The 72,089-nt window shown below is 42.1% G+C and overlaps 1 long non-coding RNA gene across 6 annotated transcripts; it reads right to left on the bottom strand.

Moving 5' to 3' along the window:
- Nucleotides 1-28,824: 28,824 nt before the first annotated feature.
- On the bottom strand, nucleotides 28,825-61,127 carry LOC140471914 (uncharacterized). 6 transcript variants are annotated; one of them, XR_011957269.1, is made up of 8 exons: nucleotides 61,066-61,127; nucleotides 59,194-59,300; nucleotides 52,505-52,611; nucleotides 49,959-50,066; nucleotides 49,513-49,692; nucleotides 34,433-34,558; nucleotides 33,574-33,691; nucleotides 28,825-29,597 (listed from the first exon to the last, which is right to left on the bottom strand). It is a non-coding gene; the product is annotated as an uncharacterized lncRNA (long non-coding RNA). The 6 variants fall into 6 exon arrangements; XR_011957268.1 differs by lacking the exon at nucleotides 34,433-34,558; XR_011957272.1 differs by lacking the exons at nucleotides 34,433-34,558; nucleotides 49,513-49,692 and adding an exon at nucleotides 46,725-46,763.
- Between the last annotated feature and the right edge of the window lie 10,962 nt (nucleotides 61,128-72,089).

Here is a 72,089-nt window from a genome sequence, read left to right as displayed (position 1 = left end):
GGGACAGGGAGTACCGTGGGGTCTGGTGTGATGCGCTTCGGATGAATGTGTGGACTGGAAGGGCCGACAAGTCTGCTTCCCTCACAGTGGGGATTCTTGGATTAAGGGTCAGCTAATGTTTTTTTTTCTGGTCCTGGAGTCTCTCGTAGGCAGGACTGGGTGAAGATGGTAGAATCCCCTGCATAAGGGACATGGATGAATGAGATTGCAGCAAATTAAAGTCATGATCTCTGTTCCTGAGGTCAGGCTTGCATTTCAGGTTTTATTCGTCGAACTTAAACATCACCCTTTCCGTGTTCCAACCCCCAAGGATGACGAGTTTAAAATATTACCCCAACACCACCTTCTCCAGGTTGAAATCTTGACTGTGTGGAAGAAACTGATACTGAGCTAATGCAAGCAAATGTAGCTGCCACCACCAGTGTTGGAAACACAGATCCAAATAGAAAAATCATCTTTTAAACCCACCACTGCAAAGTTCAGGGCTGAACACGCTCCACTTGTGCCACTCAGCTGTCTTAGCAAGATGCACTGGAAATCGCTATGAGACTATAAACGGGAACAACCGTTCCCTTGAGCAGGAGCACACTCAACCAAGGAATTTCTTGCGCCTCTATACCATCGTAGAAGTACAGCACGCTCACCTATTGCATCACTGGAACCAGAGAGTAACTCCGCGCACACATTCCCATCCCCATTTCCGGTTGGATCTGGGCGGCTGTGCCGATGTTAAGCTAAAATGCTATTGAAGCAAACATTTCAACAATACCCTGTATGGCCCCTCGAGTCTTGGATGTTTTGTCGAAATCGATCAATCTCAGTTTTCAACATTCTCATTCAAGGGATCTCCACAGCCTCTGAGGACATCCAGCTGATAGATTCAGCTCATTCTCAGTTCCCACATGTCTGTCACTGTTCGCTGAGTACTGATATTGTACATTTGCTGTTCTACCGAACATTTCCTCTGCTAGTGTACTTATTTCTGCTTGCAAGCATCCTGTTCTGTGGTTACTGTGATCGTGGTTGTCGGTATCTTGCATTGTGACCACAGCAACCTCGATTTGAAACCAAATCACGGCACTAAGTGTTCTCTCCGTTGTCCTTTTTGTGACACACGTTAATAAATTAATTGTTTTACCTTCAAGTTCCGCTCTCTCGCATCTCTGCGTTTCATATATCAGAATTCAAACGCACCCGTTGTCAGAGATTCCGGTCCTTCCCACGATCATTAAACCTCCTGACCGTCCCTCCCCCCATTTCTCTGAGGCAATGCACAATCTATCACTCTCTTTCACATTCATACTGTTCTCTCTGTGCTGCTGCTGTGGTTACTGTTGTTGGGTGAACGTGCCCCAATCCCACCATCGGGAGCTTCAAACAAGTCGATCCATTTGGATACCGGGGTTGTGAAGTCAATCTCCATGTAGCAGCTTTTACTGACATAGGCCAGATACAATTGTAGCGTCAGGCTCATGGAAAATACCCAGGGCAGTTTTGGTGAAAAGACATTTCATTGGAAAAGATCAGCTTTTATGGCTTTCTGCGTTGGTCTTGTGATAATTTCATAGGACTGATAATCCAGAGACCGAGGTAATAGTCTGGGTACTCGGGCTTGAATCCCACCATGTCATGATCGTCAAATTTGGATTCAAAAAATATCTGCAAGGAAGAATCTAATGACTACTATAGATCCATTGACAATTGTTGAAAACAAAATCTGTTTCACTGATGTCATTTCGGGATTGAATTTGCTATCCTTACTTGGTCTGGGCTGCATGTGACTTCAGACTCATAACAATATGGTTGAGTCTCAACTGTCCTCTGGGCAATTCGGAATGGGTAATACATTCTGCTTAGCCAGAATCGCCCTCACACTAATCCAGAAATTTTGAAACAAATGCTCATTAAGCTCAAGCAGGAGTGTTGTGTGCAGTTTTGCAAGTCACATTATAGCAGGGATGTGATCACACTGAGAAAATTGCAGGAGATATTTCCCGGGATATTGTTTGGGCTGAAGAGTTTCAGTTGTGAAGAAAGACAGGACAGAGTGGAGTGTTTGTCGCAGTGTAAAGGAGATGTAGACAAGACATGATTGAGTTAGGGTATGGACAGGGTTGACTGAACGAGTTTCCCATTGATGGAGGGATCGATTAGCAGGGGCCAGAGACTTAAGGAGAAAGACAGAAAGCTTTGAGAAGATGTGCGGAAAAGCTTTATCAGCCAGTGGGTGGTTGGAATTTGGAATACACTGTCTGCATATTTCAGAGCGGCAGAAACCCTTATAACCTGAATAAATATTCAGATATGAACTTTTGAAGCCAAGACATTTAAGGCAGTGGGGTAAGCATTGTGAAATGGGATTCAGTTAATTAGGCAGTTGTTTTTGACAAGTGTGGCCACATTTGAAGGGCCTCCTTTGACACTCTTGTCCTCAGTAGTATAATGGTTAGCTGCCCCGCCTGTCACAGGGCTCAATTTTCTGCTGGGGACAGTGTAAACGTTTTAAAACTGTCGCTCCATTCCCAAGTGCGGGTACTGATACTTGTCGTTCCATTCTCGATGGGGCATGTTACAGGAAGGACAGTGCTGCCTGAATTAGTGTGAGAAAGGGCTGCAACTCTCAGGGAGGCAGAGTGTCAGTGAACAGCCAAACACGTGACTTCTGCAAACTTCACCTTGTGACTGCGTTGGAATGAAGAACGTTTGACAGACTTGTTCCGGATTGAAGTGTTTACTAGAAGCAGGAAGCCGAGGAAGAAACAACATAAACGCATTCAAATATGAGTGCAGAAACATTTCCCGCAGCACGAATGAAATTGTAAAGGACAGATTAGCGTTTCAATACATTGAATTTGGGTTCATTTGTTTTGATGAGGCTGTAACCAGGGTATAAAGCCATTAAAAATGATACAGCATTTGCTCAGTATGATGGAACATTGTCTCAGTAATTCGCACTGCTATTCAGTGTGACGGTTAGGTTGATTGGCAAAGTTAAATTGACCTCTCGTGTCCAGGACTGAATTAAGTAAGTTAGGTGAATTAGCCACGGGGAAGGTGGGGATAAGGTCAGAAGTCACAGGACGTCAGGTTATACTCCAACAGGTTTATTTGAAATCATAAGGGGGAGGGATTCCCCTTCTTCAGGTGAAATATCAGGAAATAGCGAGGGGAGCTGGATCTGGGTGAGATGCTCTTCAGAGAGTCGACACTGGCTCGATTGACTGAAATGCTCTTTCTGCACTGTCGTATTCCATGATTCTATGAATTGATAATGACGCTATTTACTAGGGTTAGCCATTAGAGAAGATGCTGATGGAGCTGTACTGAGGATGAGATTTTATTCACTTGTCTTCTTGAAAAATTGAGAACTATTATCCCTGAACCAAGGAAGACTTAATTGGATTTATTCAGCTTATGAAATGTTTGGACAGAGTAAATAGGTGGAAAATTCCCTCTTTCAAGTCAGTAAACATCGAGATGTCAGGCATTCAAAGCCTTTGATAAAAACCTTTGAAGGACAAAGAAATGATGAGAAATAAATCGCTGTCACTCCGAGAATCTGTTTTTCAAAATATTTGGAAAGGCACATTTGGTGACATACAAGGAATAAATTTCACAAGGAGAGAGACAGCGTGTGGCTAGGTGAAGGTGTAGGGTTGGGGTGTAGTCGGTCAGAAGTTGCAGGGAAACAATGTCTAAGTTGGTTGTCTTTAAATGTAAAGAAATTTCTTTCATGTGTGCAACTGAATAAGATTCGGTTCCAAAACTCTGCATTTTGAAAGATTTGGCATAATATTCCACCTAAAGCATTGTAAATGGAACTGAGTGGAATTTTATTTATTGTGAACGGAACATAATGCATAGGAAGTGACCAGTTGCTTGGAGATCGACTTCCTGCTTTCATCACATGCGTTAAGGATGTGAGAACAAACACCATGATGTTTGATCCATTTAATACTGAGTGAAATCTGCCAAAGCAACGAGCAACAAAACTGGTGGGTTTTCTTTTGCGCTTTAACCCTTTGTTTTTCTAAGCAGTATTTTCCTTAAGCTGAAATAAAGTCAGAGCAAATTTGAATACAACATTAATCGTTCCAATGAGATATATCTAATTAACTTCTGATAATTACAACGAACATTGTGAGAATTCAGCAAAATTAAAATGAAATGAACAAATCAGCATTTCTTGCGATTTAATCCAATTCATGTTCAGCCATATGAGAAAGGCCATTGAGCGACAACATCGCCTTTATTTCACTCACCATGGCTGCTTCTTCACCTGAGAGAGAAAGTGACTGAAGTAATTATGAGTCAAATGTAAGTGTAAATATGACGGAAAATTCTTGTCCTGTTTCATTCTGACACAGTTCTGACTCAATGTATTAATGACAGCTATTCATTCTGATCAGCATGGCTATTTATTGGAATTTGCTGTTATTATAATTCTCGTGAAAGCAGTAACACAATGGTGTGGATTCGACTCCGCTCTGGAACTTTCTCATCCATGACTTTCAGCACATGTAACCTGATGAGGTCACATGTCACCCCATTACAAAATGTGCAGAGGAGACTGTGAGATTACGGTGCTGGGTTATTATACCGCTGTACTCCACATTCATGGGTTCGAGTCACACTCTGGTTGCTAACTTTACGCACCGCGGTTTTCCTTTGCACCTCCCACGTCTGGTATACACTGGATCGAGAATCTTGTTCTTGCCCTTCACTGCAAAGGAGATTCACAAATAATCGACACCACATGAATGTCGAAATGAAGAGTAAGAGCAGTCATTCTATTCAATTGTAGATGAAATTGGTGTAATGAGAAGGAAAGCATTTTTCTTTCCGCCCTACATTCCATCGTGTCTTTCTATGATTATACATCGAAACAAAGAGAAAAAAATAACAAGAGATCGGGAGCACAAGTTTATCCAGTGGGGTTGTTCATGAGTATTTTAACCTGATACTTCACACAAAAATCTGATCAGTATTTCAAACAGTCACTCGGAATTGGAACCGCAGAAAATTTCTCCAATGAAACGAACCTTTCATTCTTTCACAAATTTCTGCTGTGTGTGAATCATACAACGATCCATCATCCAGCGTGATCACTGACGTTGCCAACTATATAAGATCGAGCAACTTCCTTCAGCAATCACAGCTTCTGTACACAGCCACCTGTGCTGTGCCCAGTATCATTTGTTGCCCCCAGGTCGCAGCACATTTTTTCTTCCTGAGTTTATGAGCTTTGTTCCTGATCTGTCTGATCTGTTTAATAAACCTTTTCTGTCACTTCATCCCATCCCCTCACACTTCTGAACTTATGAATAAAATAAGGCGTTAGACGAAAAGTTAAACCAAATGGAAGTATGCTATTCAGCCCAAGGAGTCTGCCCCACCATTCAACGAACTCATGGATGATCTGATTGGAGATGCCAGTGTTGGACTGGGGTGTTCAAAGTTAAAAATCACACAACACCAGGTTATAGTCCAACAGGTTTAATTGGAAGCACTAGCTTTCGGAGCGATGCTCCTTCATCAGGTGATAGTCACCTGACTATCACCTGATGAAGGAGCGTCGCTCGGAAAGCTCGTGTGCTTCCAATTAAACCTGTTGGACTATAACCTGGTGTTGTGTGATTTTTAACATAGTTGCTCTGCTAGTCTTGAATCCCTTTCTGCTCACTTAGCTCGACAAAGTTTCATCATCTTTCTGATTAACTATCTGGCACAGTTTGAAAATACCCAACCACACAGTCTCAACAGCGGTTATTGGAAAATGCCACAGATTCTTTGACCCCTGAACAAAGGAATTACTCCTCAGTTCTGAATTGAATGGGCAATATCTAATTCTGAGATTATGACCTCTGGTGCTCTCCTCAGAGCACAGAGCAAGCCACCTGCCCGTATCTACCCTGTCAAGGTCCCATTTATAATTGTTATTATGTGATTATAAAGTTCCCCTCCTCGTCCTTTGTTTGAAGGAGAATAATCCCAGCCTCACCAATCATTTCACGAAGTTCTACTGTATACAGAGTTAGCAACATGTTAGTAAGTCTGTGCTGTACCTTACATATTATTAAGACAGGTGGAGAAATTTCGGCGAGGAAACGGGTTGATATTTCAGGCGCCGACGGGAATTGGAACTTGAAATCAGAAAGTGATTAGAATTGGATTGACCCACAGGACCAAATACAGCGAAGGTAACTCTGACAAATGAGAATCTAATCATATTTGATTGACATTCAATGGCTTCAATGTAACTGAATTCCTCCGTGTAATCGTCCTGGAAGCTAGTATTTAGGAGAAATGGAACCTGACCGCCCATATAAAGAAGTTGAAGACAAAAACCTGTCCGTGGGTCGACTTTGTTTGATTATTAACTCAACTCTTGTCTCCGTGAAGCCTACATCGTCTGCAACACACAAATTAGATGTTGAACAGAACTCTCTCCATTTGCCGAGGGGCGTGTAGCTTCAATACCACTGAAGGAACTGGGCACCCTCCACGACAATGCAGTCACTGAACTGTATATTGTTCAACACCTGAATATTTCATCCATTAACTGCTAAGGCACAATTGTAGCAGAGTGCACCACATAGAAGATTCACTGGAGTAAGTCATCTAGGCTTTATTGACAGAACCTTCAAAGCTCAAATGTTGTACTGACTATAAGGACAAGGTTGAAGATGCACTGAACCTTCACCATTTGCAAATTACCCTCTAAGGTACATACCAGCATGACCTGGAGAGGAATGAGTGGTAAATTCATTGAGTGGTGCAGTAGTTTGATGGGCAAAGATTGATACTTCAGCCCTCTATCTTTCATCTTTCAATGTTTAAAAATGTAGATTATTGCATGGACCAGACTTGTGCTCGTTCCTTTAGTTGTTTCCTAAACTGGCAGTTGCTAAAGATCGAATATCATCCACAGTCTGTGGTCAACAGCAGAAAATATCCAAAAAACATCCCTAACAACTTATCTCCCTGTCTAACATTCTTCAGGGATCTGTGAATGTCCACTCCAAGATCTCGTTGTTCCTGTACACCACTCAGAATCCTCACTGTTATTGTTACAACTCCCCAAATTCACTACCACTCATTGGTCTGGATTCAATTCCATTCACTATTTTTCCTTTCCACCTGATGGATACATCCCTGCGGCCCCTGACATTACCCATCATAGTCAACTGCACGACTATGTATCATCAGTAAACGTCTAAATCATTACTCCCAAAAAACAGTTTGAATGATTGATCTAAATCAGGAAACAGTGGTACTTCACTGGGAACAAGCATCCAAACATGGTTCCTTGCTGCATGGGATGAACAACTGCCATGTTCCAATCTCCAAGGGTTGCTAGCCCAGTATCTCACCACTACATTTGCAGATGACACAAAGATTGGTGGATTAGCCAGAAAACAGAGGGGACTGTCAAAGAATGAAGGGGAATATAGATAAACAGAAGAGTTGAGCGGAGAAGTGGTAAATGGCGTTCCATCCAAGCAAATGTGAGGTGATGATTTTGGGAAGTCAAATTCCAGAGCCAGGTATACGATAAACGGAAGAGCCTTGGGTAAACTTGATGATAAGAAAGATCTGGGAGTTCAGTTCCTTTGTACCCTGAAGGTGACTGCACAGGTGGATAGAGTGGTCAAGAAGGCATATGGCATGCTTGCCTTCACCGGATAGGGCATTGAGTATAAGAGGAGGCAAGTCCTGCTAAAATTGTACAAGAGTTTGGTTCGGCCGCGTTTAGAATACTCTGTACCGTTCTGGTCGCCAAATTACCAAAATTATTTGGACGTTTAGGAGAGAATGCGGAGAAGGTTTACGCAGATGTCGCCAGGTATGGAAGATGCAAGCTCTGAAGAGAGGTTGAGTAGGTTACTTCTGTTTCATTAGAAAAAACGAGATTGAGAGGACCTGATTGAGGTCTACAATATCATGAAGGGTGAGAGAGATAAGCACAGACAGAATGGATAGAGATAAGCTTTTTCCCAAGATGAAGGATTCAATAATGAGGGGTCAAGCATTCAATGAGAGAGTTGAAACGTTTAAGGGAGATAGACATGGAAATTATTTTACACAGAGGGTGGTAGGTGCTGGAATGCATTGCCAGCAGAGGTAGTAGAGGCAGACATGGTAGATTCATTTCAGGTGCGCCTGGACAGATGCACAAGTAAGTGAGGAGCAGAGGGATATGGATGCTTAGAAATTGGACGACATGTTTAGATAGTTTATTTGGATTGGCTCAGGCTTGGCCGTCCAAAGGGCCTATTGCTGGGCTGCACATTTTCTGTATTCTTTGTTATTCTTTGTTCACTACACGACCAACTGTGCGTTACAGGTGAAGTATTGTTACTTCTGCAATCATAATTACTTATGCAAGGTAAATGAATTCACAGCAGTGCACAATTGTTTCAATCAAGAGCTGAGTCCACAAGAATGATACCTATGTGAAGGAAATATATAATTGTTTTCATATTAGCTAAAATGTGCATACAAGAATGAAAGGTGCCTGCAAACAATGGTGGATGGTACAGACAAATAGTTAAGGTGCTGTGAGGATATAGGTTAAGCCAGATATGCTTGTACAAGCAGTAGTTACAAGCATTTGTTTCCCATTTCTGCAAAAACAGAAAACAAACCCCAATTAAAAAGTCGTAAGATTCAATATGTTTGGGGAAAGGGAGGAAATGTCACAAGTGGGTGAAATAGATCGCAGAGAATGAGGATATACCTAACAGTTGACCACAGCCAGGATGTGGTGAAAAGGCCAAGTAAAACCTGTACTTTGTTATGCACAACGCCGGATAAGGCAAGAGAGAAGCAATAGTAATGGGCACCGGGTTTGGAGTAGTGACTCCTATGTACTTGCTAAACTCTGCGTGTCTATTTCAGGCACCACGATTGCAAGCATATAATAAACATACTGATTGCTTCAGATCTTGTCTCGCACTGAGATTATTGAAGTTTCTCACAACTGGGGGATTGTCCGGGATATTCTTCCATCCCCGGGAGGAGTGGCTGGCCCTGGACACTGGGAAGATGCCCACCATTCACAATTGAGGAGCAGTTTCTGGTCCCGGTTTTGTCCGCTCCCTTGGGCGACTGGTACGAATCCCACAAGAGAGATATCTGAATCAGACAGTGAAAGGAGGTCGATAAAAAACTTGAGAAAAAAGGGGCCAGGCAACTCTGTGCACAGACAACGTCAGAAAACTGACTTTTAAGTATTGCCTTGGTGGCCGGGAAAAGGGGTATTTAATTGCTGAGGGACTGGTGAGGGCCCCGAGAAATGGGGGGTAGACAGAGTAAGTCGAACTGTCACGGAGTAAAGGAAGAAAACGTCCCTGGTAACATTCCTCCTGAAAGTCCGTTGGGGAGGATGTTGCGGGAATGGACAAGTAAGACTTGTACAAGGGAAAAAGATAAAAAGAAAATGATTAAATATTTTTGTTTAGTATGGACCAAAGAACCAATTCTTCATCCGGCTGTCTTCTGGCCAAAGTATATTCGGATGACGATTATGTATTTCAGAATTTAGATTTGCATGCGAATAAAAAACAAACTTTTAGTCAAGAGGAGGCGGACTATGTGTCCTGTTGGAAGGGCAGTTTGGGAATGATGGTAGTAAAGACAAAGGATTCCCCCTCTGCCCCACCCAGTCCCTGGGATCCATTTGCCTGCTTGCACTCTCCCCCTCCCCGCCCCCCCACGTACCATAAAATCAGATGAGGTGAAAATGGGGGAGGAGGAGAGACAGACCGACAGGGACAGGTAATGGATGACCCTCAAGAGGAGGACGAAGGGGCGGTGGACGGGGATGTTGTTTTTCCCGACCCTCAATCCTCAGCAAAAGAAAGGGAAGATAAAGTAGATGTAGAGAAGGCCTCTGGAGTATCTGAACCAAAGCCTAAGGGGGAAAAACAAAAGCAAAAAAAAGGGGAAGAACGGGAGGTACCAATAGGGTACAAAGAGGTTGGGTTTGTAAGTGCCCCCTTCACCAGTGGGGAGGTCAGAACGTTTAAAAAGGAGATGAAGGTCCTGGTTGAGTATCCGGTCAGGTTGTCTGAAAAAATTGATCAATTCTTGGGGCCCTGTCTGTATACGTGGACTGAGTTAATGTCTATTTTGAATATACTATTTACTGGGGAAGAAAGGGGACTTTGCCAGGAGCAGCCATTAAAATATGGGACAGGGAACTTCCCATTGGGGATGGGGATACTGGACAGGAAGAGACGGAGTTTCCCCTCAGAGACACCCAGTGGGAAAATAAAAACCCAGAGCATAGGGAAGAAACGAGGGAATTGAAAGACCTGATGCTAAAAGGTATAAGAGTGTCAGTTCCGAAGTCACAGAATTTGAATAAAGCCTTTGAAGTTACAGAGGAGAAAGATGAGACTCCCTTAGCTTTCTTACAAAGATTAAGAGACTCAATGCAGAAATACTCTGGAATGAATCCTGAGGACCCAGTGGGTCTTTTCAAAGTACATTTTGTGACAAAGGTATGGCCAGACACAGAGAAAGACACTGAAGATAGAAGGGAGGAGCGAAACACCATTAGACGAATTGTTAAGAGAGGCACAGAAAGTGTAGATTGGATAAATTACATTTTCTATAATCAACAGAAATTTATAAATTATACAAGTGATGCAGTTGAAGGAATATCAGAACAGCTTGATGTGACAAGTAGGATGGCATGGGAAAACAGAATGGCCCTTGGTATGATTTTAGCAGAAAAAGTCTGTGTGTGTGTGATGTCAGGAGGAAGCTGTTGCAACTTTATTCCTAATAACACTACACCTGCTGGTTAAATTACTCGGGCATTAAGGGGATTGACTGCCTTAGCAGAGTAACTGGCTGAGAGTTCAGGAGTAGACACATCTCTCACGGGATGGATTGAATCATGGTTTGGAAAATGGAAGGGGGTGGTGGTTTCCATCCTTACTTCCCTGATAGCAATAGTCGGGGTATTGGTAGCCATTGGCTGTTGTATCATGCCCTGTATACGAGGACTTACCCAAAGACTGATTGAGACAGCTTTAATAAAACAAATGCCCCGAAAAGGCAATCAGGCAGAGGAACTTTGTCGATTAAATAATGAGGGATGAGTGAGACCAAGATGGATGAAATCTCCGGAATGATGCTTGTGAATTTTGGGGGCAATGCTTAAAAGAAAAGTGCAGAAGATAACAAATGGTAATTAAAGAAAAAGGGGGAAATTGTAGGATCTAGGTAAAGCAGTGTTACTTCTGCAATCATAATTATTTATGCAAGGTAAATGCACTCACACCAGTGTATAATTGTTTCAACCAAGAGCTGAATCAACAAGAATGAAAATTATGTGGAGGAAATATATAATTGTTTTAGTATTAGCTAAAATGTGCATACAAGAATGAAACGTGCCTGCAAACAATGGTAGATATTACAGACAACGAGATAAGGTGCTGGTGGGATGTAGGTTAAGCCAAATATGCTTGTACAAGCAGTAGTTATAAGCATCTGTTGCCCACTTTTGCAAAAACACAAAAGCAAACCCCAATTAAATGGTCATAAGGATCAATATGGTTGGGAAAAGGGAGGAAATGTCACAAGTGATGGATTTAGATAGAGGTGATGGAGGATATACCTAACAGTGGGCCGCAGCAGGATCCGGTGAAATGGCGAAATAAAACTTGTACATTGTTATGCACAAGGCCGGATAAGGCAAGCGAGAAACAATAGTAATGGGCACCCGATTTGGAGTAGTGAATCCTATACAAGATATGTATTTGCTAAACACTGTGTGCCTTATTCCAGGCACCACGCTTGCAAGCGTCCAATAAACATACTGATTGCTTCAGATCTGGTCTTGGACTGAAATTATTGACGTGAGTGAGCTGTGTTTCTCACACTCTGTAATTTAACTTTACTGTGCTTTCTATTCACTCAAGTTCTCATATTAAATGCTCCTCGTTTTCTTCTTAACTTTGAGACAAATCTCAAAATTCCAGGCACAATAAAAGCGATATGAATTATAAATTATTATCTGGGCAAGAGAACCAATAAACAGCTATATTGACCTCTTGAACATCCGAGATATTTGAATGAAAAAGCAATGCCTTTCAAAAAAATCTTTGGATGTCTGTATCCTTTTTCAATTCATTAATCCTGCAAATAGCTTATAATTGTCAATTGATCTCTCTTAATGAGTATCTAATCAATGTCATTGCAAACCACCGAAAAAATTGAAACTTTTATTTGTTAAAATGAAAAGATTCATTCTCAATTCGTTATTAAAACAATAAGTGAACCATATTTTACCTGTCCACTAAGGTCAAGTGACCTATCGCCCATAATTGAACATTCTAAATATTCCTACAGCTGGAGAAATCGGAGCTAAAAAGGCCAAACTAAATCAAACATTAGACAAAATAATCAGGTCTAGAAAACTGTGGAAAGCCCAGTCAAAGAGGTCACAAAGGTTCGAGAGATCCAATCACAACCAGCCCGAGAGTTGTGCTTTGGAGAGTTTGAAGCAGACTTCCCGGCACCTTGACTTGCATCCAATGTCTGAGCGTTATACACCTCGCTTGAAAATTATGACAAGTGAAGGGTGTTTTGTACGAAACCCATTGAATGCTTAGAATCCAGAATTTTGGTAAAATGTTGTGAAACATTTCCCTGATCATGGAAATCAGCTCAACATTATTGAAATCAAAGTACTCCTAATGGTCTTCAAGACCACCTAATTACTGTTCGGTGAAAAACACTTTGTACGTGTCTAATTGTTCTCAGGTTTAATTATCACAGCAAACATCACAGTCTCACCAGATCCAAAGATATGTAAGAGAAACCTTATTATAATTTAAACACTAGATCTTTTCCAGACCCATGATGACACCTTATTTCTTCTGACTGAGGATACTACGAGTAACATTTATCGAGATGAAGCTAGTCCTGAATATAGAATTTTTTTTCTGATAGATTTCCAATCCAAAACTTATGATAACAATGTAATTGTGGCTCATTCATTGTCAACAGATTCCCATTAAACGTATTTATCTGTTTATTCAGAGACACTATTGAAACAAATACGTTGATAAATGCTGTTGACTGTATGTTTCTGTGAAAATAAACCTTCCTTATTGACTTATTTTCTTTATAATTCTGACTCAAATGTCTAAATATTGATGATATGAAAAATTGCATGAATTAAATACAATGCAGAATTTGTTCTTGTTATATATTATATTTCTCCAGAAGAAAAGTAGAGAAACCAAGTATAGAAATCTTGAAGATCTGAGAATTTTGAATGACAAACCATTTCTGATCAACATCCACTGAATGTCTAATGTCTTTCCATATCATCATGCCAGAATTTGCAGTCTCAGCTGACAGATTAAGAAATATCTAGTCAACATCAAAGCAAATCCATTTAGCAATATTGAATCATTTACTTTGCCAAAGTTCTAAAATTAATTATCAATTCATTGTCATTCCAAAAATCACACAGCAATTCAGTTTAGGTTTTGTAACAAACATCGTCAAATTCACATTTTAATTTATTCCAGTATTTCTTAGTGTCAATATTTAAAAAAAGGATAGTAGTTCCCTTATTCCAGGATAACACAAACACAACCTAATTAATGATTCCCTATCCAACACTCAAAGATAATATCTGGTCCCTTCTCATTTGAATGTTCACAGAAATTATTGGATTAATATTCGTCCTTACATATTAAGAGACGTCTGATTATTTTACACTCCAACAAATGCTGTTCATTTTTACACATGACGGGCAGCTATATGAGATTTCTAATCATTTTTAAGTTTGCTATGAAATGTTTCTAAGATTAATTGTTGCTTATATCTAATATTTAAGAATTGATCAATTCCAGTATATCCAGCTTTAAGTGTGAAATTAAGGCTCAGTAACGTAAACGTATTGCATTGTACAGAAACCAATGATAGCGAATGGTGATTTTTATTTCAATACTTGAATCTTAGTTAATTTGCTGTCCTGGGCATGGCTTGCCCCAACCTGGAATAGAATGGTCCATATTGGCTCATACAAAATGCCTGACAATTAAAAACAGGCAGCCTACCTTAGAACTAAAATACAAGGTGTCAGGGGATGATAAACTAGACGAACATTCTGTTCCAGCCTTAAATTAAAAGAAAGCACACTACCAATTGACCTACTCCAACGCCAGGACTACAGCATTCCAGACATTTCTTAATAAGAGCATGCCGACATGCAGACAAATGACCAATCCTGATCTTCATAAATGAAAGGATTATTGTCGCAGGAAATGAATACACAGCAGCTGCAGGGTGCAGCCCAGTTACCTCACTAAGCAGCTATCATGACAACAGAAGAGTTCATTTGTCAGATATAGTTATTATTTTACAGTTACTCAGAATATTAAACAAAGGTTCTAATTACAGATTCTTGAGTATAATAGGGGAAATTTGCAACATAAGTTTGATACATGTAACCAATGCCTACTAAAAACATTATAGAAAAGCATTTAGACTGAGATTTGAAGTTAGCTAGTTTTAGGAATTAACTTCACGGTATGATGTTGACTGCCCATTAATTATAAAGTCCTGACAGAAAGAGTAGCTGTATAATTTTGCACAATATAACGAACTTTATAACATAAGTCATATTACTAATCTTATGGCAAGTAAGCTAAAATTAACTGTCTTTTCTATTTATTTGTACATATATAATTAAGACAGTGAAAAATATGAGGAGTAATTGGCTTTCATAAAATAAAATATGATGAATAGCAGAATTCAAAATGTCCCAACTGATAAGGTATCCTGAGAGGCGCGAGGGAGTTCAGGAATAACTTTGGAATCTAAGTTAATAAGATGCATGGAAAGATCCCAATAGGAATCTGGGGATGTCCATTAGAATGCCCATCTGCGATTATGTATTTCAATTGGGTGGCTGGATGAGGAGAGAAGGGCTGTAACCACATTGCATGTGGCCTTTGTGATGCAGAAAGTGCATAAAAATGCTGCTTTTTACTGTGCATGTTACAGTGTTTTATGGATCTCCCTTCCGAGATTGGCCTCGGGGGATGATCCCTTCATTAACTAGTTGCTGCATGAGTAAACATCTTCCACATGCCTGAGCTCAGCCTGCCTCCTGAGTCCTCATTCTCTGTCAGGGAAAGCACTTCTACACTATGATGACATTTCAATTCAATACAAACTTTTATTGTGTGTGAAATGATTACATTCAGAGTGATTTAATTTTCATGATAAAATTGCTTTACATTTACTTTGTTTGGTGTACAAGAAAACGTTTTGATTATATCCATTTGTTCTTTTGTTCAACCAACACTAAGTTTTAAATTATTGTAAAGACTACAATGGGAAAAACGGGAACGAGTCTTCAGCTCAAATGTCATATGAAATGACTGTTTCCTTTTTTCAAACAATGTGCCCTCCAAAATGATTTTTATTTTTATTATAAGAAAAAATTGCTTGGACAATTGTTGACAATTTTCCTTTTCCTCCCATATTAGGTGTCAGTGAACAATAATCACAAAATTATGAGAATTCCTTTCTGTATCAAATGTCAGTGACTCTATATTTTGTTCACAATAATAGTCACTTTTATGGCCTAATTCTTTTCCTCCTAATTCTGAAATAAATATCGAAGCATTTATTGTGGTAAAAATTACATCAACAAAATTGGCATGACTCTTCAAGAAAACCATTGGAAGCATATAAATCTTGCATTGCCTGCATTTTTAAATAAAATCATTTTTTTTCAATTGTTGCTGAATGATTTTTTTACATCATACAGCTAAGTGTTATGCTTTAATTTTCAGTTTCTTAATCTTAATGAATATCCAATCAACATCAAATCAAAGTGTTTTCAAAATATTAAGTCAATTTATCTGTCAGGATTCTAAAATCAATTTATCAATTACAATAATTGCACAGAAATTTAACATAGACTTTGTAAAAATGCAGTTTTTAAAAAAATTTCATTCATTATTTTTTATTAATACCAATATGTTCAGGCCCATGTACATACCAATAATATCCCTTGCAAAATTCTTTGTAAATGTCTGATTTTTGCTCAGGTGAAATATAACAATTATCTCAGCTTTTGAAATTCAGAGAGCTCCAATTGCTTTTCCCTGCAATATTACTCTTCATTTCTACATATTACTCAGTCTAATATCAAGATGGGATATCTCATTATTCTCAAATTCACGAATATGATTTTTAAAATCCGTTTGTTGCTAATATATCTTATATCTAATAATTGTGCAATCCAGTAAGGGCTACAAATGTGGAATTATGCTTCAGTACAATAAATACTGCAAGGTCATTACAAAGTACAATCTCTCAATCATTGTGAAAATTGTATTTATTTTAAACTTGCAAACATTTTTTAAATGATTTGATTATAATTTATTTCGATGCTGACACTTACTGTATATACAATCACAATATCAGTAGATTATTTGGAGGTATCATCGTCCATTCCAATAATCACAGTATCTGCTATATTCTTTCTTCTGGTCACTCATAGCAAAATGTATCTAATTCCACTCAATCAATATGCCTCAGAAAATATTTGAGAATGTTGTGGTCATAAAGCTGAAATATACAAAGTCACGATAGTCATTAATTTTCTCTTGTTCTGTAGATCTTAGTTAAAACAACACAGAATTTTATGTTCCAGTGCTATAAATATGAGAAAAGATCACTTACATATCAGTAAAGTAAACAAATGTCACTTGCTATTATTTATCAATTAATAATTAATGGTCAGTTTATGAATTGTGTGAGATTTAATTTTAGTTTTCCAGTCATCTATTTACATTGAATGTGATATTGAAATGGTGAGAAAATATCAGGGTTTGTTCATTTGAAAGTTCAATTTGCATATCTCTCACTTATCCCGTTGGTTGCATGATGGTTTAAGAACGTTTCACTCAGCAATCCTCGAAAAAATCAAAAACTGTCTGATTTTAAATCTGATCATTTGCACCCAATTATCACTTTGTTCTTAATTCATACAAATACCTCAATTTTATCGAACCCAATGTTAACACTATACAATACACACAAAGCAACACAAAGACTTCCATCGCCATCTGATTATTTTTCAGTAGAATAACCTGAGTAAGTAACTTATTGCTCCTGAAACCAATGACAACAGTAAACATTTGTTTACTATTCCATGCAACAAGTGCAATTGATATCTTCTATTTCAGTTCAGTAGTTAAAGATGATTTATGTTGCTTAAAACAATGCTTCTACTTTATTACGGATATTGACTGTAATACAATCATGCAAACAACAAACGTTTGTCATTCTAAAAATCTTTAAGTTTACTTATTTTAAATTTGTTTGCAAGAGATATTTCAAATTACAACCATTGTTGTTGCATAATTCAGCAATCCTAAATTTGAATTTGGGAAAGTCTTCATTTTTGCAAAACGGAAGTAGTTTTCAGTTTATATAACACATTAAATAACAGTTTTTTTTTTCCAAATCACGCGCTCTGCAAAATGATTATTGGTTTCATTTAATTGTAAGAAAATAACTGTTTTGAACATGTCGATTCTTTTTGTCTTTTCTATACCAACACTATTCATCACTGTACAATAATGAAAAATTATGATAATTCCTTTATGTACCAAATGTCATTGACTGCATCATTTGTTCACTTTCATGCTCACTTTCATTATCTATTAACTTGCTTCCAAATTCTAACACAAATGTCTGAACTCTGATCATAACATTAATCATCTAAATTAAAATAATATGTCTGTATGATGAAACCATTTGATAGAAATTCATATTTCTTGTGTTACCTTCATTTTTTAGCAATGAAAGAAAAAAAGTTTCCATAATCACTGAATGGCTCATTTTTTCTTCAATTCATAAAGCTAGTTACTATATTTAATTCCACAATTTACCAATTTTAATAAATATCCTATCAACATAACAGCAAAGTGTTTTTGATATAATAAATCATTTTAATTGCTCATATAACAACATTATCAAGTCATTGTCATAATAATAATTGCACAATTGTTTGAGAAAATCTTTTGAACAAGTAAAGTGAGATTCACATTTTAATTTGACCAATTGTTTCTAAGTACCAACACTGCAATATGAAACTTTATTTTCAGGTCAAGTTTCCCACAATGGATCCAATGACTTCTCATCCAACATTAATTGTGAATGCCTAATGTTTGCTTATTTGAATGATCTCCGTAACCACAGACTTTAAATTCACAAACCTGCAATTACTTTTCATTGCAATAATTCCGGTTTGTTTGCACATATTCCTCAGTCACATAGCAAAACGAGATTTCTCATTGTTTCTAAATTCATTTGTCGAATTTTATAATTCAGTTGTTGCTCAAACCTAAAAATTATTCAATCCAGTACATGCTATGAATGTGGAATTATGGTTCTTTACATGAATAACTATTGTAAGGTGCAATCTCTCAATCATTGTTAATATTAATTCTTATTTTACCTGCGGAAACATAGCTGAATTCATTTAAATATATTTCACTTTGATGCGAACATTTACTATATTTCTAACCATAATAAGATTTAAGTATTTTTCATGACACAATATCATGTAAAATTCCTGCGTTTTGTTAAGTCAAATGAAAAAGAATTAACATTTCTATTTTGTTTCATTAGCAATGACAATGCATTTTGCATTTTTCGAAGTTGAGCATTTTTGCAAAGAAGGGATATTGCCTTCAGCTGAATAATAACATTGAATGACTAATTCACAGAATCTGCTGTTTATTCTCTTCGAGTTCCCAAGCAACCAAATTAATTAATTCTGCTGGTTCTAAATTCCTGGAAAGTATTTGGTATTGTTGCAGTCTTAAAGCTGAAGAAGTCAATCTAATTTTATTGATTTTTTTAATTGGAAAAAGCTAATTCAAACATTTCAGGCACATCAATTTCTATTCTGCAGTGTTACAAAGATGAAAAGCAAGTAAATTTAATCATCAGTGAAATAAACAAATGTCAATTTCCATTATTCTAAGTTAGCTAATTCCCAAATTTTTAATTAAACAATGCAATTCACGTAAATATTGTTGTGCCCGTTGATCACATTAATTTTCTCATTATTGTACATTAATGCTTTGTCAGGGGTTTTTATTTTTTGTTTTCCATTCACCTATTCATATTGAATGCAAGATTGATATGCTTTGGCAACATCAGAGAGTGTTCATTTGAAATTTGACTTTGCACGTCTCTCACTTAACTCACTTCTTGCATGGGGTTGGGCATTGAGAACAGAGGATCAGTGGTTAGTACGCCTGTCTTACAGTGTTATGCACTTGGGTTTGATTCCATCCTCGGCCACATGTTTGCGTGGAGTTTGCATGTTCTGGTTTTCTCCCACAATCCAAAGATATGCAGGTTAGGTACATTGGCCATGCTAAGCTGCACATTCTGTTCAGGGATGTGTAGGTTAGGTACATTAGTCAGGGGTAAATGTCCAGTAATCTGAGAGCAGAATGGTGCTGAGTGGATTATTCTTTGGAACGTCAGTGTAGACTTGTTGGGCCAAATGGCCTGTTTCCACACAGTAGGGATTCCATATAATTAGAATTGTGTTTTGCTAAACAAAACTGACAATTTTTTGAAATGTTGCATTTAAAACTTATCTTTAACTGTCACTTGTCAATCTTGTAAAATATCTCAATGTTACTGAAATCAATGTTCAAACAAAACACTGCACATAAAGCCACACAAAGATCTTCACGACCATCTAATTACTGTTCAGTGGAATAATCACAGTAAAATTTTATTGTTACTGAGATCAATCCCCACTATCACAGTAAGGATCTGGTTATCATTCCCTTCAATAAATGTAGTAGTTGTCCTCTGGTATTTCAGTTCAGTCGTTATACACCATACTGGTTGTTCAAAGCATGGTTATTCTTTATTATGAATGGCCAAGGGTTCTAACGGCAAGAGATGTTGTTCGACCTGATTTGTTGCATGTTCTCAAACAAGTTTTCACGATAAATATTGTAAAAAAATTTGCATTTATTTGGTCTTGTTCAACTGCTGATGCTAACATTTTCAGTTCATGTTCATTAAGCATATTTGGAGAAAGTGAGGAAAGCTGTGGTGTTGGAAAAGTGCAGGCACATTCAAAGAGCAGGAGTATCGAAAAGATTCCTGATGAAGGACTTATGCCCAAAACGTCGATTCTGTTTCTCCTTGAATGCTGCCTGACCTGCTGTGCTTTACCGGCACAATGCTCGTGCCATTAGAAATATTTGACTGAATATTCAGAGACAATACTAAAAGTTACCTCTGTCAATTTAATTTACTGTGCTTTCTATTCACTGAAGTTTTCATGTTAATTGCACCTCTTTTTCTTCTTAAATCTGATACAAATTTTAAAATACAGAACACATTAAAATTCACATGAATTATAAATTTACATTCTCGACAACAAAACCAATGGAAGGCGTGAAAGAATGCTTGAACAGCCTACATATTTGAATGAAAAAGCAATTCCTTCTAAAAAATGTTTCCACGTCTGTATCTTTTTCTCAATTCAATAATCCTGCAAGTAGTTTATAATTGTCAGTTGATCTCTCTGAATGAGTACCTAATCAATGTCAATGTAACAGCTGAAACATTAACAACAGATGGATAACTGGATGTTAAAGACCTTATTTGAAGCCAACAAATGTTTGGTCTTTACTAGAATTCCACCAGAAAACATTCTTGAATCATAATAAAAGAAGTGAGATATGTGAGAGATGTGCAAACCTTATTTTTAAATGAACAAACTCCAATATTTTCAAAGCATTTCAATCTTACGGTCAAAATGAACAGGTGAATGGGAAAATAAAAACAAGTTTCTGACAATTCATAAACTGAACAACAGTTACAAATTCACTTTCATCAAAGGACAGAGTAATATTTAGATGAATCACAACATTTAGTTACAAAGTAGATAATCAGCTGACTGACAAGTAATAGGTGGTAGCATTCGTTAGTTTACTGAAGAAGATATCAACTTTATTTCAAATTTATAGCACAAGAGAATAATGTTTAAAGTGTTTCAATTGTTTGGACTTGCCCCTTTGCAGCAATAAAAGATCAATCTCATTACTTAGACATCGTAATCTTTAATTCTGCAGCATTTTCAAATACTCTCCAGGAACTTATAAGCAACAGACTTAGATACAGGTATCTCCACTATCCGAAAGTCGAGCGTTATTATGAAACCTTACACAAACTTAAAAGGGGTAAATCGAAGAAGCATTAATTTATATGGGAAACACCACCCCTTTTTTCGTAAAAGTGAAAATCCTCTTCAGATTTATTTCAGTCAGAGAAAACAGGGACAGATGTAAGTCTTTTGTAAAAGCAAAGTGGCTAAAGCGAATTTTCCAACAGATATTTCTTGGTAACCTGACTCAAATAAGCATCAGATTTTGTGATTATTGATATTATAGATAAAAGCAGATCTGATGTTGGATTGAAAAGCAGTTCAATCTGTGCTCAGGTACTCTCTCATCAACATTCAGATAGCTCTTGATATATTTGTGTTGAAGGTGTGATTTGAAACCTTCCCTCGGGTCTAGTAATAGAGACACTGCCACAGCTCCACAGGCTCCTTTCATAATGTTCCCACTCAGGACGGCAGGACTACAATATTATGTTTAATGTGGTTACACAAATGAAAACTAATCAGCTGTTTATTGTAGTAATTCGATTGGGAATTAATTCGTTGGTTTCTGTGTGTAATGGACTGGAAATTAAACAATATTTTACAATAACAATAGAATAAATGAATGATAGTCTTAAATAAAGAGGAATCTCATGGCAATTCTTTGAAAGACAAATTGACAAAACTGCATGATCATTGTACTTTAATTTTAAATATACATCAGTCATTCAATGTGAATATTCAGCTGACGACAAGTTCCCTTCCTTTCAACAATGTACAACTTCCACAATTTCAAAATGAACAGTCATTGATAAAGGAAGGAACAAGGAGATGTTATTTCTATTTTCTTCACATAAACGTGCGATTAATTTAAGTAAGTTTCATATATGTAAAAAGGAAACTCTTATTGTTGTCCTAAATGCAATAAATGTTAGCATGAAGTGAAATATAATCAAATGAATTCAACTGTGTTTTCTCAGTTAAAATACCGTTCAATATTCAAAGTAGTCGAGTGATTGTACACTGCAATATCTTTACAGTAATTCAGTGCTGAGACATAATTCCACATTTATACGCATCATAGTGAAGCAAACTTGTGCCAGGAGTCTGAGCAGGTTGGGGAGGTCTTTAATGAGTACTTTGCTTCTGTATTCACGAGTGAGTGGGACCTTTTTCCTTGTGAGGACAACATGAAACAGGCTGATATGGTCGAACAGGTTGATGTAAAGACAGAGAATGTGCTGAAAACATTTAAACATAATGGGGATAGATACGTCCCCTGGGCCATAGTTTGTTATGAGAAGGGAGGCAAGTGATTGCTGTGTTTTGGCAATGATCTTTGCATCCTCACTGTCCACTGGAGTCATAACAGATGATTGGAGGGTGGGAAACGTTATTCCCTTATTCAAGAAAGGAAATTGAGATAATCCTGGGAATGATTGATGAGTCAGTCTTACATCAGTTGTGGGCAAATATATGGAGAGAATTCAGAGAGACAGGATTATGATTCTTTGGAAAAGCTTAGATTGATTAGAGATAGTCAGCATGGCTTTGTGAGTGGCAGGTTATGCCTCACAAGGCTCATTGAATTATTTGATGTTGTGGCAAACACATTGGTGAGGACAGAGTAGTGGGTGTGGTGTATAAGGATTTTAGCAAGGTGTTTGATAAGGTACCCCATGGTAGGCTCATTTAGAAAGTAATGAGGCATGGGATATAGGGAAACCTGCCTGGTTAGATAATAAATTGGCTGACCCATAGAAGACAGGGTGAGATTGCATAGATAGTTTTCAGCTTGGAGCACGGTGACCAATGGTGTTCTGAAGGAATTAGTTCTGGGATCTCTGCTCTTCGTGATTTTTACAAATGACTTGGATGAGGAAGTGGAAGGGTGTGTTCGGAAGTTTGCCAATGACACGAGGGTTGGTGGAGTTGTGGATAGTGTGGAAGGCTTTTGTACGTTGCTGGAGGACATTGACTATGCAGAACTGGGCTGAGAAGTGGCAGATGGAGTTCAACCTGGGAAAATGTGAAGTTATTCATTTTCGAATTTCAAATTTGAATGCAAATTTTCAGATTATTTGCAGGATTTTTGACAATGTGGAGGAACAGAGGGATCGTGGGGTGCACGTCCATACATCCCTCATAGCTGACATCCAAGGTGATAGGGTTATTATGACGGTGCATAGGGTGTTGGCTTTCATTAGTGGCGAGATTGAGTTTAATAGCCACGAGGTTATGCTGCAGCTCCGTGGATCCCTGATGAGACTACACTTGGAATATTGTGTTCTGTTCTGATCACCTCATAAGACATAGGATGCGGAAGCTTTAGAGAAGGTGCAGATGATATTTATCAAGATGTTGCCTGGACTGGAAGGCATGTCTCATGAATAAAGATTGACAGAGCTGGGGCTTTGGTCATTGCAATGAAAGAGGATGATAGTTTACTTGATAGCTTTGTGTAAGATGATGAGAGGCATAGATAGAGTGGATAATGAAAGACGTGTCCCCACAAAGTGGCATAATTTTAAGATGAATGGGGGAAGTTGTGGGGAGATGTCAGAGATAGTTTCTTTATAGATAGTGGTGAGTGTGTGGAATGCACTGCCAGTGGTGGTAGTCCGTTCAGATTCATCAGGGACATCTAAGCGACTCTTGGATAGGCACATGGATGATAGTAAATGAAGGGCATGTTGGTTAGTTTGATCTTAGAGTATGATAAAAGGTCTGAACTACATCGTGGCCAAAGGGCTGTGCTGTACTGTTCTGTATTCTATGGATTGAAATGAACAATTATTATATATTAGCAACATAGAGATTTTCAAAATTCTACTGGCATACTTAAGAATAATGATAAATTTCATCTTGCTATTTGACTGTGCTATCTGCAAAAAATGAACAGGAATTGTTGCAGGGAAAAGTAAATAGGATTTTCTAAATTTATAAGGCTGGGATTACACAGATCATTCAAATGAGCAAAAGTCATATTTTGAACAGTGCGCATTGCATCAGAAATAATGGATTCTTTTGTAGGTGTGTTGATTGGAAATAAAATGGAGTTTTATATTACTATATAGGTACTATGGAAGATTGGATTAAATTCAAATATAAACATCACTGTAGTTGTTAGCAAAACTAAACTAAAGCATACTATAATTATTGTCGTACAAATGCCTTAACAATTACTGTTAGAATCCTGAAAAAAGGATATATTGTACCAATTTTCAAACAATCAATAAATTAAATTGTAAACCTCAGTATACTTGTTACCCAGACCAATTATTCTGCAATTGTTGTAATTGTAATGACGTTATAACTAATGCTAAAACCTAAACAGATAAATTGTTTCAATACTTTGTCAGCATGTTGCTCTGAAATTGATTGGATATTTATTAAGATCGGTAAACTGAGGGACAAAATATAATAGCTCACTTGATAGAATTGAAGGAAAAAATGAGACAGTGTTTATTGAACACAATGGATTTTGTTTAAAAATGCAGTTGATGCAAGAATAATATATTTTCCTCGATTGGTTTTCTAATAGAGACATGTTTTTTTAAAAAAAAATTGTCATGATTGTCAGAGTCTGCAAAGGGGAGAATGAGAGAGAATGAAATTCTAAAAAAACAAAAAGGAAAGGAATTGGCGAGCAGAGGATCTCCAACTGTACTGTCTCACCCTGCCAACATCTTCTTGGGTGAGCTGGAACGCAGACAAGTCAAGCAACAAGCCGACACAGTCATACGCACAGAATCATAGCTTACAATGTCCTAGACACCATCGTCACCATCCCTGTATGTCCTGTCCCACCGGCAGGACATGGATGTCACTGAAATACTGGAACATGCAGGGTAATGGACTAAGATGTGCAGAATGTGATCAATGTGATTTATTTGACATTTCTCCAGAAATTTAAACTCCAGTCCAAATTGAAAAGTTACTAGCGTCATCAGACTTGAACTACAAATGCCAGAAAAAAAATTATCAGAAAATGACAGCACACTTGGCCAATCCTGGGTAAGTGTTGGCTGAAATACAACTCCCCAGGCGTTACAGCTTTTTTACTCATCATTGAGAGCAAAGATTTCAGACTGAACTCTATGCTTTTATAATCTGTTTTTTAACATATTCCTTTGGCAGCTGCACACCTTATTTCCTTGTTTCTTTCCCAGCTCTAACTCCATTCTCCATGGCCTTGAGGGACGACCATTTCTGCTGTTGAACCTCTCCTGCCTTCCCCCGTGTGACAGACTGTCTTTGTGTCCTTGTCTCACCCCCACCTTGCTCACAACCTCTTACATTTCTGATGGTTCCGAGACCTCTGTAACTTTCACTGCGCCCCCTGGGTCAGTGGCGTGAGTTTTGAATTCTCTTCCTCCTAAGAAAATCAGAACTTTTTCCGGTTGCAGTGTCCCCCAGATTTTATTTTGAAAAGCAGAGCATTTGTGTCAGAGTCTAGTATTTGTGAGCCATCTTCCACAATTCTCAGCATTTGTATGTAATTTGTGACCTTCCCACAGATGTGTAACGTCACTGGATTGGCCATGCTAACATGGTCGCAGTGTGCAATTTAGGTGGGTTGGGCTAGCCATGGTTAATGTGGGGTTATGCGGGTAGGGTGGGTGAGCAGGTCATTGCAGACTCGATGGGCAGAATAAACTCTTTCTGCACCCACGGGATTCTGTGATTCTAACTAGTTTTGATTGTTGTTCATTCAACTCAGATACATATGATTCCTTTATGATTCTGTGGGTGCTCACTCACTCATTTCCTTCAGTTTTACATCAATTTCACACTGTATGTGAGGGTGGGAATGGATTTGTAAATATAAATACTCCAATCAAAACCCCTCACAGGTCAGGAACTGTTTCTGCTACTTTCATCACTCACACGGAAGAGGAAAATAAAGGTTCAGTCACAAATCTCACAGGAACATAGCGATTATAATCACCAGGAAAGGCTGAACAGGTCGAAACGCTTTTCACAAGAAAAGAGGAGTCTCAGAGACAGCCTGGTACAAACAGAAAGCATTGTGTCTGTGTTTTCAGAGTTTTGAGGTTGAAATCTTTGGGTTGGAAGCATGTTTCATTGCCCCAGATCATCAAAGGTGATATCTAAATGTGCATCTTTCTTTCTATCTGTCTGAGTTAACAATCAGTTGGACAGGTCAATGTCTGAGTGTCTTACCAAATCCCTGATTGAAACTGTCTCCGCCCACAAACTCAGCTGCCTCACCACTCACTAGGTCATGGAGAAACTCTGCTGTTACAATGAGAACTGTCTTTGCTGTCACCGCTCCTCATGCTTCCGCTTAATCCCCACTTCCCTTCATTAAATCCCAGCTACCTCTAGTCCACCCATGTGGACATGTTGAAGAGCATGACAGGAGATTAGATTGAAACCAAGAGTTCAATAGCCAGAATGAAATAGGAAGAAGTCAATAAAAGGTGATTGTGGATCCTAGGGGATACAGACTCCAGGATTAGTCTTTGTGGGCATTCCTGCAGTAATACACGACAGTATTCCATGATGAGAGTTAAACCCGGGTGGCAGGAGAGGGAGCCACTGAACATTAGCAAGTTAATTTCAAACACAGGAGGTTTGTTCAGTCAGTAACAATGTGTTCGATATGGAGGTGAATTGAGCAGTGACGGGAAATGTTACCACAAGCTGACAATGGAAAACTTTCCTTGGAACAGGAGGAGGCCATTCAGCCCCTCGACTTTGCTCTGCCATTCATGATGATCATAGCTGATGTGTGACATAACGTACAATTTTCAAAACCCTCTAATTTCATCAATAAACTCCTCTGCAACAGACAAGATGAGAATTGGAAAACTAAACATCTGCACATGCTGGGAAAAACTGAAAAAAATAAAAGAAATTGCTGGAAAAATTCAGCAGATCTGGCAGCATTTGTGGAGAGTGAACCTTTCAGGACCAGTGACAAGTCAGGTGACCAGCCGCAGCTGACCATTCTGCCTGTTCTGGAACACTCTCTGGAACAAGTTCTGGTGTGAGATTGTCAATGATAATTGAGAGAAATAGGAGGACGGGCTCAATCAGAATAAGGAATTCACTTCACCCGAACAGTGGGACACTCACCGACACAGTCACACTGCAGAGAGGCATTTCACCTGCCCCACGTATGAGAAGGGATTTACTCGACCTCACAATCTACTGAGGCAGATCTCATTCAGATGCTCAGTGAAGAGAAGGGATTCAGTTATTCATCCCACCCCCTGAGACTCCAGCGTGTTCACACTGGGTAGGAGCTGTTCACCCCTCTGTGTGACAAGAGATTTGCTGCGTCTTCAACACGATTGAGAGCCCAGTGAGTGCTCACAGGGAAGTGGTCATCCCCCTGCTCCATGTGGACTGCAGGACTCTGATTCTGATGTTACTGTCCATCAGAGTCAGGAGTGGACCTTGTACATGATGACACTGTTGGAGTATTGATGTTGTTGTTAACCACATTAACTGGGCTGGAGGTGACTGAACTTACATTGCCACTTTCTGAACCTCAGGATGTCTCTCTGGGCAGTAAGTCCCCACAAACAGCAATGTGACAATGAGCAGGGATCATCTGTTTTGATTTAAATTGTGATTGTAGCACAGCTGCTTCACAGCATCAGGTACAAGGTTGGAGTCCAGCCTTGTCCAACGGCCTGTGTGGAGTTCCCACATTCTCTCCATGATAGTGTGGGTCCCCTCCAGGTGTTCTGGTTTCCTCCCACAGTCCAAAGATGTGCAGGTTAGGTGGATCAGTCGTGCTAAATTGTCCACAGGATCCAGAATTGTACAGACTAGGTGGATCAGCCATGGGAAATGCAGTGTTACAGTGATGGAGTGCTCTGGGCGTGATGTTCTTCGGATGGTCGGTGGGGTTTGATGGGCCAATGCTCTCCTTCCACACTGTAGGGATTTTATTCTATGATTGAGGATAAATGCTACACAGCAGGGTGTCCTTGGAAAAGGAGCATGTGGTGTGGATCAATGCTCTCGATGCCTTTAGATAGAAGTGGGCACCGCAGGGGATATAGTGCTTTATCTCCATCGCTGCCCCCTCCCCACAACTCTACTTTGATTTAGTCCCTTCTCATTCTGACACTTGTAATGGTTTGCTTGGCCCGAAATGGGCTTTGTTTGGAAATATTCAATTGGTTACACAAATGGTTGACTGCTGGTGATTATATGTCTAGATTAGAGTGGTGTTGGAAAAGCACAGCAGGTCAGGCAGGATCTGAGGAGCCGGAAAATCAACATTTCAGCAAAAGGCCTTTTCCAGCATCCCTCTAATCTAGGCTCTTGTTTCCAGCATCTGCAGTCCTCACATTTGCACTGCTGGTGATTATATGTTAACCAAAAGCAAAATGGCGTACTGATGATTTTGATGGTGGGTAGATTGCTGTGCTCACATTTCTGGGTCGGAGAAATGGGGAAAAAGAATGCTTCACAGCTAACAGAACGAGAACTGAAAAGCAGTTAAATCAAACCAAAGGTTCAGACAGGGAGGGAATATTTCCCTGGAGTTTGAGTAGCTGGAAAGTGATTGTGTCCAGGAATAGACAGGATTTTGTTTTACAAGGGTTGAAAGTTTTAAAACTGTTATATTCAGACAGTTTACGTTATTTTCTTTAATTTTATTTGCTGTGCAAAATAACTTTTACAACATTTTAAAACCAAAATTTACAAACCTTTTGTTAAAGATAAATGTTAAATAAAATCCATCAAACCATCCCTCACTGAAAACTGTTGTGGAAGTGCAATCTCCTGGAGAATCCCTGCGAACTCCTTCCTGCCCAGGCTCCATGACTATATACAGACCTGGGGGATAGCAGCAGGAGGAGACCATTCAGCCTTTCAATCCTGCTCCACCATTCAATGGGAAACAGCTGACCATCCAGCTCAGTCTCCTGCTGTGTTCCAATCCCTTTTCATGACTTTACCTTGAAGAACTATATCTAAGTCCTCCTTTAGCTTCAACTGCCTTTTGTTCCAGTGATGTTGCTGTGTTACTGTGTGGTTGTAGGCAGGGGTAATGTGATGGTGCTACCTCCTGGAGGATGCACTCAGCGTCCCTCATCATCCTGCAGGAACATCAACTGGGGTTCAGCAACTAGAGATAGAAACCATTTCCAGGATATGGGCATCACTGGCTCAGCCAGCATTTATTCCCCATCTCTAGTTACCCTTGAGAAGATGGTAGGGAGCTGCTGTCTTGTACAATTCACAGTCCATTTGGTGCAGAGAGATCGAAAATGCTGCGATGAGAGTGTTGCAGGATTTTGGCTGAGTGATTCTCTGTCTTTGCTTCTTCAAATGCTGGTTAACTTAATCATGATCTGCACATGACTTTGAGATTTCAGTCTGCAAATCTTCACCATCTAGCACCCTGTATAAAGGAATATGTACATGTTAGAAATTCAGAGCAGACAATTCTACTTACTCTTTTTCCCTTTCTTCCCTCAAAGCTGTAACCCTCCAGCCCACTTACTCTCTCCCACCATTCTGACTCTGCTACCCCCTAATGTACACCCTCCCCATTCCCATGGAGTAACTGATAAACAGATCCATGCCACCACTTCCCGTCCCTGGTTAGACTCTGCACCCTTTCTGGGTTCACTTCCTTTCCCTTCAGTTGCTGCAAGTGAATAATGTAACAGCAGAATGAAACAAAAGGAAAGAAAGGGAGGTGGCAGATCCTGGACAGAAGAGGAACCTTCAATCTGGGAGAATGGATCAGATCCTTCTTCGTTCCCCATTAGTTGATTCCGACCATTACAATGAATTGGGGATGGAGAGTGGTCCTACATGGATGTAGTGATACTTTGACCCCCTCCCCCAACAGATCAATACTATGAGTAAATACGTTCCTCCTCCAGCCAATCACAGTGTGAAAAACTTTCCGCAAAGCATATTTACCCAAAGCACATGCTCCAAAACCCGCACACATTTTGTACATGTACAGTGCCGTGTTTCCCCACACATGTGTGGTCCCTGCCTCAGGGATTGTGGGAGTTGTAGTCCCCATGACGCCATTGGAGCACTGTCTCTGGAAAGTCAACGAAAAGTGTAGACTGGAGGGTGTTGTGTATCTGATCCCCATTCAGACACACATAACATTTGGATTGTCACTGGGTTTTATTGAAACATCTGCTTCCACAACCTGATTTTCTGATGTAAGGAATATAGATTCAGCCAACTGGGGTGTGGCGAGGATAATAGGAGCAGGAGATTTTAAGCAGAGGTGACTCAATGGTTAGCATTGCTGACTCACAGCGTCAGAGACCTGGATTTGGTTACAGCCTTAGGCAACTGTGTGGAGTTTACACGTGCTCCCTGCGTCACTGCGGGTTTCCTCTGGGTGCTCGAGTTTCATTCCACAGTCCAAAGATGTGCAGGTAAAGTGGATTGGCTATGCGAAATTCCCAGTGCCCATACCTGTGCAGGTTAAGCCATTAACCATGGGAAATACAGGGAATGGGTGAGTGTGAATGGGATGCTCATGATAGGGTTGGTGTGGACTCCATGGACGATTACCCTATTTCTGCACGGTAGGGCTCCTATTCCATTCTCATATAGAAGAATGTACCTATCTCAATGTGCTGTGTATCTGTGGAATTCCCTATTCAAAATGCGGTAGATGCTAGGACAATGAGCAAATTTACTGAAGAAATACAGATGTTGAATTTGCAATGAATTGAAGGGTAAGAGAGAGCAGGCAGGAAAATCCAGCTGAGACCGAGGTGAGCTCAATCAGCATGGTATTAAATGGTGGAGCTGCATTGCCTCTCCTGTGCCCAGTGCTTATCTTCTTGCGGTAATAACGGAAAAGCTGAATCCAAAACTCACCACCTTCACCAAAGGAGATTTTTGGAAAAAGCAGGATAGTCAGGTGGATTAGCGTTTCAAACTTCGAAAGTAAGGAAGCATGTGGGAGAAAATGATTTTTCAATTTTAAACTGAGGTGAGTTAGACCGGTTATAGTCCAACTTATTTAATTGGATCATGATGAAGGAGCAACGCTCCGAAATCCAGTGTGCTTCCAATTAAACCTGAGGGACTATAACCTGGTGTTGTGAGATTTTTAACTTTGTACACCCCAGTCCAACACCGGCATCTCCAGATCATGTAAACTGAGGGGAGACAGTGATTTATGGTTTTAGACTGTTCAGTACATTCACACCGTCCAGAATACTCTGTTTTGAACATCTATCCTGTACTTTATTACAAAGCCAAGGTCTCTGACAATGAAAACCAAAACATCCAGGTAACATGGCCTCACCTCGTAATCTGATAAAAGACTTGTGATAAATCTGGTTGAATTTAGAATACAGTTGGAAAGCGGGAAGATTAAATCCAATCCCAAGATCCTGTGTTTAAACAAAGGAGACTACAATAGGATGAGGCAGGAGTTGGCTAATGTAGACTGGAAGCAAAGACTTTAGGGTGGGACAGTTGACGGACAGTGCGGGAATATCAAATAATCTTTCAAACTGCTCAGCAAAATTATATATCAGTGAAAAGGGAGGACTGTAGGAAATGGAATAATCTGCCGTGGGTGGATAAGGAAATAAGGGAGTCTATCAAACTGAAATAGAAAGCATTCAAATTGGCAAAGACCAAGAAGAAACTAGGAGATTAGAAAAACTTTAAAGATCAACAGAAAGCTGGATGGGATTGGGGGAGAAAAGTGATGAGTAGCTATCCCCAGGGCTGGAATAGCAGTTTACACTGCTAGAGGGGAACCTATTATTTGGGGAACATATGGCCTCTGTAATTGTTGAAGCACTTAACTGTTACCATAGAGATAATCCTGATCAAGTGCAAAATCTCAGCACACTCCAAAAGCTTGTACTTCCAAATAAACCTGTTGGACTATAACTTGGTGATGTGTGGCTTTTAACTTTGCCCACCCCACTCCAACACCAGTTCTTCCACATCAGAATCCTGATAGACAGCCCCACGGAAACTGAAGTGCCTGTCAGATACCTGACTGAGCCACAGGGCCGTGAGGGAGGGGTATGTGGTTTAACCACAAAGTGCTGAGCTTAACTCGACTTTTTTAACTGCCATTGCCATGGAGATAATATTGAGAGACAGCGTCCATTCAAAACACAAACCACAAAGGTATAAGAATGGGAGCGGCACATCGGACAGGCGGGGAGTTACCTGATGCTGCCTGGAGGTGTTCTGCATGTACACTATCCAGGTAACTGCCATGTCTCATCAATAAAGACTCAAAGAAGACCTCTCAGAGTTCTGTGCCCAGTTATTCCTATCCAGCAGGGTTCAGGAATATGAGTACACAGCAGTCAGTCTTCACAATGGAGGATACGAAGAACATGCCAGTAATTGATAAGGAGACTGAGGAAGGTGAGGACCAAGGAACAACCATTATCACGAAAGTGTTAGAGCTGGGCAAGCTAATGGAGCTAAAGGTAGACATGTCTCTTTGCCAGGATGGAATACATCCCAGGGTACTACCAGAGGTGGCGGGAGAAATAGAAAATATATTTGGAGTCAGAGTCCTACAGCAGAGACAGGCCCTTTGGCCCAATCTGGCCCATGCCGGCCAATATGTCCATCCACGCGAACCCATTTCCCTGCACTTGGCCCATCTGCATCTGACCCTTTGCCATCCATGTATTTGTCCAAATGTCTTTTACATGTTGTTAATGTACCCACCTCAACCACTTCCACTGGCAGCTCAGTCCATATACATACCACCTTCTATGTAAAACAGTTGCCCCTCAGGTTCCCTTTCATAATTTCTCCTCTCACCTTAAACTGATGCCCTCTACTCCTTGATTTCCTGGGAAAAAGACTGAGTGCATTCACCTTACCCAAGCCTGTCACAATATTATACACTGCCAGAAATAGATCTCCCCTCTGTTTCCTCTGCTCTAAACAAAAAAGAATCCTCGCTTGTCCAACCTCTCCCTCTAACTCAGACCCCTGAGCCCATTTCTTCTGCACCTTATCCAGTTGAATAACCGAAATCTTCACTGCATTCATCACATTTCCAGTGTCTCCCCACGGCGCTGGAACAGACGTGACATCGCCAACGGATTACAAGCCATGATCGAAAATTAACCCCATTACAACAATCCCGTTTTCATTGTATTTTCCATGGTGCAGGTATCCTTCTGTCTTTCTGGTTGCATAGTTAATTAAAAACTTGTCCTCATACAAAACAAATCTGTAACTTCATTATTCCTGGGAAATGTGACATGTATTTTCAGACTTTTAAAAACAAATGAAAGCTCTCTCCACATTCACCACGCTGACATGGACTTGGCTGTGTCTCAGTAATTTTTCCAGTCACATTGACACTTGAAATATTCGCCCACGGACAGAATACACACCTTTCTTTCCACATGAAAAGGCCAATGATATTCAGATCGGCACGGATTAAGTAACTGTCAAAACTGAACATGAAGTTCAATCTGAATTTCTCATTCACAAATCTGCCCTTTCAGTACCCTACAACAGAGAAAACAAGTCACCACCATTAACACAGGATGGAAATTCATAAGACAATTATAGCATTAAATTGTAGTTTCTTTGTTCCCCCAAAGCTTTAATTCTCAGTCTCACAATTTCTCCCTTCTGTGAACTGAAATCCAAACCAATCTCCTCACCCCTTTCCTCCACACCCAGTTCTAATGCTCTCTCCTCTCGTTGAATTCAGCTTCTTAGCTCCTGCCTGCAGACTAAGGACCAAAACAAAGGTGTGGCACGATGGCACTGCTGCCCCACAGCGTCCGTGTGGAATTTGCATGTTCTCTCCGTGTCTGCGTGGGTTTTCTCCGGGTGCGCCGGTTTTCTCCCACAATCCAAAGATGCATTGGTCAGGTGAATCGGCTAGGCTAAATTGCCCATAGTGTTATGTGCATTAGTCAGAGGGAAATGGGTCTGGGTGGGCTACACTTCCGAGGGTCGGTGTGGACTGGCTGGGCCGAAGGGCATGTTTCCACACTGCAGGAAGTCTAATCTAATCAAATCAATGAATCTGACTCGGAGTCTCCTGGGTGTTGGTGAATCCTCCCCCCACCTCCCAAGGTTTCCTAGTCAGACCAACATTGATTTTTTTTTTCCAATCTGGAACCTCTTATTTATTTCCTCCACACCAACCCTCTGATAAGAACCATCCTGCACACACTGGACAAATCACATCTGGTTGAACTAAAATGAACCAAATTAGAACTTTAATTGCAGGCCTACCTTTGTTCCTTTCCATAACATTCCTGAATCTTCACCTGAGTTCTGATAACTTTCTGCAAAATGCTCCCCCCACCGATACGCCGACCACTTGTCACGATACCAGGGCAGGGACCAGTCCCCTGGGTCCTGTTCTCAGAGGGAGGAAGGGAGGGAGCAGCCAATGACAGATTAATCCCACACATCCAAAGCCTCCCTCGCTGGCACTGACCCATACTGCACATACGCCAACAATTGGCCAGCACTGCGCCCGTGCACAGGTCTCCCCTCCTACAGAGCATGCTCCAGATCACACAGGTGCCTGGGTGATTGACAGCAGCTGTGCCCAATAGAGTGGAGGGGGAGGGGCTGCAGGACTGGAACAATGGGATTGTAAACAACGAATGAATGTGGAGGACACTTGGGGATGGACAGGTCAGTGAGGGACAGGAGCAGTGCAGCAGCAGGAGGGGATCCTGGACAAACTGAGCAATGGGAGAGTCTGACAGGAGAGAAACGACAGGATGGTTCTGTTTGGAGACTCAGGCAGGGACAGCTGGGAGACAGTATGGCCTGGTGGCTTGGGCATGATTTCCAATCAGCCTCTTCAAAGCCGCTGTTACCAAACTCTGAACCCGATTCTCTCGGTCCAGAGGTAAGGACACTACCGCCATTTCTTGGTGGGCTAGTGGAAAGAAGGGAAGATTTTCTCAATCTCACTCACATGGAAACTCCATGAGCTCCTCCCACTTACTGTCTACGGTGGGAATGGAGGAGACAGAGCAACTGGAAGGGGGTTAGGGATATAGGGACTGCCTTTCAAAAGGAACTCATCTGTGTTGGTGTTATTAACAAGACTCAGTACACAGTCACCAACACAAAGCTGGTGTATGTGAAATTTATCCAGAATATTAACACCCATAACTGGGTGACGCAGACCCCAATGTACAGAGTTAAGTCCGGGATATTAATAACGGCTTTGTGTGTGAGAAATCACGTCTCATGAACTTGATTCAATTTTTTTGAAGTAACAACAAAGAGGATTGATGACGGCAAAGCGGTAGAAATAATCTACATGGACTTCAGTAAGGCATTCAACAAGGTTCCCCATGGGAGACTGGTTAGCAAGGTTAGATCTCATGGAATACAGAGACAACTAGCCATTTGGATACAAAACTTGTTCAAAGGGAGAAGACAGAGGGTGGTGGTGGAAGGTTGCTTTTCAGATTGGAGACCTGTGACCAGTGGGATGTCACAATGTATCGGTGCTGGATCCTGAAATGTTCATAATTTATATAAATGATTTGGATGTGAATATAGGAAGTAATGTTCGTAAGATGACCCCAAAATTGGAGGTGTAGTGGACAGTGAACAGGATTACCTCAGATTATAATGGGATCTTGATCAGATGGTTGAATGTGCTGAGGACTGGCAGATGGAGTTTAATTTAGATAAATGTGAGGTGCTGCATTTTGGAAAAGCAAATATTAGCAGGGTGAATACACTTAATGATAAGGTCCTCGGGATTGCTGCTGAGAAAGAGACTTTGGAGTACAGGTTCATAGCTCCTTGAAATGCAGAATCACAGGTAGATAGGATAGTTAAGAAGGTGTTTAGTATATTTTCCTTTATTGGTCAGAGCACTGAGTATAGGAGGTGGGAAGTCATATTGCGGCTGTACAGGGCCTTGGTTAGGTCATGCTTGGAATATTGCATGCAATTCTGATCTCTTTCCTATCAAAACAATATTGTGAAACTTGAAAGGGGTCAGCAAAGTATTACAAGCATGTTGCTAGGGTTGGAGGATTTGAACCAAAGGGAGCGGATGAATACACTGTTTTCCCTGGAGCGTCAGATGCTGATGGGTGACCTTATAGAGGTTTATCAAATCAGTAGGGGCATGGATAGGGAAAATACACAAGATCTTTTCCCTGCGGTGGGGAGGAGGCATGATGGGGGATGGGAGACAGAGGGGAGACACCGAGAGGGGGAGGGTGACCGTTATTTTGTAGATTACAACACAACCCTGTTCCTGTTCTCTCCCTATCCCCTTCAATCCCTCTGAAGGGCTCAGAACAAGTGTACAGTCCCTGGAAAGTAGAGCTTCAGGGTGATCAAGTGCTGAAGGTCAGCTACCTGACCTGCTGTGCTTTTCCAGCGCCACACTTTAACACAAGCTGGAAGAACAACACCTCATTTTCTACTTGGACATCCTACACACCTCTATCAAATTCAATAATTTTAGGCCCTGAACTCTCCAATGTCCTAGCGCCCTAGCCTCTTAACCCACACACCAGTCCTTGTTATCATAGAGCATGCCATTACACACTACCTATGGTTCGCCACTAACAGTCCTCATAAACAGCTATTCACCCTCCCCCAGCCAGTTCGTTATCCACTCCGTTGTCCAACTGCTCCCATCTCTTTCTTTGGACTCTATCCCCACCTATCATGTACTCCTTAACCCCTACCTTCTGCATAAAAAGCGACATTTCTTTTCAGTCACATCGGCTCTGAGGAAGGCTCAGCGAATCCAAAATGTTAATTCTGATTTCTCTTCTCAGATGCTGCCAGACCTGCTGAGCTTTTCCAGTACCTTTTGGTTATTGTGAGATTTACAGCATCCGCAGCTCTTTTGGTTCTAATTTACCAGGAATTTCTAATTCAGGTCTAGCCACCTAAAACCGTGTGTTTATCAACATTCCCAGTCCATACAAACTCAATTTCTCTCCCAATCTCTGCTGTCTCTCTCATTCCCTTCACACTCACGGAGTACACCCGCACCATAGTGACAGTGCACCTGCACAGTTTATGGTCACATGTTGGCCCACTGGACCCACCCCTCATTCACTCCCATTGTCTGGAGGATCACATCAACTCTCCTATTGGTCTGAAGCTGCCATCAATCTCACCGGCCCCATTGTGACACGAGTTGTGCGCTCCTCCCAGGAGTATTGGAGGCTGAAGGGTGACCTTATAGAGGTTTATCAAATCATGAGGGGCATGGATAGGATAAATAGACAAGGTCCTTGCCCTGGGGTGGGGGTGTCCAGAACTAGCGGGCATAGGTTCAATGTGCGAGGGGAAATATATAAAAGGGATCAGAGGGTCAACTTTTTTCACAGCAGGTGGTGTGTGTATGGAATCTTCTGTCAGGGGAAGTGGTGGAAGTTGGTAAAACTAGACCATTTGGCATCTGGATGGGTGTATGTATTGGAAGGGTGTAGTGGGATGTGTGCCAAGTGTTGGCAAATAGGACGAGATTAAGTTCGGATATCTGGTCAGCATGGACTAGTTTGACCAAAAGGGCTGTTTTCATGCTGTATATCTCTATGGCTCTGCACTGGCATGAGCTTCAACATTCAGTGAAAGGGGGCAGTATCACAGAGTAGAGGGACTGGGGGCTATTCAGCCCATTGGGGCTGTACTCTCTCTCTCTGGAGATGGTGCCAGTCTGTCCCAACTCACCTCCCATTTGCCTGTAAGAAATCTGCTCCTAGTTGAAATCACTGCTTAACTTTCTGAGTTCCAAGGAGAATTATCCGACCTTCTGCTAACTCTCCACATAGAGAAACGTATCTTATTTTAATGTTTCAGTGTTATCGAGATGTACAGCACAGAAACCAACCGTTTGGTCCAACTTGTCCATGCCGATCAGATATTCTAAATTAATCTCGTCCCATTTGACAACACTTGGCCCATAACCTTCTAAACCTTTCCTAATCACTTACCCAATCTTTTAAATGTTGCCTTTTAAATGTTGCAATTGTTCCAGCCACCACACTTTCTCTGGCAGCTCATTCCATACACATAGCACGTTCAGCTTGAAAACAATGCCCCTCAGATCCCTTATAAATTGTTTTCCTCACTCCTTAAGCCTGTGCCCCATAGATTTGGACACACCTAACCTGTGAATAAGATCCTGGTTGATCACCCTATCCATGTCCCTCACAATTGTATCAACCACTGAGGTCATCTGTCAGCATCCGATGCTCCAGGGAAAACAGCCCCAGCCTATTCAGCCCATCCCTATATAGCTGAAACCCTCAACCCTAGTAACATCTTTGCACATCTTTTCTGAACCCTTTCAAGTTTCACAATATCATTCCGATAGCGGGGAAACCAGGACTGAAAGCAAAATTTCAGAAGTGGCTGAATCAATGTGCTGAACAGCCACAAAATGCCGTCACAACTCGTGTACTCAATCCACTAACCAGTAAAGGCAAGGATACTAAACGCCTTCTTCACTACCCTGCCTATCTATGACTCCACTTTCAGGAACTATGAACCTGCACTCCAAGATCTTTGTTCAGCAACGCTCCTCAGGACCTTTCCATTAAGTGTATTAGTCCTGCCCTGATTTGATTTTCCAAAATGGAGCACCTCACATTTTTCTGAATTAAACTCCATCTGCCACTCCTTAGCCCATTTGTTTGAAGTCCCATTGTAATCTGAGGTAACCTTCTTCCCTGTCCACTGCACCTCCAATTTTGGTATCTATGTAAAGTCACTGACCATGCCTCCTATATTCACATAGAAAACATTTACATAAATGAAGAAAAGCAGTGGACCCAGAAACGATCCTTACAGCATATTGCTCATAGAACATAGAACATTAAAACACAGTACAGGCTCTTCGGCCCTCAATGTCGCGCCGACCTGTCATACCAATCTGAAGCCCATTTAACCAACACTATTCCATGTACGTCCATTTGCTTGTCCAATAACGACTTAAATGTACTTAAAGTTGGTGAATCTACTACCGTTGCAGGCAAAGCATTCCATACACGGACTACTCTCTGAGTAAAGAAATTACCTCTGACATCTGTCCTATATCTATCACCCCTCAATTTAAAGCTATATCTCCTCGTGCTCGCCGTCACCATTCTTGGAAAAAGGCTCTCCCTGTCCACCCTATCTAACCATCTGATTATCTTGTATGTCTCTATTAAGTAACGTATCAACCTTCTTCTCTAACGAAAACAGCCCCAAGTCCCTCAGCCTTTCCTTGTAAGACCTTCCCACCATACCAGGCAACATCCTAGTAAATCTCCTCTGCACCCTTTCAAAGCTTCCACATCCTCCTTATAATGTGGGGAACAGAACTGTACACAATACCGTGCAGCCTCACTAGAGTTTTGTACAGCTGTAGCATAACATCATGGTTCCGGATTTCGATCCCCCTGTTAATAACAGCTAAAACCCTGTATGCCTTCTAAACAACCCCGTCAACCTGGTGGCAACTTTCAAGGAAATGTGTACCTGGACACTGAGATCTCTCTGCTCATCTACACTACCAAGAATCATACCATTAGCCCAGTACTTTGCATTCCAGTTACTCTGACCAAAGTGAATCACCTCACACTTGTCCGCATTAAACTCCATTTGCCACCTCTCAGCCCAGTTCTGCAGCTTATCTAAGTCTCTCTGTAACGTACAACATCCTTCGTCACTATCCACAACTCCACCAACCTTCGTGTTGTCTGCAAATTTACTAATCCATCCTTCTACGCCCTCATCCAGGTAGTTTATGAAAATGACGAACAACAGTGGACCCAACGCCGACCCTTGCGGTACACTACTGGCAACTGGACTCCAGGATGAACGTTTCCCATCAATCACCACTGTCTGCTTTCAGCGAGCCAATTACTGATCCAAACTGCTTTATCTCCCACAATCCCATCCTTCCGCATTTTGTACAATAGTCTACTGTGGGGAACCTTATCGAACGCGTTGCTGAAATCCATATACACCACATCAACCGGTTTACTCTCACCTATCTGTTTGGTCACCTTCTCAAAGAACTCAATAAGGTTTGTGAGGCACGACCTACCCTTCACAAAACCGTGCTGACTATCCCTAATCAAATTATTCTTTTCTGGATCATATATCTTATAACCTTTTCCAACACTTTACCAACAACTGATGTAAGGCTCACTAGTCTATAATTACCAGGGTTGTCTCTACTCCCCTTCTTGAACAGGGGAACCACATGTGCTATCCTCCAGTCTTCTGGCACTATTCCTGTAGACAATGATGATTTAAAGATCAATGCCAAGGCTCGGCAATCTCTACCTTGGCTTCCCAGAGGATCCTGGGATAAGTTCACTGGGCCAAATGGGTTTTATCTATTTTCACACTCTGCAAGATTTCTAATACCTCTTCCTCATGAGCCTTAATCCCACCTAGTCTAGTAGCCTGTATCTCAGTAATCTCAACAACATTGTCATTTTCTAAAGGGAATACTGTTGAAAAATATTCATTTAGTGCTTCCCCTATCTCCTCTGACTCTACACACAACTCCCCACTACTATCCTTGATTGGCCCTAATCTTATTCGTCATTCTTTAAATACCTATAGAAAGCCTTAGGGTTTACCCTGTTTCTATCTGCCAACAATTTCTCATGTGTCCTCCTGGCACTTCTGAGCTGTTTCTTTAGGACTTTGCTGGCTATTTTGTAACCCTCAAGCGCCCTAACAGACGCTTCACATCTCATCCTAACATAAGCCGCCTTCTTCCTTTTGAAGAGAGATTCCATTTCCTTTGTAAACCACAGCTCCTGCACTCTACAGCTTCCGCCCTGCCTGACAGGTATATACTTATCTCGGACAAATAGGACCTTTTTCTTGATCTTTGAGGGTCCCTATTCTCTGCCTGCTTACTCGTTTATCCTTAGTGTATTTCTGGAATCTCTGGATTCTCTGGGAACCTATTTCCCAAAGCTCTCTCATGTCCCGTTTTTGCTCTCCTGGTTTCCCTCGAGGAGACTCCGACTGCCCCTATACTCCTCCAGGAATTTACACAAACCCAGCTGTCTGCACCTGCCGTATCGCTCCTTCATTTTCTTGACGAGACTCTCAATTTCTCTCGACAGGCAGCATTCCCTACACTACCTATTAAGGCCTTAACAGGAACATACTGTCTGTGTACTCTCGTTGTTGCAGGCCTATGGACACAATGGCAGATGAGGACAAAGAAGCAATCATTCTCAGTAAAGAGGTGGTGTTGGGAAAGATAACAGCCGAAAGGTAGATGGGTCTCCTGGCCGTGATGGAGTGCATCCCAGGGGACGTTAACAGATGGCAGTGGGTAAATAGCAAATGCACTCGTGATAATTCACTAAAATTTGCTGGACTCTGGGACAGCTCTGACAGATTGGCAAGCTACAAATGTGATGCGAATATTTTAAAATGGACCTGTTAGCATAACTTCTTTGGTGGGGAAAATGCCCGATCTCTTAAGGAAGAAATAGTGAGCTATGTGGATAGAAATTATCTCATTGAGCAGACACAGCATCGATTCATGAAAGGTAGACTTCACTAAGATGAGTGGTAGAGCAATGTGTGCCGAGGCCACTGTAAGTCTGCACAGGGATACAGATAGGCTATGTGAGTGGGTAAGGATCTGGCAGATGAAGGACAAGATTGGGAAACGTGAAGTCATCCATTTTGGTCAGACTAACAGCAAACTGATGATGAAATGGTGAAAACTTGCAGCATGCTGCTGTGCAGAGGGAGCTGGGTGTCCTTATGCACGAATCACAGCAAGTTGGTTTTCAGGTACAGCAGGTAATTAAGACAGTGAAGGGAATATTGTCCTTCATTGCTAGAGGGATGGTTATGCTGCAGCTGTACAGGGTGCTGGGGAGGCTACACCTGGAGTACTGTGTACAGGTTTGGTCCCCTTACATTCGCAAAGATGTACTGACACAGGAGGGAGTGTAGAGGAGGGTCACTAGTTTCAGTCAGGATTTCAGAGGGTTGGCGGATGCAGAGAGATTGAGGAAACTGGTAGTATGCTCATTGGAATTTCGAAATATGGGAGGTTGGATGGGAAAAAAAATAAAATTATGAACGGAGTAGATAAGATAGAAGCAGGGAGGTGATTTCCGCTAGGGGTTGCTTAAACTAGGGAGCAGAGCATCAAAATAAGGGGGTATCAGATTTAGGACTGAGTTCAGGATGGACTTCTTCAGCTAAATCTGTGGAATTTGCTGCTGAGTGCAGCAGTTTAGGTTATCGACTTGACTATCGTTAGGTCAAAAGGTAGATTTGTGAACAGGAAAGGAATTAAGGGTTATGGTGAGAGAACAGGAAAGTGGAGCAGAGGCCATGAAAAGATCAGCCCTGATCTTATTAAATGGAAGAGCAGGCTTGAGGGGCCATGTAGCCTACTCCTGCTCCTCTTTCTTATGTTCTTATGTTCCCACTTTCCAGCCTGGGAATAGCAAAGGAATACCTTGTACTGTCAAAATTCGCCTTTGTCCAATTTAGAACACCATTTAGATCTGGTCTATTATTTTCTGTAACTATTTTAAAACTAGTAGAATTATCAAAGAACCCTGACAGCGTGGAAGTGGGCCATTCAGCTCATCACAACCACACGGACCCTCAGAGACTCCTACCTTACCACTGCATTCCCCATGGCTAATCCACCTAGCGTGCACATCCCTGAACAATATGGGCAATTCAGCCTGGAATATCCACACAACCTGCATATCTTTAGATAATGGGAGGAAACCAGAGCAAATAGACGAAACCCACGCAGATAGTAACAACAAGGTGATGATCCCTTTCTTATTTCCCAGTTCCACCAAAATAACTTCACTGGACGTACTCCCAGGAATATCCTCCCTCAGCACAACTGTAATGCTACCTCTAAACAAAAAGGCCACTCCGCCTCCTCTCATGTCCCCCTTTCTATCCTTCCTCTTGCATCGATACCCTGGAACATTACGCTGCCAGTCCAACCCATCTCTGAGCAACGTTTCTGTAATACCCATGATATCCCAGTGCCACATTCAAAACCATACCCTGAGCCCATCTGCCTTCCCTGTCAGGCCTCTTGCATTGAAGTAAATGCAGTGTAACTTGTCAGTTCCACCTGGTTCTGTGCCTTGCCCTTGCCTGTCTTGACTGTCTGACTTCTGAACTGTACCAGCCTCAGACTTACCTCTTTTCTCACTATCTCTTTGGGTTTACCCTCACTGGATTAATGCCACCTGAGTAACACTAGCAAATCTCCCTGCCTGGATATTAGACACTTTCTAATTCAGGTACAATCCATCCTTCTTATGCAGGTCAACTCTACTCCAGAGGAGCTTACAATGATCAAAAGATGTGAATCCTTCTGCCCTACACCAGCTCCTTAGCCAATCATTCATCTCCTCCATCCTGCTATTCCTACTCTCACTAGCATGTAGCACCAGAAGTAATGCAGATATTATGGTCGAGGACCTACTTTTTTATATTCCAGGCTAATTTGCTATATTCTCTCATCAGGACTTCATCTCTTCCCCTTCCTATGTCATTGGTACCAATGTACAATGACCTCTCACTGGTCATTCTTCCCTTTGAGAATATTCTGCTACCTGTCCGAAACATCCTTGATCCTGGCACCAGGGAGGTACCACCCCATTCTGATGTCTGTCAGCTACAGAAAGGGCAGTCTGTGCCCAACTACAGAGTCCCTTATCATCCTTGAGCGTTTGGAATCTGATATACCTCTCATTATAGTCGAGCCAGTCTCAGTAGCAGTAACTTGGCTGTCAGTGCAAAATTCCCCTGAGAGTCTATGACCACCTACATTATCCATAATAGTATACTTGTTTCAGATGGGGATAGCCACAGGAGACTCCTTCTCTACCTACCTCCCTCTCCTACCTTTCCGAGAGGTAACCCATCTACCTGACTGTATCGGCAGTTTTTCGGCCTGAAACTGCCACCTATCACACATCCTGACTTTTGTAAATTCTTCATTACCATTAAGCACCGCTCCATCTGATCCATGTGATCCAAGAGGATTTGCATCACTTCCTGTAGGCTATCCTCAGGATCATTCAAACTCCCCCTACTCTCCTCCAGGAAGTGCACATCACTGTACGAATGGCCATCTCTGCACCTTAATCTGTAGACCCAGAAAAAGGCAGAGTCTTACAGCTTTACAAAAGACTACTCTCGAATACATTAGTACCTGTATTTTACATTTAAAATATTCAACCAAAAGATCATAACAGAGGCACTTAAACTAGTAAACACTCACCCTACTGAATGTTGCAGATTTGAAAAAGTAAAACAGAGTAAGATTTACCTTTGAAGAGACTGAAACCCACTGAGCTGATCCCCGGCTGTGAGTCACAGACATACAGCACGGAAACAGACCCTTCAGTCAAACTCGTCCATACCGACCAGTTTTCCGAACCTAATCTCGTCCCATTTGCCAGCACTTGGTCAATATCCCTCTAAACCCTTCCTATTCATATACTCATCCAGATGCCGAATAAATGTTGCAATTGTACCAGCCTTCACAACTCCCTCTGGCAGCTCATTCCATAAACACAACACCGTCGCATGAAAAAGTTGCCCCTTAGGTCCCTTTTATATCTTTTCCCTCACGCTAAATCTATACCCTCTAGTTCTAGACTCCCCCACTCCAGTGAAAATCTCTTGTCTATCTATCTGATCCATGCTCATGATTTTATAAACCTTTGAGATCACTCCTCAGCCTCTGACGCTCCAGGGAAAACAGCCCCAGCCTGTACAGCCTATCCCTATATCTCAAATTCTCCAACCCTAGCAACATCCTTATAAATCTTTTGTGAACCTTTCAAGTTACACAACATCTTTGTGATAGGTGGAGAACAGAATTGCGCACAATATTGCAAGAGTGGCCAAACCAATGTCCTGAACAGCCGCAACATGACCTCCCAACTCTCTTACTCAATACTCTGACTAATCAACGAAATCATACCAAACACCTTCACTATCCTATCTACCTGCACCTCTACTTTCAAGGAGCTATGAACCTGCACAGCAAGGTCCCTTTGTTCAGCAACACTCCCCAGGACCTGACCATGATGTGTATCAGTCCTACTAAGCTTTGCTTTTCCAAAATGCAGCACCTCGCACTTATCTGAATTGAACTCCATCTGCCACTCCTCAGCCCATTTGCCTATTTGATCAAAATCCCATTGAAATCTGAGGTAACCTTCTTCACTGTCCTCTACACCTCCAAGTTTGGTGCCATCTACAAACTTACTATCTATACCTCCCGTGTTCACATCTAATTCATTTATATAAATGATGAGAAGTAGTGGACCCAGCACGATCCTTGTGGCACTCCACTAGTCACAGGCCTCCAGTCTGAAAAATAATCATCCATCACCACCACCCTCTGTCTTCTGCCTTTGAGCCAGTTCTATATCCAAATGGCTACTTCCGTGCGATCTAACCTTGATAACCAGTCTCCCATGGGGAACCTTGTCGAACACCTTACTGAAGTCCATATAGATCGCATCTACTACTCTTCTCTCATCAATCCTCTTTGTTACTTCTTAAAAACCAGATCGAGTATGTGACACATGATTTCCCATGCAGAAAGTTATGCTGACTATCCCTAATCAGTCTGTGCTTTTCCAAATACACGCAAATCCTGTCGCTCAGGGCTCCCTCCAACACCTAGTCTAGCACAGCATCTGTAGTTCCTGGGCTTGTCCAAACTGCCTTCGTTAAATAGTAGCGCCGTATTAACCAACCCGCAGTCTTCTGGCACCTCAGCTGTGACTATCAATAATACAAAAATCTCAGCAAGAGGCCCAGAAATCACTTCCCTCGCTTCCCACAGAATTTTAGGGTACAACTGATCAAAGCCTGGGGATTGATCCACCTTTATGCGTTTCCAGACATCCCGTACTCTGTAGTATGGACATTTTTCAAGATGTCACCATTTATTTCCCCACATTCTACATCTCCCGTGTCCTTCTCCACAGTAAATACTGATGCAAAATATTGCATCTTGATAAAACAAACGAGGGCAGGACTTACACTAATTAAAAGTAAGGCTTTGAGTAGTGATATGGAACAAAGAGACTGAGAGGTACAGGTCTTCTTAGTCTGTGTCACATGTAGACAGGGTGATTAAGAAGGTGGTTAGCACACTTATCTTCATTGCTCAGACCTCTGAGTACCAGAGTTGGGAATTTAGGTTGAGGCTGTACAGGATGCTGGGGAGGCCTCTTCTAGAATACTGTGTCCAGTTCTGGTTGTGCTGTGATAGGAAGGATATTATTAAATTGGAGCGGATTCGGAAGAGACTAACCGGGATGTTGCCATGAATGGAGGGATTGTGTCACAAGGAGAAGCTGGATAGGCTGGGATGCTTTTTCACTACAGCGTAGGAGGTTGAGGGATGACCTTAAAGGATTATAAAACCATGAAGCGTGTAGATAAGGGGGAGGGGGGGATTCAAGACCTGGGTGCATACAATTTGAAAATAGAGGAGAAAGGTTTAAAAAATAAATTGGGGATTTATTTTTACCTTTACATGTGTGAAGTGAACTCCCAGAAAAAGAAGCAGCTGTGAATACAATTACAATGTTTAAAAGACATTTAGACAAGTCCATAAATAGGAAATATTTGGATGAATGTGGACCAAGCGGAGGCAGGTGCGATTAGATTAGTTGGGAATTATGGTCAACACGGACTGGTTTAACCACAGGGTCTGTCTCTGTTCTGTATCATTTTAGGACTCAAGCTCTCGCTATCTCTGAATTCCTCCATGCTCACAACTCCCCAGATCACTGTCACCTCATCCAGACTAAACTCTTCCTTATCTCTAGAAATCCTCTCTCGCCTCAGAACCATCACTATCTCTGGTATCACAAGCATCTCTGTAACATCCTCCAATTGCCTCCCATCTCATCACCCACCCTCACGATCTCTAATCTTGACAACCTCCACAAATCTCTCCTTCTCCACAGTAAACACTGATGCCACACGTTTAGTATCCCCCCCAACAACCCCATCTCCTGTGTCTTCACACATAGGCTGCCTTGCTGATCTTTGAGGTGGCCTATTCTCTCTCTAGTGACCCATTTGCTCTTAATGTATTTGTAAAAACCCTTTCCCTATTCGCCAAAGCGGTCTCCTGTCCCCTTTTTGCCTTACTGATTTTACTCTTAAGTATACTCCTCTTGCCTCTATACTCGAAGGATGTTTGTGATTTTTGGATTGGAATAAATGCAAAATATTACATCTTGGTAAAACAAACGAAGGCTGGACTTACACTGATTAAAAGTTGGGCCTCGGATAGTGATATGGAACAAAGAGACCGAGGGGTTCAGGTCTTTGAACTATGTGTCACATGCAGACAGGGTGGTTCAGAAGGGCTTTAGCACATTTGCCTTCATTGCTCAGATCTTTGAATATAGGAGTTGGGACATTATGTTGAGGTTGTACAGGATGTTGGGGAGGCCTCTTCTGGAATACTGTGCCCAGTTCTGCTTGTGCTGTTATAGGAAGGATATTATTAAATCGGAGCAGGTTCAGAAGAGATTTACCAGGATGGTGATGGGAACGGAGGGATTGAATTATAAGCAGAGTCTGGATAGGTTGGGTCCTTTTTCACTGGAGCACAGGAGGGTGAGGGGTGAACTTATTAGAGGTTTATAAAATCCTGAAGAGTTTTGGTAATGTGAACAGCAGGTGCCCTTTCCAGGAGGGGGCGCGATTCAAGATTGGGGACATCCTTTTCTCAAATTAAAAAGTAAGGCTTTAAAAAGAAGTTCCGATGTTATTTTTTGTTTTTGCACAAGAGTGGTTCACATGTGGAATAAACTTGCAGAGGACGTGGTAGATGTGAATGCAATTACAATTTCAGGGTGGCACAGTGGCTCAACGGTTAGCACTGCGACCTCTCAACACCAGGGACACAGGCTCAATTCTTGTATTGGGTGACTGTCCATGTGGAGTTTGCATATTCTTCCCCATGACAGCGTGGGCTCCTCCACGAACTCCCATATCCTCCCACAATCCACAGATGTACAGGGTAGGTGAACTGGCCGTGCTCAATTGCCCATAGTGTTCAGGAATGATTGGGTTGAGTGAATTAGTCAGGTGTAAATATAGAGCAAAAGGGTAGGGGAATGGGATTCTAATAGGAATAAAAAAACATTTGGACCCGTATATCAATAGGGAATGTTAGGATGGACTTGGACCAAGTGGAGGCAGATGCGATTAGTTCAGTTCGAATTTATGGTCGACACGGACTGGTTGGACCACAGGGTCTGTGTCGATGCTGTGTAACTTTATGACTCGTTATCTCTATAAATTCCTCTATGTTTGGAACTCTCCCTATCAGTGCCATCTCATCCAGCCTTACAAATATTCCTCATCTCTATAATTCCACTCCAGCCTCAAAATTCAAAAACCTCTATCACAAATATCTCTATCTCTGTAACATCCTCCATCCTCACAATCCTTTCCAACTTGCATCTCCTCCAGCTTCATTATCCTCCCCCTGTCTAATCCCCTCCAGTCTCTCAAAGCTCTGCTATATGTGCCTTTCTTTATTTCCAGCTTTCAGGATGCCCAATGTTTATTTCTCACTTGATGATTGCCCTTTACAATTCCTGCGCTGAGCTTTTGAATTTCCTCTTAAATCTCTGCGTCTCACTTTCCTCTCAAGAAAATCGACCAATCATGTGTCATCTATTCTAGTATCACCGTTTCTGACCTGATGTCCAATGGAGCCTGTCATATTCCTATAATAAACATCTCAGCGGTCTACAGAACAGAAAAACGCTCTGGTGGTCCATCGAATCTGAGAGAAAGAAAACTACGACTGAAAACTACCACCATACTATTATCCTCCTCTATTTTCCAGTACATGTGGAAAAGTGTCATCTATCATGGCATAGCAAGTGCACACTAAATACATCTCAAATGATTTCGGGATTTGTGTCTCCCACCCTCACAGACAGTGAGGTTTAGTGCAAGTGTTGCTCGATGATGACATCACCCACAGGAACACAGAGCAGCTGGGTCTGTGCAAACCAGAGTTTGCCCACACATTGGGAAGGATGGCAGGGTCCCTGAGAGGGGGCACAGGAGAGTTACCAGGATGGTTCAAGGAATGGGGGATTTTAGTTGCAGGGACATGGGTGTTGTTAATACATATCAAGAATATCCATCTACAATAGATGGACTCTTGTTCTCAACCTCTCCCCTTGCCTGGGCTGTGGTAACCTTCAGGTTAAACCACCACCAGACATCTCTCCCTAATGAGAGAGCAGCCCTATGGTCTGGTAGGACAATGCTGACTTTACCTTTTACACAGTGATGCCACTGTGCATCGGAGGTGGAGAGAGGGAATGCTGAAGGTGGTGGATGGGACACCACTCAGGCACAGTGCTTTGTCCTGGAGGATGTTCGCTTTCTTTAATACTGTTGAGGGCTGCACTGATGAAGGCAAGTGGAGAATGTTCCAACACGATCCTGATGTGTACCTTATAGAGAGCAAACAGACACTGGGGAATCAGGGGTTTGGGGAAACTGAGGTGTTCTCATTGTAGCAAAGGAAATTGAGGGGAGCTGAGAGACAAGTGCTTACAAAACATATACAACAGGATGTTAAACCTTGCACTCATCAACTCATCATAAAAGGATTACTGGACACATATTGAAGATTTTGGGGAGATCTATTGAGGGACGGTTTGATTCAAAGGAGAATTTTTATGCAGAAAATGGAATTGAGCTGGAACAAAATACTCACACACAGTGCAAATATCCAGGTCCTGAGGTCCTGATGAATGGAGTAATTCAATCAGAGTTTGGCATTAGAGTTACTGAGATTGCCATCTGAATATCCACCTGTAGTATCCTGTAATACAAATTTATAAAATCTGTCACTGTCAGTTCAGGTTAGAAACTCACACCATCCCCTCCTCCTGGTCCAGGATGACTGTACATATTACCCCTTGTGGAGGTCAGTAGTCAGTTCAGGGGGAAATCTGTGTGGGTTTCTATGATTTTCCAACTTGGGACTTCATGTGACTGAACAGGGCAGATCTTTGACACATGGGACAGAATGTTCCAAGAGTCAGTGAGATTTGGAGAGCAGGATTTCCTTCCTTTTCTTTCCTTCCGTTCTGCCGCTGTGCCTCATCAATAAGACATGGGGGGGGGGGGGGGGTGAAAGGCTCATGCAGCTCGATGGGCAAGTTGTCTCCATTCTGACCAAAGGGCAGCAAGATCCTCCCAGTCATTCCAAAGAGTCTCTCTGAAAAGACAGCAACTCAGCATGCTTCCCACTGCCTGGTGCTCCCTGGAAAGATTTAGAAGAATGAGGGGGGAGTCTCCTAGAAAATGTAGAACAGTAAAATTCCAAAAGGATTATAAACAGTTTACAGAGATGGATTCGGAGAAGTGGACAAGTTGGTAAATGGAGCATAACTTGGGATAATGTGAAGTTGTTCATTTTGGAGGAGGTAATAAAAGAACAGAGGACTATTTAAATGGTGGAAACTGTAGAAAGCTGCAACACAAAAGGGACCCAGGGGGTAACTGTGCAGGAAACACAGAAAGCTAGCACACAGTTACAACAGGTCATCAGGAAGGGGAATGGAATATTATTCCTGATTTCAGGGGATTTGCAGTATAAGAGTTTGGAGTATATACCTGAGAGCCACTTTATATATGCGAGTGAGACCACATATGGAGTAATGAGAGAAATTTTGGTCCCTTTATTTAAGGAAATACATCACTTCATCGGAAGCATTCAGAGAAGATTTACTGGGATGATCCCTGGTTTGCAGGGACTATCTTTTAAGAAAAGGCTGAAGAAGTTGGGACTGGACTCATTGGATTTGGGGGAGAATGAGAGGCGATCTTATTGAAACATAGGCTTATTAAGGGGTATGTCAGGGTAAATACTGAGAGGATGTGTCCCATCATGAGGGAACCTAGAACCAGATTCTGGGTCAGTTGCAGAATCAAGGGTTCTGTTTTAGATTTGTCAACTTTAATGCAACACAGACATGGGTAAGGGGTTTCAGTAGCAATGGAGCTGGGGTGAGGTGGAGAAAAGCAACATTTTAGAGATCGGAATTCCAGGTGTTTGCAATTGTGTAGATGTCTGATCAGAAGGTTACCTTGGGGTCAGAACATGAGAGCAATATTGTTAAGTTCTGCCTCAGGCATTTCCCAGTAAGAGGGAGGGGCTGAGCAGTAAGGGAAAGTAATTTGTAATAGCAACTGAAGGCAATGGGTTTAACCATTGCAGTGTTTCATTGGAGGAAATTGCAGCCAATCGAGTTGTAGGCGTGTGGTAAGCAGTTTGATGAATGAGTAACAGTGGAGCAATGGAGAGGGATGATAGGGAGAGAGAGCTGGGCATTGTCAGTGTACATGGGAAACCAATACGATGTCACCTCCTGGCAGTATGTAGGTGAGATACAGGAGGGGACAAAGATAGATCCTGGATGGACACCACATATGAGGAATTCAGAAAGGAAAGGGAGAGTGGAGATGGAGCAGGATTTTCCAACAACCTTGAGGTCAAATATTAGTTCTTAGCAGAATTGGAGAGAAGGACATAACCAGAAAAGACAGACAGGACAACGAACAATATTTGTGAATGGGTGAGGGGGAGTGATGAGGAGGGGCCCGACTCCAAAACTGCTATTTCTACATCAGTGACATCACCCAACTCCACCCTAGTCTCAGCCCATTTACTGAAATAATCGTCCATCCCTCTTATCTCCAGACTTCATTATCCAAACACAGTCCTGGCCAGCCTCCCACATTCAACTTACATATAAGCTCAAGAGTATCTAAAACCCTACTGCCCAGAGTGCTCACTTGGACCAAAACTTGTTGATCCATCAAAAGGCTCCTATTAACAAGCAACAATTTAAAATTCTCACCCTTGATGTAATTCCTGGCTGTGAACATCCCTGTCTCCCTGCACCACACAACCTGTGAGATCCCAACAACTCATTTTCTTTCAGACTCCCAAAGATGCATTTATTCATTGCTTCACCGGTCTGGTTGTTTTGACAGTTGCCAAGGCAACACGGTCTGGAATTCCCACCCTGACCCTCTCAGACCTGCTTTCCTCCTTTAAGGTATTCCTGAAAACCTGCTTATTTGGCAATATTTTTGATCACCTGACTTAATATCCCCACCTGTGGCCTTATGTCAGAAATTCTCAATTTCTGTGAAATTATAAAAATGATAAAAATACAAACTGTTGCTGATTTGCACACACATTCTAAACTCTTCACTGTCGCTGAGTAAATAATCTGTAACATCTCTTACCCAAGAACACTGTGGGAGCACCTTCACCACACGAACTGCAGCTGAACAAGGAAGTCAAACATCACCCTCTCCACAGGCAATGGGACTCTGGTATTAATCACTGGGGTCTGTGGAGAGAGAAACACATAGTTGATATTTCAGGGAGTGCTAAATGCATTACAGGAAGTGAGAATGTTGCAGAATTTGATGGTCAGAAATGGAAGGAAAATGCACTCTTTTGTTGAAAAAAAAAGAATTATTCACTGTCAAAGATACTGTGGAAAATTTAGTCCGTTGAGAGAGCAGCACATTGTCAGGGGTTGGGCAGCAGAGGAAAATTAACTTACAAAAGGTCTGTGAAAGTAACAGTAAAACACTAAACAAGCCAAATAGCCTGTGCCCAAAGACTTTAACTCCCCTTCCCGCTCCACCAAAGATATGCAGGTCCTGGGCCACCTCCACCGCCAAATCCCAGGCATCTGATGCCTGGACGAAGAACGCCTCATCATCGGTGTTCAGATCATCCAACCACATGGGATCAATGTGGATTTCACCAGTTTCCTCATTTCCACTCCCCCCACCTTATCCCAGATCCAGCCTTCCAACTCGGCACTGCCCTTTTGACCTGTCCTACGTTTCCATCTTCCTTCCCCCCCAATCGGCTGCTGCCTGACCTGCTGTGCTTTTCTAGCATCACACTCTTTGACATTGAAAACATCCTGACTCTGACACTGTGTAAATCCTGCCCTATCACTCCCTGCCAAGGAAGGCTGTGCATGCGTCCCCCTACAGCTTGCCCCTCTCAAAGTTGGCAGCCACACACGTGTCCCGTGGATCACTGCTCCCAATAAAGATGGCGCGATCATTCATGCCTTTCACCATTTGAAGCATTTTCCCGTTTGCCACAAACACGGGCCTGGGATTTTCAAATTTGTGTTTTCCGATGTGCACTAAGATCTATAAAACGTCTCAGCCCGTTCCATTAAAATTTCCTTCCCTCCCTGGTCAATATGTCTTTCCTTAACCATGCCCTGCACCTTCACACATTTCCAATGGCTTGGTCACAACATCACAGTGCTGCCAGTGAAGCTTATCACGTGGTATCACTTTATTCCTGATGAAGGGCTTTTGCCCGAAACGTCGATTTCGCTGCTCCTTGGATGCTACCTGAACTGCTGTGCTCTTTCAGCACTACTAATCCAGAAGCTTATCACGTGGGTGAGTGTAGCCACGCCCCTCATTCACTCAGACCAACCGGCACTACCTTGTCTTCCAGCCCCGTCCCCATCCTGTTATTGGTCCTGCACTGAGATCAATCACCAGAGGCCCTTTGTGGGCGGGAGCATGCTCAGTGCTTCCTGCTTTTGCTGCTGTTCATCAGGTATAAGAGAGAGTGTTCATTCCTGTTTCTCCTAATGTCGGACATTAACAACAACGACCTGCATTGTCTGGAGTCTTTCACACTGACAATTCTCCTAAAGTGCTTCACGAATGCTGGAAACATTGATTAAAGAGAACAACTTTAAGATACATCTTTGAGGAGTACAGAGGGGGTTGGGAAGGATATTGAAGAGGTGTTTAGATCAGACAAACCATCTAAAGAGCAACCCACCCAGACCCATTCCCCTACATCTAACACGATGGGCAATGCACATGGCCATGCACATGGCCAATTCACCTAACCTGTACATTTTTGGACTGTGGGAGGAAACCGGAGCACCCGGAGGAAACCCACGCAGACACTGGGAGAATGTGCAAACTCCACACAGTTGCCTGAGGCGGGAATAGAACCCGGGTCTCTGGCGCTGTGAGGCAGCAGTGCTAACCACTGTGCCGCCCATCTGCAGCTGTGTCCTCTGCAGCTCCAATCATGGAGTGATGTCTGAGGAGAACAGCTTACAACGGAGACGGTTAGTGGCTAACGATACTTTAGCAACCCCATGTCCTAGCCCCCCTACCCCACACACCAGGCACTGTTCTCACAGCCTGCCATTACACACTACCTATGGTTAGCCACTAACAGTTTCCACTAACAGCTAGTCGCCCTCCCCCAGCTAGATCGTTATCCACTCCTTTATCCAACCCTTCTTCTCGCTCTATTCCCACCTATCCTTTACTCCTTACATCCTCCCCTAAACCCTACCTGCTGCATATAAACCAACATTTTTTCTTTCAGTATCAGTTCTGTGGAAGGGACACTGGATCTGAAACTTTAACTCTGATTTAGATTAGATTACTTACAGTGTGGAAACAGGCCCTTCGGCCCAACAAGTCCACACCACCCCGCCGAAGCGTAACCCACCCATACCCCTACATCTACATCTACCCCTTACCTAACACTACGGACAATTTAGCATGGCCAATTCACCTGACCTGCACATCTTTGGAGTGTGGGAGGAAACCGGAGCACCCGGAGGAAACCCGCGCAGACACGGGGAGAACGTGCAAACTCCACACAGTCAGTCGCCTGAGGCGGGAATTTAGCAGTGCTAACCACTGTGCCACCGTGCCGCCCATTTCTCATCACAGATACTGCCAGACCTGCTGAGCTTTTCCAGAACCTCCTGGTTGTTGTTTCTGATTTACATCTTCCACAGTTTTTTGGTTCTAATTTCCCGGGAGTTTGTAATTCAGGTCCAACAGCCTCTGTCCCAGTCTCTGCTGTCTCTCCCAACCCCAACCAGTGACACGGCACCTGCACAGCTCATGGACCTGTGTCATCTTGCTGGCCACACCCCTCATTCACTCCCATTGGCTGCAGGACCACACAGACTCTCCTCCCATTGGTCTGGAGCTGCCGTCAATCAGCTGGGCCCCATTGTGATGAGAGTGGAGGGCTAATCCCTCTCTCTGCCCTGGGATGAGCTTCACCATTCACAGTGAATGGGGCAGTATCACAGAGCACAGGGCCTGGGGGCTATTCAGCCCATTGGGGCTGTACTCTCTCCCTCTGGAGATGCTGCAAATCTGTCCCAATTCCCCTCCTATTTGCCCACAGCCCCCCAAATATTTCCTTAAAAATTGAAATTCCAAGTCTCTTTCAGAATACCTGCTGAATCTGTGTCGTTCAGAATGTTCCAGATGCTCAGAGCTTACTGAGTACAATAATGTTCACATTTTCACCTTATATTATTTGCCAATTACTTGAAAGTAGTTACTAAAAGTTGTGACAGTGTTATCAATTCCTCTCTCTCCGCAAATTCAAGACCTTGGAACCAAATCTGCACCAGGTTGAAATCACTGCTTCAGCTTCTCAGCACCAAGGATAATTATCTGTGCTGCAGCTTGCTCTCCACAAAAGAGGAACGCATCTTAGTTTATTAACACCATAGATATGTGCAGCACAGAAACAGAACTTCGGTCCAATTCGTCCATGCCAACGAAGTCCCATTTGCCAGCCTGTATCCATCAAAACCCTTACTGTTCACGTACCCAATCGGATGCCTTTTAAATGTTGTGATTTTATCAGCCTCCACTACTGCATCTGGCAGCTCATTCCATACACACACCACACTCAGCTTGAAAACGTTGCACCTTAGATTCCTTTTAAATCGTTGCCCTCTCAACCATGTGCTCTAGTTTTGGACCCACCTAACCTCAGGAAAAAGAACCCCGGCTGCTCACCTTATCCATGCCCCTCGTGATTTTATAAATCTCCATGAAATCACCTCTCAGTCTTGGACTCTCTAGGGAAATTAACCCCAGCCTATTCAGCCTCTCCCTGTAGCCCAAATCCTCCAAACCTGGCAACGTTTTTGTAAATCCTGTCCGAACCTTTTCACATTTCACAACATCCTTCCCAGAACAGGGAAATTCAAACTGAAAACAGAATTCGAGAAGTGGCTTAATCAATGTCTTTTAAATGTTGTAATTGTACTCTCCTCCACCCCTTCCCTTGGCAGCTCACTCCAAACATGCACTGCCCTTAAACTGTCCAACTCTGGCAAAGTCCTTGCAAACATTTTCTGAAAGGTTTCAAGCTTCACAACATCATTCCTGGAACAGGGAGATTGGAACTGAAAACAGAATTCCAGAAGAGCCTTAATCAATGTCCTGTACAGCCACAACATGACGGAGAGCATAACAAACGCTGCATTCACTCCCTTGCCTACCTGTGACTCTACTTTCAAGGAACTATGAACCTGCACTTCATGGTCTCTTTGTTCAGCAAAACTTCCCAGGACCTTACCAGTAAGTGTATAGGTCCTGCCCTGATTTGCCTTTCCAAAATCCAACAGCTAACATTTATCTAAATTTAACTCTATCTGCTATTCCTTGCTCCACTGGCCCATCTGATCAAGATCCTGTTGTATTCTGAACTAACCTTCTTCGCTGTCCACTACACCTCCATTTTTGGTGTCTTGTGTAAATCTACTAACCATACCTCATATATTCACACCCAAGTCATTTATTTAAGGACCCAATAATTGATCCTTGTAGCACACTGCTGCTCACAGTCCTCCAGTCCACAAAGCAAACCTCCATCATCACCCTCTGTCTCCGACCATCAAGCCAGTTTTGTACCCAAATGGCTTGTTCTCCCTTCATTCCATGTTATCTAACCCTGCTAACCAGTCTGCTTTGTGGAACCTTGTTGAATGTCCATATAAACAACGTTCACCGCCTGGCTTAATCAATTTTCTTTGTCACTTCAAAACATTCAGTCAAGTTAGTGAGACACTATTGTGCACGTACAAAGCCACATTGAGAACAGTCAATGATTATTCCTTACTTTTCCAAACACATGGATATCCTGTCCCTCAGAATCCTTTCCAACAACTTGCCTGCCACTGACTTCAGGCTCACTTTTCTCTTGTTCCATGGCCTCTCCTTATCATCTTTTAAAAATAATGACATCTCACCTGTCGCTATCAATGATACAAATACCTCAGGAGAGGCCCAGAAATCACTTCCCTAGATTTCCAGAACGTTCCGGGATACATCTGATCAGGTCCCAGGGATTTATCCACCTTGATGCGATTCAAGACATCCAGTAACACCTCCACTATAACATGGATACTTTCATGTTCTCTCTGTTTATTTCTCCAAATTCTCGAGCTTCCACATCTTTCTTCAGTAAAAATGACGTGAAATATTCGCATATCTTTCCCACCCCCCGGTGGTTCCATAGACAGCCTCGTTAATCTGTAAGGGGTCCTATTCTCTGGTCTAGTTCATTTTTTGTCTGTGATATATTTTTGTTTATTCTCTTTGGAGTCAACTTAAACCATTTCCTGAAGCTATTTCATGTCAAACAGCATCAGCAGCAAGCAACAGAGCTAAACGATCCCACAACCAATGGATCAGATCGGAGCTCTGCAGCTCTGCCACACCCAGTTGTGAACGGTGATGGACAATTAAACAACGCACTGGAGGAAACATCACAGATATCCCCACCCTTACCGATGGAGGGGTCTCACACACCCACGCACCAGACAAGACAACAGCATTTGCAGCAATCTTCAGCCAGAAGTGCAAAGTGGGATGATCCATCTTAACCAGTGGTTTCTAACATTACAGATGTGAGTTTTAAGCCAGTTTGATTCAGTTTGAATAACATCAAGAAGTGGTTAAGTAGTGCAAAGGCTACGGGCCCTACCAATATTCTGGCAATAATACTGATGGTTTGAGTTCCAGAACTTGCCACCCACCAATCCAAGTACCACTCCAGCACTGGCATCTACCGACAATGTAGAACATTGCCCAGAGATGTTCAACACAAAAACACAGGGCAATCCAACCCAGCCAATTTCCCTCTATCAGTCCACACTCGATCAGCAGTAAAGTGATGGAAGATGTCATCAACAGGGCTACCAAGCAGCTGCTGCTCTGCAACAGTCAGCTGAGTGACACTCAGTTTAGGCTCCACCAGGGCCACCCAGCTCCCGATTGTGTTACGGCCCTGATTAACAACCTGACAACTAACTGAATCCCAGAGGCGAAGTGAGGGTGACAGCCCAGTCCCACTACAAGATCACTATTTCTAGCCGATTCTACCCTTGTCTCAGCTCATATCCTCTCATCTCCAGACTTCAGTATCCAAACATACTCCTGGCTAGCTTCCCACATTCAACCTCCCTGTAATCTTCAGAAAAACTAAATCTCTGCTGCCCAAGTGCTCCCTCGTACCAAAACTTGTTGATCCATCAAAAGGCTCCTATTCATAATCAACAACATAAAGCCACTGAGATGTACAGCATGGAAACAGACCCTTCAATCCAACCCGTCCATGCCGACCAGATATCCCAACCCAATCTAGTCTCACCTGCCAGCATCCGGCCCACATCCCTCAATTTAAAATTCTCACCCTTGATTTAATTCCTGATTGTGATCATCCCTAGCTCACCGCATCACACATCCTTGAAGAACTCGACAACCCATTCTGTTCGAGACTCCCAATGATCTGTTAATTCATTACTTCACCTGTCTGGCTGCTTTTACAGTTGCCAAAGCAACATTTTTTTAAATTCGCAGCCAAAACCTCACAGGTCTGCTTTCCCCCTTTAAGACATTCCTCAAATCCTGCTTATTTGGCAATACTTTTGGTCACCTGACCTAATATCATCAGTCTCTGACCTTGTGTCTAAAGTTCCCAATAATATTTTTGTGAAATTATAAGCAGGATAATAAAACTACAAACTGTTCTTGATTTGGACATTACCTTCAAATCATCACTGTTGCTGTAAAGAATACTCTGTAATGTCTCTTACCTAATCACATTGTGGGAGCACCTTCACCACACAAACTGCAGCTGTACAAGAAAGTCAAACATCACCCTCTCCACAGACAACAGGGCTTTGACATTAATCACTGGTATCTGTGGAAGGAGAAACACAGTTGATGTTTCAGGGAGTGCAAAATGGATTACAGGGAATGAAAATGGTGCAGAATTTGATAGTCAGAAATGGAAGGAACATACACTTGCTTATTGGAAAAAAGAATTCTTGACTGTCAAATATTTTCCAGAAAAAAAAATTAATAACCAGCACATGGTCAGGGGCTGGGCAGCAGAGAAAAATTAACTGACAAAAATGTCTGTAAAAGTAATCGTAAAATACTAAACAGACCAAAAATACACCCATTGTTCAATACTGAGTAAGCTAGATATTGACAAAGTGCTCATAAGGGAGCCCAGAGATGAAGCAAAGCTGTATAAACTGTTATGATCCCACAGTCATAGAGATGTATAGCACTGACACATACCCTTCGGTTTAACTCATCCATGCCAACCCGGTATCCGAACCTAATCTATTCCCATTTGCCAACACTTGGCCCATATTCCTGTAAACGCTTCCTAATCAGATCATGCGTCTATTTAGATGCCTTTAACATGTTTTAATTGTACTAGCCTCCACCACTTTCTCTGGCAGCTCATTCCACCCACTGCATGAAAGAGTTGCCTTTTAGGCCCCTTTGAATTTTTGCCCCGTTCACCCTAAAGCAATGTCCTCTACTTTTGGACACCACTGCTCAAGGGAAAACACCTTGTTCATTAACCCTGTTCATGCTCCTCATGATTGTATAAACTTCCATAACATCACTGCTCAGTCTATGGCACTCCAGAGAAAACAGCCCCAGCCTTTTATGCCTCATCCTGTCGCTCAAATCCTCCAAACCTCACAACATCCTTGCAAGTCTTTTATGAAACCTTTCAAGTTTCACATCACCCTTCTGAAGGGAGGCAGGCCGGAATTGCACACACTATTCCAAAAGTAACATAACGAATGTCCTGTACAGCAACATGACTTCCCACATCCTATACTCAATGCTCTAACCAATAAAGGAAAATACACTGAACACCTTCTTCATCATCCTATCTACCTGCAAATTGACTTGCAAGGACTATGAACCCGCAGTCCAAGGTCTCTTTGTTCTGCAAGCGTCTCCGGGGCCTTGCCATTCAGTGTATAAGTCCTGGGCTGAAAAACGTGTTGCTGGAAAAGCACAGCAGGTCAGGCAGCATCCAAAGATCAGGAGAATCGACGTTTCGGACATGAGCCCTTGATGTTGCTTGACCTGCTGTGATTTTCCAGCAACACATCTTTCAGCTCTGATCTCCAGCATCTGCAGTCTTCACTTTCCCCTAGTGTATAAGTCCTGCCCTGACTTGATTTTCCAAAATGCAGCACCTCACATTTATCTAAATTAATCCGTATCTGATCGATATCTCACATTAACCTTCTTCATTGTGCACAATACCTCCAATTTTGAATGACCTGCAAACTCAGTTACGACAGCAAGTCATCTAAATGAATGACAAAACAAATCCAGAAATAAAAATCCATTTCTCTGAGTTTGAATGTGATTTGTGTAAATTCTACCCAATAACTGGACCAGAGAAAGGCTGCACATGCGCCTGGCTGCACCTTGCCCCCTACAAAGATGGCGGACACGCACGTGTCCAGTGAATCGTTGCCCCGAATAAAGATGGCGGCGCTCACTCAGGCCTGCAGCCACACTGAGGCAATTCCCCGTTTACTCCAAACACGGGACTGGGACGTTCAAATTTGTGTTTTCCGACGTGCACAACATGTTTGTAAAACCTCTCCCGTTTCTCTCTGTTTATTTATTTCTTTCCTTACCGTATCCTTTCGCTCCATAACTTCCTGAGCATCCATTACAGCGACTCTCCTCCGCGCGCGAGTGATCACGTGGTTTATCTAGTTCTGCCCCTAGTTCACTTTGATTGGTTGGAGGACCAACCTTCCGCCGGGTCCTCCAGATCCGCCCACAGTCCTTTCATTGGTCCGGAGCTGACATCAATCACCGGGGTCCCTTTGTTGGCTAGAGCATGCGCAGTGCATCCTGCTTTTGCTGATATGTTGGGTCATATGATGGAAGAGTTTACTGAGAGGAAGGATCCCTTTGTGTGAGCTCTGCAGTAGATTTCCTTGATTCATGGAGGGAATTGCCTTCCTACTCATGACTGTATAGCTGTGATTGATGAAACAATGCCAAATGATCCCGTACATAAACATCCCATTTTCACAACATCTGAGATGTTCAGCACATTGTATCAAACTCTTCTTTGGAGATAGAAAAAGCATGAAATGGAGCCTCAAGGAATCGGAGCAGGAGTAGGGCATTCATTCCCTTCAGCTTGTTCCCCCCATTCTGTCAGATCATGGCTGGGCCAACCCAGACCTCAATACCTCTTTTATGCTTGATCCGCATAGCCCTCAACTGCTCAATATTTCAAAAATCTATCTGCCCTCTTTTAGGATAATTTGAGATAGAATCATAAATTCCCTACTGCGTGGAAACAGGCCCTTCGGCCCAACACGCCACACTGACCCTCTGAAGAGTAACCCAACCAGATCCATTCCCCTACCACATTTTACTTTCACAATTGTTTGGGCTAGAAAATTCTAGCCATTCACTGCGAGAAAATAATTCTTTACATTTTTTACAAAATGAATGTTCCCTTATGTAATGTCCCCTGGTTTGAGACTTCATTGGTGCTAGAAGATCGAGTCAACATCTACCCTGTCAAGCTCCTCAGAATCTTGTTTCCATAAGATCACCCCTTATATTATGTGGGTGGCACAGTGGTTAGCACTGATGTCTCACAGTGCTAGAGACCTGGGTTTAATTCCTGCCTCAGGTTACTCTCTGTGTGGAGTTTGCACGTTGTCTGCGTGGGTTTCCTCCGGGTGCTCTGGTATCCTCCCACAATCCAAAAAAAAGTGCAGGTTCGGTGAATTGGCAATGCTAAATTGCCTGTAGTGTTTGGTGAAGGGGTAAATGTAGGGAAATGGGTCTGGTTGGGTTGTGCTTCGGCGGATCGGTGTGGACTTGTTAGGCCAAGGGCCTGTTTACACACTGTAAGTAATCTGTTTGTCGAGATTCTATTGAATAATGACCTAACCTGTTTAGCTATTTTTGATAGGTCAACCTTTTCGTTCTCAAAGCAGCTTGCTGAATCTTTTTTTGAATGGTCTCCAATACTGGTTTATCCCTTATTAAATATGGGAGCTAACATTGTATACAGTACTCCAAGTGAGGTCTCGGCAACAGCCGGTGTGGTAAACCAATCCTCACTCTATGCAAATACGTCACCCCTGACACAGTGAGCTCCTGTATTATGCAATTAACTTTGCTGAAGCACCTTATCATTTGCATTTCTAAAATCCAAACACAGAACATCATTGGATTGCCCTTTATCAGCCCTGCTTGTTATCTCCTTAATGAACTGTCGCAAATTTTTCATAGTGTCTCTTTCACAAAACCCAGACTACCATGTTAAATGATAAGCTTTTCTAAATGTCCTTCTATTTATTACTTTAATATTCGACTCTGCCGTATTACAAAAGCAGATATTAAACTAACTAGTCTATAGTTTCCTGATTTCTGTCTCCCTTCCCTTCTTGAACAGGTGCATCAATTCACTGGATGCTTCCTGTATCCCCTGATTCTGGAATATTCCAATCGATGCCTTGAATATCTCTGCAGTCAGTTGCCCTAAAAGTGTTTGATCCAGGCCATTAGGTCCTGTCTGCCATTAGTCCTATTAGTTGGTCAATACTTTGTCCCTTGTAACAAAGACTGTTATAACATTTTTCTACCCATGATTAACTTGCTTATTTGCTACCTTTAGGATGATAACGGTATCCTCCTTCCTGAAGATCAATGTAAAATATAGGTTTAAATTATCTGCTGATTCCCTGTACACATTATCAATTCCACAGTCAGAACCTCCAAGGGTTCGATGCTGACTTTAGATAATCAATTTTTATATACCTGTACAACTCTTGCCATTCATTTTTGTTTCTTGTCAATTTAATTGCATGATCAATTTTCTCCCTTTTTAGTCATCCGCGGCTATGTCATTCTTTTCCTTGTGGGTACTGCTCTTGACTGCCTTTGTTACCCACGGGCGGTTCACCTTTCTCTTCGAGTTCTCCTTTTTGCTTCAAATTAACTTTTGCTAAGAATTATGTAAAACAAAACTCATCATATTACAGTGACTGAGGATGTGATTTTTTTAAACATTGGATGCCTGAATGTTCTCATTGGGTTTTGCTGTTTCAAAGAAGATCTGAGATCATCTGCAAAGGAGGTGGCAGCTGATTCACTTTAATTTCCAAAATTAATTTGAATACTTGCAAAAAGAAATTATTTGCATTACTGTGAGAGCAGGGATCTAGCTAAATACCTATTTTAAAAAGGTGGCACAGTTGTGATGGGTTGAATAGGGGCCTCTGATTTCAAAAGCACAATGTGCTCCAAGTTGCCTTCTAATCTGTGCTGTACTAATTCTTTCTGATCGAGATGGCTAGGTTGGCATGTGTGCAGGTTGTAGCAGGATCTCTGACTGCCACAAACCGATCTGGGGGAACAGCTCCTGTGTTAGTGACAGTGCTGTTGGACTAATAGAGGCAACAACATTCAGACTTCATGAAGCAACTGTGAACCAGAGCTGCAAACCCACAATCCGAAGAACTGCAGGTTAGGTGAATTGTCCAGCGATGCACAGTTTTGGTGCATTAATCAGGGGTAGACATTGAGGAATAGGTTCGGTTGGGATACTCTTTGGAGGGTTGGTGTAGATTTGTTGGGCTGAAGGGCCTGTTTCCACAACATAGGGATTCCATGCTCTGAGTAATTTTGGGGATCTAACAGAATCCTGGTATTCAGAGTGTTCTCTGTTAGTTAAAATAGTATTGTGCACTCAGCTTATGTTATCTTCTGAAGCAATTTGAGGTCGACTGCTCTGTGCAATTTTACAGAACAGATGCTTTGGAACCAATCATGGAACAGCTATTTTAGACCTGATAATATGATTGAATAATGAGCTCAAAGTAAAAGACCCTTTTGGTAAGATGCAATGCAGCATGATAGAATCGAGCTTTAGGGTGAGGAATTTGGTTCTTCAACGAGTATCTAAACTTAAAGGCAGTGACAAGGGGATAAGGTAGTAATTCCCTAAACTGGAATGGGACTCTAGTTAGAATGTTAAAGCAGAAGAATATATTCAGTTATTTTATAATTCTCAACAATATATATTAACTTGTAAAAGAAATGCACGATGAACAGCGGTGCATAGCTGAGGGAATTATGAGGGACATCAAATTGAAAGAAAAGATGTACAAAACTGCAAAGATGATGGTAGACCAGAAAGTTTAAAAATTTCCAACTATCGAAGGATGAACAAAACAACAGATGGAAGATATTTTGTCCCTTGTCAGAGAGACTGTTGTAACATCTTTGCTCCCATTAATACCTTGCTTATTTCCCAGCATTAGGATGGTAACAGTATCTTCCGGATTAGTAAGATAATTGGGCAAATTAACCCACCAGTTACTCAGCCTAAAACACAGTGCTCTTGTGATGCTGTGGTAGTGTCTTCAACTTTGAGCCAGAAGGCCTGAAACTCTCCCACCTGCTCCAGAGGTGTCATAATGCATTGAAATAGGTTGATTGGGAAAGCAATATGAGACAAACTTCAGTAATTGAATGGACAATCTTGATGGTCTCTGGAAGTTCCAAACTTGACTGTTTGTATCCTCACCTGAGGCCTGATCTCAATTAATCTGCCTCATTTAAATGGAATTTCCTTTTCTTGTGTTGAATATAATTGAAGTTTGTCCTGTCTGCATGCCCCCTTTTGCAAAACATGTTGCAATCTGTCAAAGAATAAGATCGAAAACTCAGATCAGCTGATAGCCTGTTCAAGGGCTTAAACCAGTGGCCTTTTCCACTGGGACAGTAGGCGTTACAGAATTGATCCCATTTCCCATTAAACTGAGACAGGAGGTGGTGAGCTTGCTGAAATTTCTTTCACTGAAACATTTTTGATTTAAAATAAATTACATTGGTTGCGGTACAATTGAATTTAGAGACTTAGTGGGGAGTATAGCCTGTCATTTCTTTGTTTGTTTCATCGCAGAAGGAATGAGAGCAGCCCAACGCCAGCCGAAACCGCGGAGAAACTGCCAGATATTAAAATGCGTAACTCCACCTCATTAGCCAGTCTGACTGAGTCATCCAGACTCAAACATCATGACTGGAGGTGGGCTTTTTGTGTTCACTGTGGATGCTTTTACAGAGTTCAAAATTAATGCATAACATATTTCTTGAGAACTGAAAACAACAAATACTGAAGATCACAGGAGGGAGCTGATGGCTGAGTGGTATTACTGCTCGACTGTTTATCCAAACACTTTGGATTAGTGATGCTGGAAGAGCACAGCAGTTCAGGCAGCATCCAAGTAGCTTCGAAATCGACGTTTCGGGCAAAAGCCCTTCATAAGGAATAAAAGGATCCAGGTTGCATTCTGGAGAACCAGGTTCGAATTGTGCCACAGGAAATGGTGGAATTTGAATTCAGTGAATATCTGGAATTAAGAATCTCATGACCATGAATCCTTTGTGGGGTTAAGGAAAACCCATCTGGTTCACTAACGTGATTGAAGTAAGAAGCTACCATCCTTACCTAGTTTGTCCTACATGTGACTCCAGACACACAGCAATGAGCTTGACTTTTAACTGCCCATTAGGCAATTAGGGATGAATTTTGAATGCTGCTGAGCCAATGACACTCTCATCCCATGAACTTGTTTTAAAAAAAAATCGATGGAGAGACCAAGCTGACACTTTGAGTCCAGATGACACTTCTTCAGATCTCTGATCGAGTCATCGAGACACATCGTTAACTTGCTTGGTCTCCATGGATGCTTTCTGACCTGCTGTCAGCTCCAGCATTTGCTGTTTTCAGTACAGATTCCAACATCTGTAGTAATTTCCTTCTATACTTCTTCATTATGTTGTTTATTAAATGTCCACTAAATTGCAACTACTACTCAACACCTTGCCTACAGAGGACTGTGGCCCTGATGTCAAAAGCCTCCATTAACTTGTTCAATTACACCATAGTTTAGGACAATTGCAAAATGCCACTGTGGCTGAAAAGAATAGAATCATAGTCACCAACATGGAAATGAACCCTTCCGTCCAACTCATCCATGTCAACCAAATTTCCCAAACTATGCCAGTGCAGTTTGCCAGCATTTGGCTCATATTCCTCAACCTTTCCTATTCATGTGCCTCTGCAAATGTCTTTTAAATGTTGTAACTGTACTTGCATCTACCACTTCCACTGGCCGTTCATCCCGTGTCCCAACCAATCTCTTTGTGAAAACATTGACAACTGATAGTTTCACTGTTGACTTTGGTGTGTGAATTACTGGGGATGATTGTTCGTTCAGGACCACCCCTGTCTGAGCACGGCTTGAATGTAGCTTGGGCCTCCTTGTGGGTTACCACATGCTGCTCAAGGATTTGTGTTTGTGCAGCGCAGCTGTCGATGGGTGGGGGTGTTGTGGAAGGAAGGAGGAGGCATGAAGGAATTAATGAATTTATGGAATATGGGTGTCACTGGCTGTGCGAACATTTATTCCCTCATTCTAATGCCCTTGAGAAGGTGGTTGTGAGCTGCCTTTTTGAATCACTGCAGTCCGTGTGGGTGGTAGGCCTATTGGTAATGCTGTTGGGAGGGAATTCCAGAACTTTGGCTCAATGACACTTCAGGACTGCTGAAAGATTTTCAACTCCAGATGGTAGTGGCTTGGAAGGGAACCTACAGGAGGTGATGTTCCCATGAAACTGCTTCCCTTTTCCTTTTATTTGGTATTGGTCATAGGTTTGGAAGATGCTATTGAAGTGTTATGAATTGATGTAATGTATCTTGTAGATAGTACATAGTGCTGCTCTGGGCATCAGTGGAGGAGGGAGTGAATGTGGTGCCAGTCAAGCAGTCTGCTTTTCCCTGACACGAGGTAAAAACAATGACTGCAGATGCTGAAAACCAAATACTGGATTAGTGGTGCTGGAAGAGCACAGCAGTTCAGGCAGCATCCAACGAGCAGCGAAATCGACGTTTCGGGCAAAAGCCCTTCATCAGGAATAAAAGCAGTGAGCCTGAAGCTTGGAGAGATAAGCTAGAGGAGGGTGGGGGTGGGGAGAGAGTAGCATAGAGTACAATGGGTGAGTGGGGGAGGAGATGAAGGTGATAGGTCAAGGAGGAGAGGGTGGAGTGGATGGGTGGAAAACAAGATAGGCAGGTCGGACAAGTCAAGGAGACAGTAACTGAGCTGGAAATTTGAAACTAGGATGAAGTGGGGGAAGGGGAAATGAGGAAGCTGTTGAAGTCCACATTGATGCCCTGGGGTTGAAGTGTTCCGAGGCGGAAGATGAGGCATTCTTCCTCCAGGCGTCTGGTGGTGAGGGAGCGGTGGTGAAGGAGGCCCAGGACCTCCATGTCCTCGGCAGAGTGGGAGGGGGAGTTGAAATGTTGGGCCACGGGGCGGTTTGGTTGATTGGTGCGGGTGTCTCGGAGATGTTCCCTAAAGCGCTCTGCTAGGAGGCGCCCAGTCTCCCCAATGTAGAGGAGACCACATCGGGAGCAACGGATACAATAAATGATATTGGTGGATGTGCAGGTGAAACTTTGATGGATGTGGAAGGCTCCTTTAGGACCTTGGATAGAGGTGAGGGAGGAGGTGTGGGCACAGGTTTTACAGTTCCTGCAGTGGCAGGGGAAAGTGCCAGAATGGGAGGGTGGGTCGTAGGGGGGTGTGGACCTGACCAGGTGGTCACGGAGGGAACGGTCTTTGCGGAAGGCGGGAAGGGGTGGGGAGGGAAATATATCCCTGGTGGTGGGGTCTTCTTGGAGGTGGCGGAAATGTCGGTGGATGATTTGGTTGATGAGAAGGTTTGTAGGGTGGAAGGTGAGCACCAGGGGCGTTCTGTCCTTGTTACGGTTGGAGGGATGGGGTCTGAGGGCGGAGGTGCGGGCTGTGGACGAGATGCGTTGGAGGGCATCTTTAATCACGTGGGAAGGGAAATTGCGGTCTCTAAAGAAGGAGGCCATCTGGTGTGTCCAATGGTGGAACTGGTCCTCCTGGGAGCAGATATGGCGGAGGCGGAGAAATTGGGAATATGGGATGGCATTTTTGCAAGAGATAGGGTGGGAAGAGGTGTAATCCAGGTAGCTATGGGAGTCAGTGGGTTTGTAAAAAATGTCAGTGTCAAGTCGGTCATCACTAATGGAGATGGAGAGGTCCAGGAAGGGAAGCGAGGTGTCAGAGAAAGCTTCTTGAGTGTTCTTGGAGCTGCACCCAAACCTAGCCAAGTTGTGAATATCCTATTGCACTCCTGAGTTGATTCTTGTAGATGGTGGACAGGCTTAAGAGATTTGGAGGGTGGTTTACTTACCGTAGTTATATGGAAAGTCCACTTCAATTTCTAGTCAATAGTAAAGCCCCCAGAATGTTGATGGTGGGGGATTCGGTGATGGTGGGTTTGAAAAAAGAGGCTGCAAGGTTTTTGGTGAAGGAGCTTCAGGCTGAAAGCTAGGGAGTGGGGAATAAGGTAGTGGCTAGAAACGGATAGGTGGGGAAAGATGTTGCCAAAAAGACATCTTTTCCCTGTGCTGGGCCCAGCTGGTCTGCTGACACTACTGTAGAGATATTGTGCCTCACCTCACCAAATCAAACAGCCTCTCAACATAGTCTTTCCAATACCATGCCCATTAAACACCTTGTATTAGTCCATTCCTCTTACTTCTTCCTTTTGAAATAAGAATATTAGAGCATCATAATTAGGAGCAGGATTATTAATCCAGCCCCTTGTACCTGCTCTGCCATTTGATACAGACATAGTTAATCTCATCTTGGCCTGAACACCACTTTCCTGCCAGCTCTCCTTAACTCTTCAACCCATTACTAATTAAAAATCCGTGTGTCTCTTATTTAAATTTACTTCATGTCCCAGAATCCACATTGTTCTGAGGTAGTGAATTCCCAAGATTCATCATCCTCTGAGAGAAGTATTTCCTCCAACTTTCCCTTTATTGTAAACTTACGACAACTCATTGTAGATTGAATCAGCTTCTCTGCATCTACTTGATCAACCCCTTGACCATTTTATAGACCCTCAACGATACCACCTCTCATTCTTGGGCTCCAATGAATATGAATGGAAATAGTGTTTGTCGTTCAGCTTGTGACATTTTAATAATTGTGGCAGAGGATGTTGGTTCAAAACTGAGCTGGACAGTTCGTGCTTTTCAAATATGAAATAGTTGATGAGATTAAGTACATTAATATATTGGAGTTTTGTTTTTAGGAAGATTTACTGTTGGGAAGATTTGGTTAAGGGAATATTGCAGTCAAAGCTGTGGAAGATTAACCTCCACCCATGTGTGAGGTAGTACACTGTGATCAAAAGACTAAAGAGACCACTTCATCTTTGGAAATTTGTCCTTAAATAGGGCAGAGGGATCTGGAGATAGGAATGAGTCACTGGCAGCAAATGGCACCGGTTTGTGAGGTTAGATCGAGAAGTAGGTCATGGGTTTATTTCTGGGGCGACAGAATGGAAATGTGTTCGGTATGTGTAGGACCATGGACAGATCACCCTTGGAGCACTGCACACAGTTCGGATCGGGGAAGGTAAAGAATAGTTACTGGAATTATATCCAAACTGAGTTTGAATTCATCAAGTAAGATTGGGCAGTGTTGTCTCATTGAAAAAGAGTGACATGGTCCAGTTACGTTTGAACGAGTAGACATGGAAAAGATGTTTCTGCTTGCGAATGACAGAATCCACTGGATCTGGGGATATAATTGTAATCACTATTAAATCTAATGGGGAATTTGCAGAGGGCGACAAAGTCTTCACCAAAAAGGGGTTTGAATGTAGAACTTACTTCATCAGGAATAATTGAAGCAAATAAGAGATGAATTCAAGGAGGAGCTTGGAATATAAGAAATCGAAGAAAACTATGTTGATGGGTTTAGGTTGAGAAGGAGGCCTGTGTAAATCATAAATACTGAGAACCTGTTTTTGTGTCCTGAAACTATGCATCTGTGTTGTTCTGTGACATTTCTATAGAAGCAGCAGTGGCAGCAGTAAACAAGGCAGCTCACCCTTACCATTCTTGAAGAAAAGCAGAACCTCTGACCACACAAAAGGGAAATAGCTCTATTGAGGAGGTGGTTCAAACAGTGGCCAACGACTCGATCCACAGAGACAGTGTGCCTTCATTACCTGGTGAGAAAGGTGAATTCTTTAAGCAGAAATGATGTTTTGTCCTTCCACTGATGTCATGACTTAAGCAGGGAAATGTGTCTCTTCAGTTAGATGATTTGAATCAATCAAACCTTTTGCGACGTGAGCACTCCTTCCCTACCCAAAGGATATGTGGGTCAAATAGGCACATGTCCTGCACTGATTAATTTCAAGATTCCTTTATTCAGTCATGCGCTTAAGCTATTCAATCCAACTTCCTTGTGTTTCCCTTGGATCTGTGGTTGTGCATAAGGAAACTTAAACAATGTGTGATTCAATATCAAAGTTGTGTTGAATCAATAATTGTAGCCCCACTCTGCTCCTTGAGCAGATAATTAATTCAAAGATTCTAGCTCAGCCCCTAACTTCAAGTTCAAGTTCTAAACCTTTCACTGAGCAATGGAAAATAACAAAGAACAATGTCAATCATTTATTGTCCCTCCAGACTCTGCTTCTCTTGCCACTGAGTACTCCCATGAGTTCGACAAGTCAATGACGAAAGATGAGATTGAAGAGAAATCCGTCCATTCCCTTCTGCCATCAGAGAGCCATCACCACTTTAATATGCGGAAGAAACGCAGCCAGCAGGATGATTCTATTGAAGACATAGTGCGGGACCAATCGGCTTCTCCTATGGATTAGGGTGAATGGTGGTACCAATTACTGGGAGCTCAGTGCTTGGAATAGTTGCTCCTCTCCATGTTCGAGGTACCTTGCCATGAGATTCAGATGGAGAGGACGAGGACCATCTGGTGTAACGGGTGTGAGCCAACAGTTGGGAGGGGCCTGTGTTTTTGAAAAAAAAAGCGAGTACCACTCGGTAACAATGTGCCCAGAGTTTATCAATCAGGAAGGAGAATAAGTATTTAACATTATTAATCTTTGTGATTGAGTTACCATGTCATGAAGACAAAGATTAAAATTTAATGGGATTCATTGCTCCCCCAATCAGATAAACACAAGGCAAATTTGACTGCAAAGAATGTCCCTAAATTAACACCTTTCTACTCTCCATTAAAGGTAATAAGATGCAAAAGATGACCTTGCAGAGGAACTTGATTTGAACAAGAGACATTTGTGGAGATAATAAGAGATATTCTCATTGGAAGGATATGTTTAGTGATATCCTGCACGGATTGATGTTGGAGCCCTAATTATTCACTATTTATAATGAAAGGAAAGCCACATTCAAAATTTGGGGCCACTCTGCAGATTACTGCGATTCCACGTGTAGGTAGATGGAAGCATAGCATTATAAAGTAATATTGATAGATTCAGTAAATGAAAAAAAACGACAGATGAGTTTGTGTCGTCAAGTGAGAGGTTGGATCAAAATAGGATGTTTCTTGATTGTGAAAATAGAGACAGTGGACTCCAAAGAAACTTGATGGGATTGATCCAGCTGTTTCGTTCATGAAAATGTCACAAACAGGTTCAGAAACGTGACCAAGGGGCCGGTAGAATGTTGACATTGATCTCGACAGAAGACGAGATACCAAAGGATTAGAAGTCATGCTTCAGCAAATCCGAACCT

The sequence above is a fragment of the Chiloscyllium punctatum genome, unplaced genomic scaffold (genome assembly GCF_047496795.1).
Source record: "Chiloscyllium punctatum isolate Juve2018m unplaced genomic scaffold, sChiPun1.3 scaffold_202, whole genome shotgun sequence".
NCBI classification, from domain to species: Eukaryota; Metazoa; Chordata; class Chondrichthyes; order Orectolobiformes; family Hemiscylliidae; genus Chiloscyllium; species Chiloscyllium punctatum.
The sequence above is the reverse complement of the archived record's forward strand: the minus strand, read 5'-3'. Positions and strand labels throughout refer to the sequence as shown.